General features: G+C 49.3%; 1 protein-coding gene across 8 annotated transcripts; it reads right to left on the minus strand.

Moving 5' to 3' along the window:
- Positions 1-2196: 2196 nt before the first annotated feature.
- On the minus strand, positions 2197-46766 carry BCL2L11 (BCL2 like 11). 8 transcript variants are annotated; one of them, XM_084900302.1, is made up of 5 exons: positions 44816-45120; positions 43877-44013; positions 43619-43708; positions 16998-17107; positions 2197-6329 (listed from the first exon to the last, which is right to left on the minus strand). In XM_084900302.1, exons 1-5 carry the CDS (start codon positions 45076-45078, stop codon positions 6231-6233), a joined length of 699 nt encoding a protein of 232 aa, XP_084756428.1. In that variant the 5' UTR covers positions 45079-45120; the 3' UTR covers positions 2197-6230. The 8 variants fall into 8 exon arrangements, with proteins under 8 accessions (XP_084756428.1, XP_084756432.1, XP_084756431.1 ...); XM_084900304.1 differs by lacking the exons at positions 2197-6329; positions 16998-17107 and adding exons at positions 35866-39463; positions 39825-39932 and having other exon boundaries at positions 44816-45126; XM_084900306.1 differs by lacking the exon at positions 44816-45120 and adding an exon at positions 46335-46766 and having other exon boundaries at positions 43619-44013.
- Between the last annotated feature and the right edge of the window lie 25323 nt (positions 46767-72089).

Below are 72089 nucleotides of genomic sequence, written 5' to 3' on the forward strand. Positions count from 1 at the left end.
GATAGAGCGTCGGCTTGGGGACTGAAGGGTCCCAGGTTCGATTCCGGTCAAAGGCATGTACCTTGGTTGTGGGCATATCCCCAGTAGGGGGTGTGCAAGAGGCAGCTGATCGATGACACTCTCTCATTGATGTTTCTAACTCTCTATCTCTCTCCCTTCCTCTCTGTACAAAATCAATAAAACATATTTTTAAAAAAACAAAACTGTATGGTTGTATGAATACGACATAAGAAAATATTTAAAACTTTGGCATAGGGAAGGCCTCTTAAATACAAAATATGGAAATCTAAGATTGACAAAACTGCCTTCTAAAATGTCGACAGCCACATTAAGTGCATGACAGCAGTTAGAAGACACGCAGCGAAATAAAACATGTTCACAAAGGCACGCATGAGACTCCACAGGGCACCCGTGTCCGTCATAGCCCCAAAATGGCACAAGCTCAGCGCTCAGCAGACGGTGCCCAGAGAATACTATTCAGCAATAAAAAGAAATTGCTGATCATTGTAATGTAGTTCTCAAAAACATGATGCTGAACAATAAACCAGACACAGACCACATACCACATACCACAAGACCCCATTCAAATGATCCATAGAAACAAATCTATGGCGGAAAAACATCAGAACAGAGGCCGCCTCTGGGGACGTGCAGGGTGAGCAGGAGGGAACTCTGGGAGTGCCCGGAATCAGGGTTGGGTGATAGCTGTACCCTCGGTGAAAAATGAGCAAGTGCACACACTTAAGGCTCTGATACTTTATTGTATGTAAATTTTATCTAAAAATAAAACAAAATAACGAAAAACGAATGAACTCTGAATTATATGTATTTAGAGGAAGGATGCCGATGACTACACTTTACTTTGAAATTCATCACAGAATAGGTGGATTGATAGCAGGTTGATATGTAGATGGGAGGGTGGGCAATGGTGCATGGTGTTAAAATTACTTCAACTTTTCTTTTTGGGGGTATTTTAAAAATATATATTTTATTGATTTTTTACAGAGAGGAAGGGAGAGGGATAGAGAGCTAGAAACATTGATGAGAAACATCGACCAGCTGCTTCCTGCACACCCCCACCAGGGATGTGCCCGCAAATAATGTACATGCCCTTGACCGGAATCGAACCTGGGACCCTTCACAAACTGTTTTTTGACCCTTCAAGTTTTCTGTGTCTGCAAATCTTCATAATGTTGGAGAAAAAAATGGAAGCAACTGACTGCAAGGGAAATATTTCCAACATGAGATTTTTACCCAGAATACATAAAGAGCTAAATCTCAATAGGAAAAATGAGGAACCCACTAGAAACTTCTGTTCGCTCATACACACACACACACACACACACACACACACACACACACACACGAAACTTCTGCGCGCCCACGCACGCGCGCGCACACACGCAGCCTGCAGAAAAAAGTCTGGAAAAATTCACTCTCCTGCCTTAGAGAGGAAGTAGGCTGGGAGCCAGAACAACTTGATTTGAAATAATAAATGTACATACACACACACACACACACACACACACACACACACACACAAATTACAAGGCCAGATTCGTGTATTGCTTAAAATAAAGCTCAGCCACAGTCTTTAACCTTTCCAGCACTTCCTTCAGAGTACAAGTGGCAAGTTATGCAATTATAGGACTTTGTAGTTTACATCCCCAAATCAGCCTTTCATTTCTGCACCCCCAAACTGGCTCACCCCCCCCAATGCCCCACACAGGCCAGACACTCAGTGGGCCCTCTATGGGCAGCACGGTCAGTTCACAAGGCCCTCTTTGGCAGTTCTCTGGGGCCTGGGCAGGTGCTGCAGACAAGCCCTTTCTCCCGGATTCCAGCTTTTGGGTTTTTCTTCCAGCTTTGAGCAGGGGTGAGATGACAGGGTCTCTGCCATCATCACTCACCAACATGGTTTGGAGCCAGCTCCCGATACCCCCTCTACCAGGTGCTGAGTCATATCTGAACACGTGAGTCAACACTGCATTGTCTCGCCAGCCACCTCAAACCTCTACAGTGGCTTGCTTTCAAATATAATACGCAGGATCGTCTCCAAGCGAGAACTCACAAAACCCACAGGCAGGTGATACACTCTGTGGCTGGCGAAGGGTGGGTGTGGGCGTGTACACGTTCACATACAATTCCAGCTGTCCCACCACCGTCTTGTGAAACGAATCAAAGCGTTTACTAAAAACCAGTTGAAAAGTTTTATTTATATAAAATTCAGTAAGAACATAAAAAGATTGAGTTTCTTAAAAAAAAAAAAATCTGCAACTATTTACAGCAGTATTGCACAATAAAGTGGCAATTACCCTGTCAAAATTCATCAGTGCAAACCAAAGTAAGCCAGGGAAATTGCAATACGAACGCTACATACGCTGGGTCCTAGGAACACATTAGTGATGAATCACCATCCACACAGATCAGTGCTCTTGTACAGGAGTACCTGATGAGTTCCGACAGTGACGAGTGGTCACGGACCTGGACATAGGACTCGGAGAGCTTCTCAAGTCTGGAACTGCCCACTACAAGTAGTCAAGTTACTTCGCTGGGAGCTTGAAGATGCTCTTGCACGTGGCAACGTTTGGAGTAGAAGCCACCCCAGCTGGTTTAGCCTCATGTGTGAACACATCGCCGCACACACGCACGTGCACAGTGAACACACGCAGGCACCAGGCTAAGTCAGCAGGGGTGACAGACCATCTACACCAAACCAGGAAGAAGCCTCTCTAAAGCTCCCACATCTTAACACCCATCCCAGGGGGCCTCCAACCTCTCCCGAAGCAGGACATCAACCTGAAGAAGCAGGCTGACCCAATGAGGGACCAAAGTTCGGGGCCAGGGGCCTGTACAATTAGCTCCCGAGGACAATTCGGGCCACACCTGGAAGGGTGGGGGTGGTGCAGCTCGCCAGTTGCCAACAGGGGGTGAGTGGCACGAGCAGGTCCTCCCGTCGCTCTGGAAGCAGGAACCCTCCCACCTGTCCCCTGCCCTCTGAATACTGAGCTGTCAGGTATAAATTTTAAATCCATCCCAACTACCTGATAACACTTTTTATTTTTATTTTTTCAAGACAAATCCTGGAGCTAATAGAATCTGCTTCCATGAGAAGCTAGCTGTTTTGGAACCAATAGAAAGTCACTGGGTGTTTCCCAGAGTTTTGAAGCCTGCCCGATTTATGGTCTCTCATTGGTGTCTAAACATGAGCTTTATCAAAGGACAGCCAAGACCAAGAATGTAAACCCATTGACCAGATATACTAGGAACCAAAGCTGCAGGCCACCCTAGGAAGACCATGTGTCTGGCAGTGAGCTGACCAGTCGCCACCTCAGAGTTAAAGAAAATAACAGGATGGGGGGAGGGGAGGCGTGTCAGAGGTCAACACTTTACAGAATTTAAGACATTAAATAAGCAGGAAATAAATATACATTATGTCTACAAGTTACAGCATTATGAACCAGTAGGACACATTACACAGAAAAAAGAATCTACAATATTTACAATCCTTAATTCTGGAAAAGTTTAGTAAAAAACAGTGATTTTTTTTTTCTTTTCTCATTTATGCTGTACAAAATTTTACAAGAAAGGTGAAGGAGACAATTGCACACAGACATCTGGCTCAGTTGGTAAGTAAAATAGGATCTAATCTAATAAATAGTCAAAATATGTACAATATTAAGAAGGGGAAACAGGAGACGGTTTAAGTACATTTTTTTGTTTTGTTTTTTAAATCAGAAGGAATTTTTACCTGGTTTCTCCACAACTAAAAACAAATTCTTCATAAACTCATTTCTAGGCTGGACGACGCGTAGAACTGGAAGAATCACCGTGGAGTTCCTGGGGGGAATTTATTGCATTTCTGTGATCATCACAGGACACTTTCTACAAATCTCGCATGAGAAGAGGTGGTCAAGGCACAAAACCCGCATCTCATAAATTTTCAGAATGGGAGCTAGTTATTTTTCTTCTACAAGATAATAAAATATAAAAGTAAAAGGCATACCGTCGTAGGTATGCTTTCTGCAGGAAGCATCTTGATACACAGACACGTACAGTACAGACACCCAGCCATCTCTCAGGTCCTGGGGCAACATCCTGTTCTTAATACTTCTACACGTCCCGAAACCACTGCCTCACGCGTGGCCACGGCAGCTGCCGGGCCAGAGGTAAAGGAGCGCGCCGCGGGCCCCTGGCCCAGGCTGCGTCCGCGCTCCCAGAAGCAGGTAAAGTGCTCCAGTCAGAGGGACTGGACATGAGTACGGAGATCCTGGGGGCGGATGGGCCCAGAACCAAATACGTCTTTGGTGTGTGTGTCCCGCAGGCCCACGGCCGCAATGTCACCTGCACCTCCGGCGGTGTGGCCTTTGTGCCCCAGCAAGGGGGTTCCAGACCTACCGAGAACACACGCTCAGTCTCAACAGTTTTAAAAATATTCAAGGCCCTAAGAAAGGATTTGGGGAAAAAGAAATTTTAAAAAAAGGAAGACATCTGAGATCAAATATTTCTACATAAAGAAAGCGTATATGCAAAATATATATACACGCACGTATATACATATATGTATACATATATATTTACACAAAACGATGAAGAGACATATGAATGAATGAGTTTCTCCTTGCAATTTAATTATGTGAAAATGCTGGTCCTTGATGGGCCAAAAGGAAATGCAATAGCTGTTGGCACTGCTGACTCATTTGAAAAATCATATATTTCTCTTAAAAAAACTATTTCATGATCTGAGGTTTGAAAAACTGTAGGAGTTGTGGGTTCACAGAATGATCTGCACCTTCCTTCCCTGCCCTCTAACTGGTCTCTCTCGGGTCTCCCCGCTGTTTAACGGCCTTTGAAATGACTGATCACCCGTGGGTGCCTCGCTGCAGTCCTCCCGGGTGGGGGTGGAGGGAGCAGGGCAGGCAGAGGAGGCCCGGTAAAGCCGCCGTCCAGGAGAAAAGAACAGTCAGACGGCTGTGGGAGGGACCGCTGCAGGCCTGTGCCTCGCGTTTTAATGGCGCTGCGCAGAGGGAAAGGAAGCCTGCATTTCAAAGTGGGTACAGAAGAGTGGGAACCAGTGGTGGGCATCCAAGGCCAGATCGGCTTGGAATTGGATGAAAAGCCAGGATGGCCAGGAAGCAGCCATCCAAAGCCCTGCCCACGGCCTGTGCCAATTCCCACGAGGACTCCAGCTTGGACTCCTGCGGCCCAATTCAGCCGCAGGTGGGCTTGCCAGCCAGCCAGGGCCTCATGCTGAGGGTGCCTCCTGTGCTGAGGGAAAACCTGCAACCGGAAAAGCCAACAGTGCCAGGGGCCCTGATACTGTGTCTGCTGCCACCACACTCCCTCTCCAGGACACCTGTACTTCCACGCCAGCCCACCAAACCACAGGGAAACCAGTACCACGCACTTCCCGGTTAGTAAGCTCCCCCAAGACTGGCTGAGCTGTGGACACAGGCAGATCCCAAGTCACATTCTGGCCCAGTTACACTTGATCGTCAAGATGCCCTGGACCAAATGTTTGCATCAGCACCCAGGACAGACAGAGGAGCATCGCAGGGGAAGACGAGCACACACAGAGAAGCCACAGATGCAATTACATTTAAGGAGGTAAGTCAAAATATTTACACAGTGGAAGTGGCATACCAATACAGGCTGACCAAAGGCCCTTTACCCCTTTGATCAGTTCCATTTCATAAGAACTTTTTGGTAATAACAATTAAAAGAAGGCGAGAGAGGCAACGGCAGGGAGGGAGGGGCCATATCATACACACCTCTCATGTTTAAAAGTCCTGTACAGTAGCCTGTAAAAATAAACCGAGGCAGCCTTAGAAATCAGCTGGCTCAGTTCCCACACGAGTTTCCATAATAGGTTCCTAAATTTTTAGTAAAAATTCATTTATGAAGTTGGTTAAAAATTCCCATTTCCTTTTTTAAAAAAACGTGTTCTTACACCATTCTTGCATAAAATCCTGCCCCAAAGAACCATGATCAGTTTTTAAAAAGAAAATACTCTCTCATTTACATTCATAACAAACTACACTAGAGCCTCTGCCACAGGGCGAGGAACCCATAAGGTCAAGTCCGCACGCAGCCCCAGGTGTCAGGCCACACCGGGCCCTCTGGGACCACCGCTGGCCGGGGAGCAATGGCGACAGGAGGCCGGACGCTGGGCTTGTCCGCTCGAACAAGTGAAATGTCTGCACACATCTTGGCTCCATGGGAACCCGTCGTCACTGCATCCTCCACACCAGACGGAGGATGTAACGCAGCAGTCGTAAGACCACCATGTAGGGGTGGCCTCCTGCTTCCTGGTAATCGTTCATGAAGTCCTGGAACAACAAGAGGAGAGCTGCTTACTTTCTCAGCCTCAGGGACCTGAACCAGCCCCGTCCCAGCAGCCCTCCCCCAGCCCGGAGGGAGGCCTCGCCACCCGCTGCGGGAGGCGCACCTCCACAAAGAGCAGGCACACCGAAGGGTCTTTCCCCCCAAAAAAAATAAAGCAACCAGAGGCTGTTTGGGAAAGCAGAGCAAATCCTGGCGCCTCGTGTTCCTGTCACGGGTGATGCCCTCGCTGGCCGCCGGGAGTGAGTACCGCCTGGTGCAGGAGCGCCCCTGCCCGGGCCCCTGGGGCTGGTGCCCGCCAAGAGGGACAGGCCCAGGGAGGGAAGAATGAGCCTGGCAGGTATGAAGTGGGCTACGGCCCACGTGTGTCTCAGACTCCCCAAAGGGTGACCTTCTGGGGGCTGTAAGGAGGGTCCAGTCTCAGACCCAGGCCATCCACACAGCAGCTGCCAGGCAGTCCCCTTCGCGACTGTTTCCACAGGCCCTGTGCACCGGGCCCGAGCAGGACGGCAATAAGGCAGACGAGGAAGCTAGCTGGCCCGCCGGCCGGCCGGCCCCGCAGACTCCCGAACCACAGTCCGATTTTATCTGTCACACCCCAGGTGGCTTTGTTTTGATTTAACTTTCAAAATCACTTGGCTTCTTCTGTGTGAGAAGCATTTGGGGGAGGTTTTAGTTCCGACTAATATTAGTAGGTTGAAAGAGGCTTATTCAAAATAAAACCACGGCTTACTAAAATGAAGAAAGGGTGTGCAGTGCCGGGCTCAGCAGGCACTTTGAGGGGAAATGTCATGGCAGCCAGGTGCCAATGTGGCCTCAGTGGGACAGAGAATGGGGTGAAAAATGACACCAACCAGGGGGCCGGTCACATGGGGACAGACTCAGCCAATGTCCTATTCCAGAGCCACAGTGTCCGAGGAGGAGGCTCCCCCAGCCCCCCCCCCCCCCCAACCGAGGGCAGCAGGGGACGTGGCAAAGGACAAGAGAGGAGGTCTGCCCGTGTCTGGAGCTCTGCTTTGATCTCAGATGGAAAGGACACGCAGGGGATCCAAAGATGTGCCGGGAGGGGTTGGTACGGGGATTTGTGGCTAAAGGAACACAGCGCCCGCCCCCCCCCCCTGCCCCGGCGCCCCACTGCTGTCAGATGAGAAGTTGCTGCAACATCTCAGTAAGGAGCTAGACCGCCTGCCCCCTCAGACAGCACGCGTGACAACACGGCCCACGCTTTTAAGCCAGCGGACAATTGCTTTTGGAAAATATTCAACAGAGGAAGCCATTACCACGGATTCCAAGGGCTGTGCCAGCCCAGAAAACCCCCGACAGCTGGCACAGCCACCGAAGCCGCTGCCGGCTCCGAGGGTCTAGCCCCACCTCAAGGCAGCCGGACGGAGGGGCATCCTGCTTCCGCAGGCTCGCTGCCTCCAACACCTGCCCCACAGAGCGAGCTCCCCGTGCTCTGGCCCGACGGCGCTCCCACAGGGCCGGAGGCACGAGCCACGCCGGGCGGACGTCCCGCCAGGGCCCGGCCATCAGCGCCACGCAGACCCCGCGCCCAGCCAGCACGAGCCCGCAGACTGCGGGCCTCCGGGGCGGGGCAGAAACACGTTTCCACTGTTTAAGCCCCGTGTGGTCCTTCGGCACGACAGCCTGAGCTGACTCCAGCAGCCTCTCGTTCCTGGTCCGTCACACTCTACGTGGAAATAGCACCTTTAGGCTCGAGTCAAGGAACGCGATTTTATTCTAAATCATAAAAATACTTCAGACACAAGTTGTGCATCACAGCTGCCTGTTGCTCGCACACGCTCACAGGCACCTGAGTGCAGGGCCATCCCCGCAGGGGAATTCATCCCCATGGTCTAGATCAGGAACTGTGTCGGAAGAAACGGACTTTAAGGCCAGCCCACGTGTCTGCAGGGACTCCTTCACCATCAGTTCTGTGTCCCGCTCCAGGAACCTATTCCTGACAGTCTGCCCTCCTCCCTGCAGGGTGTGGGCTCCCGCAGTCCAGGCCTGCCCAAGAGGCGGGGGGAGGCAGGGCCCTGGGCTCCAACTGGGCCGCCCATGCCTGCACTCACCGGGCCTGGTGGGCAGTCCCGTGGCACCGGCACCAAGTGCAGCATAGCCACTCCAGCCCGTCTGAGGGCCCCTGTGGCGCTGCCCTCCGCGAGGACGGCCGCTGCCCCACCTCTGGGACCAGGGACAGGTTCGCACCTCAAGGACAGAAAAACACCTAACATTCCAGAGAAATACAGGCCGGTTTCACCGCGGGCAGCAGAGCGGAGCCAAGACACGGAGGCTCCTTCCGTAAAAAAAAAAAAAAAAAAAAAAAAAGCAGTGGGAGCACCTACGGAGCTCACCCTGGTGAGGGACAGAGAGCCAAACAGCTGAACAGAACCCTACGACCAGGGCCACACAGGGAAACGTGAGGGCGGAGAAGGAAGGAGGGCCGGGCAGGAAGGCCCAGGGCCCACCCCACTCGGGTCCCGAGGGAGGACGGTGCTCAGGAAGGAAAGGAGGACACTCCAGAAGACCAGCCTGAGGAACGGCAGGAGGTCCAAGGGCCCTGCCCTGGGAAGGGCGCAAACAGTCCAGTCAAAATCGTGTTCTAGACAACGCATGAGCATCTGATTTCTCACAATAAACCACCATAGAAAACAATGTGAAGCTCCAGGTGTTCCCTCCAATGACAGTCCCTGAAAAATAAAACAGGAGGATGGAGGACTCATGGGCTCCCAGCCTCCCTGGGACAGTGACCCTGGAGACCCTGGCTCCCCTGGTCAGCAGGAGGGCAGGGTCTCTGGGGACCCCCGCAGGCGGGGAGCAGCCAGCAGGGAGGAAGATGCCGGCCCACGCGCAGGGCAGGAGCGGGGGTGCTGCACAGCCCGACGCCCCGGGTGCAGCAGCCTGGAGCACGGAGGATGACGACAGGGCACCGGCCACCCCCGAGGACCGCTTACAACTTCCAGCCTAAGTAACACGTCCCAGTTACGCTAGGGAATTTAATTACATCTTAATGCCGAAACCACCACGGCAAAACCGGCTCATCCCAAACCGGAGAAGCAGGTGGTGGGATCTGGTGAGGAGGCGCCCGGCAGGGCAGCCTTCCTCTCCTGCAGAGAGAGGAGCCAGCCCGGAGAAGCTGGAGGACACCCCAGGCCTCCAGCTCGGAGACAAGGAGGCTCATCCACTGCCACCACGGAACCAAACAAGGTGCCGCACGCCTGCCTCCGTCTTCACAACCCGAGCCAGTGTGGTGGGGAGACCAGCCACATGTGAGAACCAAGGACACAGCTGCACCAGAGCACACTGCAGGCTGCAGCCCACGGACCCATCACAACGGCAGGGCCAACGACCATGTGAGCACAGCACCCCACGCTCAGCATCACTCCCACCGCGTGAGCACCGCACACCACGCCCGGCATCACTCCAAACAATTTTTAACTCTCTCAACAGCTCCCTTCTTACAAGGTTTCAACACCGAATGCCCAAGATGTCCTGAACTTTGGGTCTACCTTTCAGTGGTGACATCACAGGAGCCCGGATTCTGGGCCGAGACCAAAAAGGACTCTGACAGAGAGGAAGCCCCGGGTTCAGGCAGGGGAGGATGCAGGGTCCCCAGGATGGCGTTGGCATTCCCAGGGTCTGGCCTGGTATCTTTGGGACGGAGCCGAGGGCCACTGTACCACAGGTGAGAAGGTGGGGTGGGGACAGAGAGTAGCCAGCGGTACCCAGGGAGGACCACCATCCCTCTGCCCATTCATAACCAATCCATCGAAACAGTCTTTTAAAGGCAGCGAAGGAGACAGGCTGCAGGACAAGGACCCCTGTCCACCGTGAGGCCAAGGACCAGTCACCCAGCATCTCAGCTTGGACTGTACGTGGCTCCGCCATCCACTGCTGCTCCCAGCTGGCGGGCCAATGCTGCTGCAAAGCAATCCCAAGACCAAGTTCACTTTCTACTCATACCCAGGCAGCATGGGCGTCCGCACAGCTGTGGGCAGAACACCAGGCCCCATGCCAGGTGCAGTCTCCTGCTGGGAGCCCCGAGGGAGCTTGCCCGGGCAACTCCCGACTCCCTCCCGAGGCTCCGGCTGACCTGCCTGGGCAGCGATGCGATGCCAAACGTCACACAAAACAGCATTTGCATGAAAGCCACGCTCCTACTTTTGATGCATTATTTCAAAGACTCTGCCGCAGTCAAGGCCTCTTGCAGGACCACAGATCACTCCTCCCGTTCACCTTAGTCCGGCCTGCCATGTCCTAAGGTTTTCCTCCAACGACACGCATGTCCACCTGCGGTACGAAGTCACCGACCCTGCCCCGGCCAGGCCGGCGGGAATGAAGTGCTCCCGTCACCTGTGAGGGTCACAGGAGGGAGCCAACCCGAGGGCAGCAGTGCTCCGAAAGCCCGGCCTCAGAAACTCGCCAATGAGCCGTGCCCACTAACCACGGCGTGCCTCAGCCGGAGGTCTACGAGGGCGACGGGGAGGCGGGGCGCCTGCAGGGGTCGAGGCTCGCCTCGGGGACATCTTCATTTCCTCCTCCGGAGACGCAAACCCCCGGGAGACGCTCTGAATCCCCCTCCGGCACCTGCACCTGCTCTGGTTACGTGCTCATGGCCACATCCCCCAAGGCAGCGAGGCAGCGTGCAGGGGCCCCACGTGGCAGACCGGGGAGCGGCGTGATGCGGCCGAGCCGGGTAGCACGCACCAGTGCTCCCCCTCATTTCACTGCGCTTGCCCAGACCGCACCACCGCAGGCCGCGGCACGTGTCTGACAGGCAGAGCTCACACCCCAGACAGGTGAACAGCTGCCAGCACGTCTCTGAACAACAGAGAGCCGAGAAACGTTTCCACTGTAGCTCAAAGAGGCAGAGGACAGAACGCTGGGACAGGGGCGACAGTGTTCCCCGGCTCCATTCCTAAATGCCCGGTTCAACCTTCACGGCCTGCCTAAGGGACCGCCCGGCAGGAGCCCCAGGGGGGGACTCGAGGCCCCCACACGCAGCCGTGAGCTGTGTTTTCTACGAGATCACACTTGATCCTCAGCCAAGTTGTGGAAAGTCTCACGCAAAACACGCAACCCACGGTCGCCAACCATGAGGTCGGAGAGGTTGGCGACCGCTACCCTAGGCCATCTGCAGGTCCCAGGGAAAGACAGAGCGGGAGCCGCAGGAGGGGCGGCTCTGCTGCCACAGGCTCGGCGTCCCCGTGGCGGGGTCTCGGTCTTCGCCCTCTGGTCACCGTTCTTGCGGTGTGGAAACGGCATGCGGCGGGGGTGCAAGGCTCTTAAAACCAAACACACAACTGCATCCACCTCCAAGGAAAACACCTGCTAAACCTGGAAACTCACCAACAGCAGATGCCAATGGATTTACCGGACGCATCACTGCTTTGGCTGTGAAAGCGGTCACTGTGAATCCATGTGAGCAAAGGTGAGACAATTCACCATCCCAGCAGCGAGTTTACCTTTTTCTCTTATTAAACTCGTTGGCCCACAGAATCTCGTAGGTTTCAGGAATGTTTTACTGTAAGATCTGTATGTTGTACTATGTGTTTAATATCTGACATGTGTATTTTTCATTATTCTCAACTCAGGCAGCAACGAAAAGCGGTTCATTTTATTAAACCCCAACATTCAATTAATGCAGGCCTCGGCAGAACGCCGCCTGAAGACACGCAGCCCCGGGTTACGCTCGGTGTGTGCTCACACGGAGCAAGCTCAGTGCAGACCTCCCCCTTGCACGTGATCTGTAAAGAGTATCTTTTATAAAAACAGCGTCTGAGCCCCTTTTCTCCCTGCTTTGGTTCACGTGCGCTTCCGTCTGCAGGTTGTCCCTTTGTTTCATGCCCGCACACGCCTGGGACACAGTAGGAAGTAGGCCTTGTGAACAAAAGACACACTGTTCCTTGTGACCAGACGATGGAAGGGTTTTCACCCACCTCCCAGCCCATCCAGAGCGTCTGCCACGGCTCTGTGTGCGGCTGTCCCCTGCAGTTCGCTGCCAGGACATCCCGTCACTGCTCATCGGCGGGGACCTGCGCACGGACCGGCTCAGGCTGCGCAGGCCCTGGCCCGGGGGGCCGGGGGCACGCTGCTTACAGGATGGGCCTAATTACCCCGAGCACGGGATTCCAGGTCTGAAGGGTGCGGCACACGCCCAGCAGCCTCCGACTGTAAGCCTGGCCCGTTCACACGGGTAAGCACACGCCCCCTGCACCCTCGGACGGCCATGCCCACACTGGCTGATGCCCCTCCAGCATCAGTAAGTGCGAGCATGGATCTGGATCGCCTCTTGATCCAGATCCAGGCTCACACTTAGGGAAGGCCGGGACCTGGATCACCTCCTGCGGCTTCTCAGGGTGAGGAAACTAGCAGAGGCTATTCAGGAACCAGGGGCACCAGTGCCACCCGTGAGGGAGTGGGAGTCGGGAACAGGCTGCTGAAGCACAGGCCACCACACTGACCCCTCACTCCCCGTCACAGAGCCCTCGCCTCTGAGAAGTCCTGTCCGGGGACGATGCCTGTCAGCCCCGTGCTCACCTGTCCCCCTGCAGAGTCCTGGAGCTCTGAGAGTCAGAGCTGTGCGGGTGAAGGTCATTTAGCCGCAAATCCATCCACAGTCCCACAACGCTTTGGTCATGGGCCTCCACCACCCGACACTTTATGTTCAATGACGTGGTGGAAAGACACCAGACGGCTGCCAGTGGCCCCACCTGCGGCAATCTGAACATCAAAATAGGTACTGAGTGTAACACATCCTAACCCCCTGAATTAAACAGGGAGCATGGCCTCGGCTGGGTAGCTCAGTTGTTAGAAAGTCATCCCGCTATGTCAAGGTTGTGGGTTCCATCCCAGGCCAGGGCACATGGAAGAATCAACCAATGAATGCATAAGCAAGTGGAAAAACTTACCGATGTTTCTCTCTCTCTCTCTCTCTCTTTTTTTTTTTTTAAAAATAAGTTTTTATTGTTCATATTATTACAAATGTTCCTTTCCCCCCCCCCCCACCATTGCTCTCCTCCACCAGGTTCCCACCCCACCCTCTGCCCTTTCCTCACTCCCCATTGTCCTCATCCATAGGTATACAGTTTATGTTCAGTCTCTTCCCACATCCCTCTCTCCCCTTTTCCCCAAGAATCGTCAGTTCACTCCCCTTCCATACCTCTGATTCTATTATATTCAACAGTTAAGATTGTTCATCAAATTTTTTTAATTTCCTTGGTTTTTAGATTCACTTGTTGATAGTTACGTATTTGTTGTTCATAATTTTTATCTTCTCTCTAATCAACAAAATTAAATGAAATAAATAAAAATACACTGGGGCCCATGAACTTGTGATGAATGAAGCGAACGCCCTGTGCACGCGTCCCTCCCATCACACACAGGAAAGTGCCGACCGCAGCTGAGCACTGAGGACACATGTCCCACGGCTGGGACAGTGGGCCACGTGTGGGTAAGGCCCACCGACTACACAACATTACTGCAGTGTTGTTAGCTTCTGATTTTGATGTCTACACTGAGGCTAAAGAAGAAAATCCTCTTAGTCTTAGGAAATACACACAGAAGTATTTGAGAGTAAAGGGACACCATGTCTGCAATGTATTCCTAAATACTTCAGAAAACAACATGTACACAGGTATCAGGAGAGAAGCGTTGGCGCAAGTGTGGGGAGGGTACCAGCGGAGAGCAGAGGCAGCAGACAGAAGAGGGCTCTTCGTACCATTCTAGCAACTTCTGTGTTAAGTCTGAAATGATTACAGAACAAGTCACAGAACCGGCCGGACGTGGCGTGGGGAAGCTGCTCTCAGGTGGGGAGGAGGGTGTCTGTGGCCCGGAGGTCATCTGGGGCACCACGCGGAGTCCCAGGGGAGGGAACCGCAGCGGACTCGCTCACCTGTGCCTCTCCCACTCCTGCTTCCAGGACGCAGCCCCCACAGCTCCGGGCCACACGCTGCCCCCTGCCCTGACGCGGCCCGAACACACGACAACTTCCTCTATCGCTCTCACTGGGAACACGGGAGAATCTCCCGTCAGGTTCGCACGCTCGTGGCAGTCAAAGACCAGCGCTGCAGAAAAGGCACTGAGGTGGTTTAAAGCAAACGCAGACGCCAAGTGTCTGAAACACTAACCTCGCCCCGAAGCAGCGCACCCTCGCCAAGGGCACAGGCTTCTGAGCGCAGCCAGCGTGAAGGTTCAAGGCATCACTTTCCCCAAAGGCCTCCCATTTCCCCCAAATGTCTGGCCCCGATATTGAAGGACAAACCATCAGGGTGTGCAGACAATGGGGTGTTTAACACCATCAAGGCAGCATCTGTGGCTCTGGAGTCACTGTGTCACCACCCTGAGTTGCAGAGTGGTGTTCGAAATGGCCACTTATAAAACCCGGAGGACACATTAGCCTCCTGTTTAGAAACATCAGGTTGTAACCTGCAGTCTGCATGTCCCTCCTCCTCCCCCCAGGATCCCAGCTGGCATATACAGCAACAGAATGCAATGAGATTTACACTTATCTCACCAACACACTGAGAGCAGATAGTTACATATCTGCAATAGTAGACACATCCATCTTGCACATTAAACTGAAATAACCGTGGGAGGACGGGGAGGATGGTGAGGAAGGACGGGAAAGACCGAAAGCAACGGACTTGGTAGATGCTGTCACTTCACCTTCAACCGAAAGAGGAGGTGATGAAAACGACCTAATGGCCGGGGTCTCATTTGCCGTGACTAGAACTGGTCACCCCTTGGACAGCCTGTGTGACAGGATGGCTGTGCTCCAACCCCACGTCATCCTTCGCCCTTGTCCCATCACTGACCACCTCAGGACGCCGAAAGGAGGCATCACCCACCCTGCCTGGGCAGGCTCGGGGAGAGCTTGGTGGACACCGGTGCTCCACGTAAGGTTAGAGAAACGTACAGAACAGCCTTCCACATCTGGCCCTGTGGCCGAGGGCTCTGGCACGGTCACCGGGAGGGACTGTGCTGATGTATCGGTGTCCAGAGCTGCTGCACACTGAAGGCACCAGGGCCCTCGGGCCTCATCTCTCAGACAGATCTGGTCCCAAAGGCACCTACCGCCCCATCTGGAGGCGGTGCAGGAGGCGGGCCGGCTGCTGGGGTTGGTTCACTGCCGGCCTCACCCACCCCGAGGGCCCCTGGCTCCCCAGTGACCTACCGGCTGGATTACGGGCACAATCCAGAACCAGGTTCCAGATCTAGCCAGCCCACCCTCTTGCAGGGACCCCCCACCTCGGCATGGGGACCAACATCCTGCATCCACTGGGCCCCCGCCCTGAGGAGTGCTGCCCGGCCACACGTTTCCCATTTAATGACAGAATCTCACCGTCACGCACTTCCCACCAATCCCCCTCACCACCCTCTCCCCAACAGGAAGGTCTGAAGGGGATCCAGTGTGAGCTTTCTGAAAGTCCCTGATCCCCTTATGGAGATCCTACACTGAATAAATGAAATCCCCCATGTAATGGGGAACTGTCTCCATGTGCTGGGAAAAGCTTCAAAGTACGTGTATGGGCAGGAGCACAGGAAGGATGGAGACCTGTAACAGGTAACATCTATTTGCTTAGCAACCGTAAAGCATTCAGCACAGGACGGAAACACGGCAGTGTCCTAAGCTCGTCCTTCCTCCAGAAGAAACGAGATTTAAAAATATCTTTACATGGAACCACAGTGTTCAGAAAGAAAAGTCAGAGGAAGTGACACAGTAGGAACGACATTAACCATCATTTCCTACGAAGTAAGATTTAGGTGTCTGCCTTTTAAATAACTCAACAGAAATTCCTTCTTCATACATGGTCGTTTGGAAAAAAATGTAAACCAGCCAGAATCCCATGAAATCACACACTGGCTAGCGAGCCCCTTACAGGACGTAGTGAAACATGCTCATAACGGCCCCCCTGAATCTGAGTTGCAGCTACACACTCTCAAGTCTTCATGGGGAAAAGGTACCGCCTACCAACGGTACCGCCTACCAATACGAGGCAAGCAGGAGAAATACACTGCGTCTGCCGAACAAGACATGGGGCTTAATTTAAAAAATCAACCGCACACTCCAAAATGTAAGTGGCAATCAACCTGGGGCGTAACATTTTTGCGCCAGAAGTGTAGTTTTTACAGGCCATTAATGAATGGCCTCCTAATTCTAATACTTTTCAATAAATGACACTCCAAGGACAGCCAATGGGACCAAAAGGACATCATCACAGGCTCCGACCCATGTCACCAGCAAACCCCAGGGCCTCATTTCCTTCGCGAGTGAGGGTGGCAAGTTAAATGTTTGACTTCGACCAAAACTGACTAAAGGGAGTGTAGACACACCGATATGGACTGAAACGATGGTAATGTTTATGTGGGACTATTTCAAAGCATATAAATAACCCCTTTTTAGCACGATGGTTTGAGGCTTGTGCTCACGAACCCCCGTGGCCACCTCGTACTGGGTTCGGCAGAGCCACCAGCACGTCAGTTCAGCCATAACACAAAGGAGCATGGGAAGGAGGAACGGCAGGCTACACACAGGCCGTGTCTATCACTTGTAGAACAAGCACGGGATGATTACCGGTCGCTTTATCGTATGTGGCCGGGAGGGAGCGTGGGAGAAGAGGGGTGAGTAAGGAATAAGAAACCCTCATTACCCTCCGTGGGTAGTAGGCGTTGAACTCGTCCCCGATCCGCCGCAGCTCCTGTGCGATCCACATCTCCGGTCGCATGTCTGCAGGGAGGGCCTGAGACTGCCGCATGGAGGCTGCACCAGAACAAGAACAAGAATTACATCGTTTCCGTGGTCAGGCAGACAGGTGTGCGGGCAGCATGCCCTTCGCACACGCGCATTCCTATTTCCGGAAGCTCCCTGACTTCCAGACTACAGTTAACAGACCAACATGGTCACCCACCACCTAGCTCTGCATAAGGAGTGAGGGATGTAGGATGATTGCCTTTCTCGAAGCTGGAGTTTCAGCGTTGCAAAATTCAAAAATTTCATATGCTTCCACTGCAAGAAGGCAAACACACACACACACACACACACACACACACACACACACACACAAATCACTGGACACACTTGAGGACATAGAAATTGAGGTGGTCAGTTCAACAACTACGTCGACCTTCATACCAGGTAAAACTCCTCGGGAACATTTCCAACATCACGGGAGGAAGAGATGAAGTGGCTGTTCTCCGAGGAGCACGAGTGCCACCTGAGGAAGGACACCGGGCGGCCGGCCTGCCACGTGCCTACGCAGGAGGGTGCGGCGCTGGGCTGACTCACCAGGGCCACCCCAGGGCCCAGTCAAAGGGCAACCGTGTGTTCTGCCTATTAACGCAGCCAATGGGTGCAGTTCTGCACCCCCATGTGGGGGCAGAAAAAGTCTTGGGTATAAAAGCAAAGGCATCTTTGATGAAGAAAAAGGCGGGAAGCTTTCATTCCATGGTCACCAAGGCCCACACCTGCTTGTTAATGGAGCCATTAAAGCCACGTGACGGCCAAAATGAAAGGGAGCCAAAAGGCAAGTCTCCAGCACATCCACCATGCGTGGGAAGATGCCTGCACACGCCCCCGGGAAAGGCCTGGCCCACACCCGGGAGCAGGGCGGACACAGGCACTGGGAGCCGCGAGCCTCATGGGCGGGAACGTATCACATGCAGCGTGTTATCTTCTCGTGGAGCCGCACTCGCAATTAAACGCGCACGTTCCATCTCAAACACCACAAAATGTTTAAAAACCATGGTGATCAGATCTCATGACAACATAAATATAGCTTCCTCTTGTATTTTTTGCAAAAAAAAAAAATTGTTTTGTATTTTGTATTTTACTTATTGTTATAAATAAAACTGACATTGTGTCATAGCTTCTGAAAAGTACTTAAAAGTACAAAAGGGTTTGGTTTCAATTCCCCATCAAAGGCACATACCTGAGTTTCAGGTTTGATCCCCAGCCAAGGTCAGGGCAGCACATGCAGGAGGCAACCAATCAATATGTCTCTCTCACATCTATGTTCTCTCTCTCTCCCCACCTCCCTCCCTTCCACTCCCTTTCTCTCAAATAATAAATGAATGAATGAATGGAAAAAATATCCTTGGGTGAGAATTAGCAAGCAAACAAAAAGTGAACTCTGGCTCAGAGGGTTGGAGTGCCATCCTGCACACCAAAAGTTTCGGGTTCTATTGTCAGTCAGGGCACAACTTAAGGCAACCAATTGATATTTCTCTCTTTCCCTCCTGCTTCCTCTCTCTCTCAAATCAATACAAAACAAAACAAGTTTTAACCAAGTCTTCTCCAAACTGTCGCCCATTCTAACTGTCCCCCAGCCCCACCCAAGTGAATCCCAGGGCGATCCTACAAACGCAGCACCCGAGAAGCGCAGGGCACCCTGGGTGGGTGGGACGTGTGGAGAGGGTGAACAAGCAGGCGCTCACACAGAACCTCTCCGGGCGATCTGCACCCTGAGTTAGGCCAGAGGGCAGCGGCTTTGAAGGCAGGCATGGCAGAAGATGCAGGAGTGAGGATGGATGGGGAACTTTCAGGGTAGGCTAGGCCTGTCCCCGAACACCCATCTAACCACATAAAAATCACTCTGGCTGAACCCTTGTCACGCAAACATTTCCATGGTTACTACTGTAAAAATCCATAAAACTTAAATTTTAAATGACTACACGGACTGGACACACAATTTTCGGGTAGAATGATGCCAAGCGGTGATGTAATAGTTGACTCACTTTTCCTGGGTTCAGTGCTCTTTAAGGATTGACCCCATTCCAGTACCAAACCAGGACTGTTCTTTTCACGCTATCAGCAATCAAGCATTCTTTCCTGACTTTCGAAACTTTTAGAAAGAGAAGCCACCCTTGAGGGAAGGAAGGCATCCTTTCTTGGAATGACTCCTTGTCCGCACCAGAGCCGGCAGAGTATGTCATGCGATCCTGCGATGGCCCTGCAGGAGATGCACCTGCGGGTGAGCGGGCCCGGCAGCCGGCCACCCCTGGGTCCCTTAGTGCCACATCACCCACCTCTCCTGGGCTCCAGAGCCCACTCACTGCTCACCACACACGGCTTTTTTTTTTTTTTTTTTTTTTTAAAAAAGTAACCTGCTTTCAACCCTAGAGTCAGAAATAAAGAAAATGCCAACCATCCACAGAAAATCTGTGAAATACAGGTTGTTTTTTACAAAGACAGTTGGATGGCAAAACTGCTGCGAGTTACCTGGTGCTAATTAACCAAGAGAGACGACTACCTTACCAGCCACTATGAATGCCCACGTGCGAGACCTCGTCCTAGCAGGTGTTCTGGGCACAGCAACCCCAGAGGCCGAGCCCTGCCCCACAAAGCTAACGTTCTTTGGATTAAATGCTAAATTTTAACTAAATGTTGTTTGCTTGATATAAAACAAAACCATTCCACCGGTTACTCTCCCTCAGCGGCAGCGGAAGCCTGCTGAAAGTGTGTGGTTTGAAAGGTTCTGTCTGGAGAACAAAGATGGCGGTGTAGGTAAATGCCAGTACTCGCCGCCTCCCACAACCACATCAAAATTACAACTAAAATACAGAACCATCATTCAGAACTGCCTGAAATCTGGCTGGAGTCCTACAACTAGAGAAGTAAATAAGAAAGCACATCGAGATTGACAGGAGGGGTGAAGGCACAGAGAATGGGCTGGTCCGACAACCACATGTGCTGTCTTTTTTAGGAGGGATATCTAGTCTGTGCTAGGGGCCCCAGCCCCACACCAGACCCCCCAGCCCAGGGTTCCAGAGCCAGGAAGAAAAGTCCCCGTAACTTCAGGCTGTAAAAAGCAGCAGGGATTGTGGCTGATGCACATAGAAGCTGCTGGAGACCAGGCAGTTCCTCTTAAAGGGCTGGCACACTGACGGACTCAGATTCGCTTCCTCTGAGCGCCAACGCTGGGGCAGCGGCTTGGGGAGGTCGGGGGGGGGGCCCAGGGACTAAGGGGAGGAAATGGATTGTCTGGCACCAGGCAAGAACTTGGGGGTGGCTTTCTCCCCGACAGGAGTGCTTGCAGGGGTCACTATTCCTGTATTGGGACCTCCCCCACCACAGAGCAGAATGATAGGCACCATATCTGAGTTTCCATCAGACTGGCTCACAGTTTGCTCTGCTCTGGTGATTCCCTGAGACCTTGCCCCATCCAACCTACAGCCCCACCCCAAGCTGTCTGTAGCAGCTTCCCCATAGGAATGGCCTGCCCTGGCTCAGGCTTCTGTCTGTCCTAACATCCCTGAAACAAACAGTAGCTGGATTCAGTGTGCCCCATACCTTTCAATAAGAGGCTCCAGGCCTGGCAATAGCAGCACTTTGAATTCAGCACTGCCTTGTTTTACAGCTTGGCCTCTCCTGGGCACTTCCAAGCCCAACACAAGTAGCAGCCCTCTACAGATCGTTCTGTAGCTCCTGAGAGGTAGCCCAGGCAGGGCACAGGCAGAGGCTGACTTCAGGGGGGACCACAGAGCCTGTGCACCCAGTGGACAGCTTCAGACTATGCCAGGTTACAACTCTACACATCCACAAAGGACACACTCAAGGGGCAGACTCAGTGAGCACCAAAGTCCCACGGAAGCAAATCTTCCTCCATTGGGGTTTCTCCTGCACAGCAGCTCTTCCACTGTAGTCACAGCTGGTCCTCACTGCCAATTGGCCTGGGGGTCAATTCCTCCCAGCGATGCTAATAGCAATCAAGGCTTAACTACAAGACTGTGCACGCAGCCTACACAAGGGTGTACCAACAGTGCCAGCTCAGGTGACTGTGGAGGCTGAGCCACTGGGCCCTACAGTGACATCTATTATACTACACAAGGCCACTCTACCAATTCCAGGAGACATTGCAGTTCTACCTAATACATAGAAATAAACACAGGGATGCAGCCAAAATGTGGAAACAAACATGTCACAAGTTCAAGAACAGAAATCTCCAAAGAACTAAATGAAATGGAAGTAAGCAAACTACTAGATACAATTCAAAACAATGGTTATAAGGATGCTCAAGGATCTTAATGAGAGCTTCAAGGGATTTAGTGAAGATTTCAAGGAAATTATTGAGAACATTAAAGACATGAAAAAGGACAGTCAGAAATTAAGCATACTTAATTTAAATAAAGGATAATTTATAAGTAATCAAGAGTAGAGGATGCCTAGAATCAAATCAGTTATTTGAAATATGAGGAAGCAAAAAACACCAAATCAGAAGAGCAAAACAAAAAAAGAATCCCAAAACCTGAAGACAGTGTAAGGAGCCTCTAGGACAACTTCAAGCCTACCAACATTTGCTTCATGAGAATGCCAGAAAAAGAGAGGGAGCAAGATAATGAAAACCTACCAAAAAAAAAAAAAAAAAAATGACAAAACTATCTCTACTTGGTGAAAGAAATAGACTTATAAATCCAGGAAGCACAAAGAGTTCCAAACAAGATGAACCCAAAGAAGTCCACATCAAGACACATCATAATTAAAATGCCAAGGGTTAAAGACAAAGAGAGAATCTTAAAAGCAGCACAAAAAAAGCAGTTAGCTACCACAAGGGAGCACCCATAGGACTGTCAGCTGATTTCTCAAAAGAAACTCTGCAGGCCAGAAGGGAGTGGCAAGAAATATTCAAAGTGCTGAATAGCAAGAACCTACAACCAAGATTACTCTACCCAGCAAAGCTATCATTTATAATAGAACTGAAGGTCAGACAGAGTTCACAAAGAAAAAGCTGAAGGAGTTCATCACCGCCAAACCAGTATTACATGCAATGTTGAAGGATATTCTTTAAGAAGAAAAAAGGTAAAAAAAAAATATGAACAGTAAAATGGCAATAAATATATATATATATATCAATAATTGAATCTAAAAATAAAAATAAACAAACAAGGAATCTAATGAGCAAAATAAACTAATGAATAAAAATAAAACCAGAGGCATGGAAACATGGAACCCACTAACGAAATCTCAGAGAGAAAAGGGAGGGGAGAGATTAACCAAAGAACACGTGCATATATGCATTATCTATGGACACAAAGGACAGGGTGGTGAAAGCCTGGGACGGGGGGTGGGGGGGAAGAAGGGGGGCAGAGGCACGCACATAGGAAAAGCTCTTTCCTTTCTTCCTTAAAAATTTTTTCTATGAGGTCACAGACTATGTTGTAGGCCCCAGGGACATATAAGTAAACAAAATAGATGAAAATTCCTACCCTCATGAAGCTTGCATTTAAATCGGAGAGATACAGACAATAAGCATAAATATGTAAATTACAGAACAGCTTTAAGGTGGCAAGTGCTATGTTTTGTTTTGTTTTGTTTTTTAAATATATTTTATTGATTTTTTACAGAGAGGAAGAGAGAGGGATAGAGAGTTAGAAACATCGATGAGAGAGAAACATCGACCAGCTGCCTCTTGCACACCCCCTACTGGGGATGTGCCCGCAACCAAGGTACATGCCCTTGACCGGAATTGAACCTGGGACCTTTCAGTCCGCAGACCCACACTCTACCACTGAGCCAAACAGGTTTCGGTGCAAGTGCTATGGTTTAATAGAACAGGGTTAAGGTAGAGCAGCAGTGCTGGAGGCTGAGGGTGAGCTGAATTGGCCTCTCCTACAGCGTGGCATTTGAGCCAATATTGAAAGGAAATAAAATTAAAAGATAAAAATGGTGAGACCAACATTAACTAGAATATATAAATTAAGAATAAATGCTTGATAATGAAGTGACTACTGAGAAGCTAAGTCCCTTTAGAGGAGAAGTTACTTGCAGCTCTTCCCTTCTTCCCTGGGAGGTGAGAGATGACAAAGCATCTATAACCCAATTGTCATCTCAACTGTTAAAGAATAAAGTTTCCATCCTTGTCTCAGTGGTGCTAGCAAAGTTGTGAAACTTCAGTCACTTCTGTTTGTGCATTAAGTGGTTTGGTCTCATGACCACTAACTGTGATCCACAAAGTGCCTATACATGAATCAAATGACACATGAAAATGGGAAATACCTTTCAAGAATATCTTGCCGCTGGCCAGATGGCTCGGTTGGCATGTCATGCCATACACCAAGAGGAAAAGATGGCGGGTTCGATTTCCAGTCAGGGCACATGCCTAGGTCTTGGGTTCAATCTCCAGTTGGGCAGCGTATGGGAGGCAACCGATTGATGTTTCTGTTTCTCTCTCTCAAAAGCAATTAGAAAAAACACATATTTTGGGGGAGGGGGAATAGTTTAGAGATACTTGTGTTTGATATAAAAATACAAAGCACTGCCAAAAAGTTTCTTAGACAAAGAACACATAAAATTGAGCAAGTTTCCGAATTCCTATACTGATAGTTACTTCAAACAATTATTGAATCTCTACCATGTGTAGATACCGTGTTAAGTATTTTATCTGAACCATTTCTTTTTATTTATTTACTCATTCAATTAATCACTTATTTGTGCCACAAATCTTCCTAGACTCTGGAGATACAGCAGGGAAGAAAGCAGACAAAATCCTTACCCTTATGGAAATGGATATATAATAGGTCAGGTGGCAATAGTGCTAGAAACATAAATTAAACCAGGCAAAAGGGGTGGGAGGCTGGGGGTGGGGAGCTCCTTTGAGTAGGGTACCAATTTAATTTAGGGTGATCAGAGGTCTCCCTAATAGGATGACGATTGGTTTGCTGGGCAAAACTGTATCTAGAAAGGAGATACAGCAGAAAGTAAGATCATGGTCAGTATTTTACTCTATTTAAGGTAAGTATTATTTTATAGGAAACTGAAGGCCTAAGGATATTATTTTTACTAGTATATGTATGTCCGTGTCTCATAATAAGGGGCAAATCCACAACAGGACTCCCCTCCTCCTCCCCCCGGTCTACTGACCTCAAAACACATGCCTTACTCCCCACTTCATTACATTTCCTCAAGAAGGTAAGCTTTTTCTTAACTTCATCTCTAGTTTAGTCTCACTGAGAACAACCCTAGTAAGTCAGCCTGTCAGCCCCAAAGTGGTGCTGGTCAAAACGAGAATTAAGTTTGCTTAATTCCGTCCCACTGTCAGGGAGCATGTGGTGAAGGGGTCAGGTGTGGTCTCCGGAAGGTGCAGCTGGAACTGGTGGGGTACAAGGACAGGGAATACTCAGGAACACACCGCTCCACCCTCAGTCCCTAATCCTCTCTGGATACTTAACCCAACTACCCCCATTCTAATACTATAGCCCACCTATCAAAACGAGAACCCACCTTCCCATCCCTACTCCACAGGAAAGACAAGTATCAGGCATAAATGTGCTTATTTTCCTATATGTAAGATGCCTACCAACTATAAATGTCAACACCTGATCAAAATGGGTCATTATTCGAAACAAAAGCTCTTTTTCCTACATAGGAAGGTCAATTTTAACTTCTGAGGCAATTTTACATGAACACAAAAACTCTTCAAAGGGGAAATTCTGATGGGGTGTATTTTTACCCATAGGAAACGTAGTTTTTTCATTCAAAAAAACATTTCACCCCATAAACATGGCACTAAAAAAAAAAAAAAAAAAAAAAAAAAGACAATGAAATATAAACTGCTTTAATGTAAACTGCTCAGGGCGGAAGGCCACACAAGGCCAGCAGCTCCCACCCTGCAGGCACCTGAGGCAGGACCACTTGGGAGGAGGTCGAGTTTTCTAACCAAAAGCCCCTGATCAGTCAATGCTACTGTGTCAGGCACAGGCGAATGTGTGATGTCAGTGCATTTTCATCAGAACTTTTAGAAATAATTTCTTGAAATCCAGCAACTACTGGATGATGTGACCATCATCAAATACCATGAAGCATAGAATTAATCCATTTTTCTATACTGAGGGGGCAAATGAAAAAAAAAAGGAAGGCATTTTTCAATGGCAAAGAACTTCAAGTCACTTAAAGGATGTGTGCTACTTAACGAACAGACTGTTCTGGCTCAGCTACAAAACCATTTTCCAACCCATACGGTAATTTCAAACCTTAAAAGCTCAGCCACCGAGAACATTAATATTGTGGTTAAGTGGCTGATAGTGAAATTAGGCTGGGGCTCTCAGGAAGGCTTTCTGTTGCACCGCCTGCCAGGGTGAGAAGTAAAAACCAGACCGTCGCCTCACAGCGAGCAGAACATCAGTCACCCAACCCCGTCACCCTCTGCTACCGAGGCAGGTGCTCAGAGGCAGAGGCAGCCTCTCTCCACACTCAGCTGTCCCCTTCCTCGGAGGGAGGGGTGCGGGGGGAAAGCCACCGAGAGGGGCATGGGGGGGGGGGGTGTCATGTCACACCTGCATTCCCACCACTGCAGTCTCGTCTGAGGGACAGGCTGGCAGAGCTCTCACTTCCGAGGGGGGCGGGCGCTTGAGTTCCCATCACGTCACTGCTGAGTACCAAGTGCGGAACCAGAAACTATATTAAGATTCACGGAAGCACTCACTTTACAGTCTTCAGTCACCTACACATGCCGGGCAGACGGAGATGCGGTTTCAAAGTAATCCGCATGGATGAGGCTGAGAACCAATTTTCATCTCAGACCTGAGAAAGGACGCCTGACCCGGAAGAGACAGGGACCGTACGGCTTTGAAGAAGTGGTTTCTGCTTTTAAGCACACGCCAGAGCACACGTGGGGAAACACGTGCACGTAGCAGTACATCGTGGGGCCGTCCACCTCGTATTCCCTGAGCAGAATCTGACTTCGCCAAAAGCCATAAACCAATGGGCCGTTTCCCCGTGGGCTCTCACCCCAGCACTGCACCGATTCCAGAAGAATCGCTCCGAAACGGTGAGTGGAAGCACTGCCTCTGCAGGTGGCCACGCTCCTGTGCAGAATAAAAACCCTGGGATGGATGTTTAGCCCCGAGGACCACACCTGAGCACCTGCAGAAACATCTACCAGCTCAGCTGCCCACAGCTTACACACGGCCAGCCGCATGGTCAGCAGTGCTGCCTGCCCCAGGGTTCTGGGGAGCCCCAGGGGAAGGAGGGACACTGCCAGCTGCAGGATCACCCCCAACTCTGCCGGATCTCAGACTTCAAGGAGCCAGAATCCAATTTTACACACACACACACACACACACACACACACACACACACATCATCCCTACCACTGGGTCTACTTCAGGCATCTTTTTTTTGATAAATATTATATCAATTCCACTGAGCCCCAGAATGAAAACAAAAGGGCTTGGAAATGAAATGATGTGACAGTACTTGGCATCAGTGCCACAAAGTTCCTAACCATGTTTCCCTGGTTTCCAGTCTCAAGCGTGGGCAGCGGTGTTAGAAACAGCTGCTAGGACGGAAACCACCACGAAGCTGCAAGTGGAAGCCAGGGTTTCTCTCCTTACCCTTGCGACAGGCATGGCCGCTGGTTTTATGTGGCTGAGTGAGAAAGTCCGACACTCTGCTCTGATCATTTGGACATTGCCAGTAAACCAAGGCTGCGAAGCCGGGAACCAGTGCCCGGTGTGTCTTTCCCCTTCCACCACGGGCTTCCTGAGTGATCTTAAGCTCTAAAGGCATTTTGGGCAACGTGTTTGGCCTTTCCACTCATTTACTACTTGTTTTTTCTAACCCTCACCAGAGGATGTTTCTGTTGATTTTCAGAGAGAGAGAAAAACATCCATCAGTTGCCTTCCATATGCACCCTGACCGGGGATCGAATCCGTAAGGGATGATGCTCCAACCAGCTGGGCCACCCTACCAGGCTCTGCTCCTTTACTCTTCAGCATCGGAGACCTAGTTCCCCGCTCCGCCTGCAGGATTCCCACACACTTCACATTTGCTGGAAGCCAGACACGCCAGGAGCAATCCTAGAACCTGAGGCTTCATGTCCAAAGCCAGCTGGCCGCCTCCTGGTCAGAGAGAAGCCCAGCTCTCACGCCAGGTGTAGGCCTATGCGGGAGCCTCTGCACCCGGATGCTTGGCAGCCCGGCCTGGACGCCCACTCTGCGTGGAGGGCACGTTTTCCTAAGGTCCCACAGTCCTCGCTGAAGGCATCGGGTGCTACAAAGCTATTCCTGCCGGGAACAAAAATGTTCCCTTCTCACCCCGACCTCCATCCGGACTCTGTTCCCTGGGGCTACAGAGTCTGTAACCCCTCAGTCCTTAACCCTGCTTTCTGATCAGCGAAGCTGCCCCTCCGTGCTCCTCCGTGTGCCTTTTACCAGGAGCCGTGGGAAGACCTCATCACCACCCTGGTCCCCCCAGCTGTTTCAGAAACCCGCCGTTCTGAGTGGTATTTCGGGGTCTGCCCTGGGTCCGGCGAGCCTGGACACAGGACACGACTCCTCCTTGCTTTCCCACCACCACCGACTCGGCCCCTCTGACAGGCCAGCTGCAACTCGGGGTCTGTAGTCTTAGATGCCTGTCAGAACCCTAAAGGGGACCCGGCTGTGCCATCTTATTTTGGAAAACAGATAAAATGAACCCCCACACTCAGTACTGTCAAGTAAAAGCCAACCCTGAGCTGTAAGACAGACAAAAATGCCCAACCCCTTGTCCGGACAGAACAGAAAATGCCCTCTATGGACAACTTATTTCACTACTTACTCCATCAACACTATAAAAACAAATATGTTTTAGAGAGCTTTTAAAAGTAAATATGCATCTCCATTCATTAATTTGCTGAGAAATAAAGTGCTCACAAACCTGAAGTTGCTAGCTTTTGGTAACGAGACGTTATTCCTGGCCCAAAATCATATCTTTGGGAGGAAATGTAAATTTAAACTACAAACATAGAAATTCCTGACTACAGAGCCAGAGTGGCTTCCTCTATGAACTTAGCACTGGCAGCAGGAAACAGGTGACAAAAACTCTTCTCCGTTCGCATTAAGGATCTTAAACGTTACTGCACTTCATTTCCACGCGGGCGAAGGCCCAGCCGTGGGACAGAAACAGAATCCTGAGAAGCTACATCTTACAGCTTTTAAATGAAGACTGCAGAAGCCTGCCAGGCTTGCGCAGGCAGGTAACATAGTAACGGTGACACACGGCGAGGCACACGGCGAGGCACGGGCCTGTCAGAGCGGACACAGAGCTAGTGACAACTCACCCGCGGGAGGAGGCCCAGGGAAATCTCCCCTCTTAAAACCAATTCATGAAAAGCCGACTGCATAAAGGAAAAACAAACTTCACACCTCCGCTCCAGACACTACTTTACATAATCTGCAAGGATGTAATTGTCATGTTTGAACGTTTAATGGTTTAAATATTTGTCCTCAGAGCATATGTCTGTCACAGTTGGGCTGGCTGACTCCTCCCTAGAAAACTGGCAAAACCTGTGCGTCCTGAAGGAGCACGTTTATGCGGAACGCGTGGAGGCCGCCTCTCAGAGACACAGGCGAGCACAAGCCCACAGCCCTTTGTAGAAACGGCCCCGAAAAGAAGGTCAAGCTCCGCGTCCGAGGGCGGGAAGCGGAAGGCTGCAGCCAGCAAAGCGGTGAGCGCTGCCCGGAGGCCTGCAGGCTTGGTCACAGAGGCATTGATTGCTCCGCCCACTGACCAGCCTGTCCTAACCAGTCAGGCCCCGGCTAACCTCTGCGCAAGGGCAATCCCCAGCGAGGCTCCCAGGCCCCGTCTGCAAACCAGAGGCCACGTCAGTGTTGTGCTGGGTGCCCCCCGCAGGAAAGGTGGGGCTAGGACCCAACAGCCCAGCAGGAGCCCGAGGTGTACAGGGGCCTCTCCAGGCGGCTGGCTTCTGGCTTCGAGGGTCTTCGCTCTGTTCAGGTCCACACACTCCTCCCCGTCCCCGAGCCCCTCCAGGGGGACAGGGCTGCTGGCCCCACTCACACTGGATGAAGTGGTCCATGAAGCCCACTGTGCGATGCAGACGGTGCAGGGCTGTTCTAATTCAGTGCAAGCCCCCAGCCCCTTCCAGTACCCACACCCGACCGACCCCCTCCGCTGCCCGCCCGCTCCTCTATCAGAGCAGGACTCTGGTCTCCAGCCGGGCGGAGGGCCCTGCACCCGGGGCTGTAACGGGTCACTGGAAGGACCAAGACTTGACCGGGTCGCCTGCTGGAACTTTCCACTGCCACAATCACACCGTGCCATCAGGAAAAGGGCCGAGGAGAAAACAGCTCGTGGACTGTGCGCCAGGCTTTCCGTACAGAGAACACACTTCTACGCTCCAGCTGAACACACGGTAAATCCCAGCGACCAGAAGGCAGCTCTGCATTAAATACTGCCCGAACGCTCATTAAACCTACACATCCCTTGGCTCCTGCTATACAATACGCCCTTCTCTGAGGATGGCCAGCTGTTTGACTAGCTCAGGTTTATCTTAAAACATTTTACCATAATGCATATCCTAACATACCGTATATCCAGAATTCATACTTAGTGTGAAGAGATTTCTCAAGGGACTGAAAAACAAACAAGAAACCTTTTGGGGTTTTTCTACAACACTCCCATTCAGGAGAGAAATAATTCAAAAAAAAAAAAAAATATTGAGGCTGTCGAGCTTGGCTGCACTAAACACCTCCACAGATGCACGTTCCTGGGAGAAAAATAGGTCCCACCCGCGTAAGCAAGCGTCTTCAAATATCTCAGGTTACTCATTAAATCTATAAATTGTTTTAGGAATTGGAATGGGAAGCATGCTCTGGTTTAGAAACGTGACATAGCTTTTGGGAGGGAGAAAGGTCCAGGGAACTCAGCTGACAAGGGGGTAGAAACTCTCTGTTTTTACACCCACACCCTCTCAGACTGAGATGGCTCTTCCCACTTTTTAGAATTTTCGCTTCCTGGGGGAGGGCAGCCAAGCCCGGGATGGAGCGTCCTGGACTGCGGAGAACGCCCGAGGCCGGGGGAAGCCCACTCCCACACAAACCAGATCCCCTTTTCCCACTCCTGCAATGACACACAGTCCCCACGCTCAGGTTGGCAGCTACAGCCCGGGCAAGGAGCTGGGTGTGCCCGCTGTGAGTGCAGAGGCGAGAGGGAGATGCGCTGGCCCTCACACCAGCCCCTGCTCAGGGCTGGCCTCCCACCACCGCCAAACCACGCACCTGGTCCCCGGCAGAGAACAGAGGAAACAGGGACCCTGGGCTTCCCACAGGACTCGGGGGACACCAACTCACTCTAAGCTAGGGGTGTCGAACTCAATCAGAGAAGGGGCCAAAATCTAAAATCCAGCCTAAATCGCGGGCCGAATGGTTTACTGAACAGTCATAAACTGACAATGTCATAAACTGACAGCGGAGTGCAGTGATGACAGCGCGGTGCGGGCCACATTGCAAGGCCTGGCGGGCTGGATTTGGCCCGCGGGCCTTGTGTTTGACACATGTGCTCTAAGCAAACACTTAAACCCCTTGGGACCTTTTCAACATTCGTCCAAATGGGGCTGAACGCGTCCAGGGAAGGGTCATCAGCACGGACAGCTGTCAGTCCGGCACCCCGCAGCCTGAGAGGAAAAGTAACGAAGGATTCCCGACGAACTCACTCAGAAGCAAAAACCACAATTTAAATGAATGGTGGCCAAGGCAGTGGAACTCTCAGGAAATGCCGCTTTAAATTCTTGATTGTATTCAAGCAAAGGATGTTTCTAACGTGAAATCGACAGGCAACAATCTGCCTCAGTGGTGAAGACAGCTCATCCTTTTGATTGCAGGAAGAAGCAGGTCAGCCTGTGTCTTGTCTCCGGACCGGCAAAGCGTGTGAGCGCTGCAGGGAGGCTTGAAGGCTTGGCCACAACCCCCTCCAAATACACACTTGAACTCCAGAGTCCAGTTTCTGCCCAGCCACGTGGGCGGCGTTCCACAGGGCCCCACGGGGTCCCAGGGCTCGCGTTTCCAGGTGCTGCTCCATGGCCCAAAATTTCCCAGGGAAGCAGGGTTCTGCTGCTCAGGGTGACATGTGATTCACTGGCAGGCTAGAGATCGCTGGGACCCCCTTCCACTCCCACCAAGCCCGTTTCTAGAAAACACTTCCTTCCTTCGTGCTTGTTTTGGGACATGGCGGTTAGAATTACGGTAGCCTTTCCAGACAAACTGCCTTCCCTGCGAGCTTCCTGTGCTCCTGGAACCACAGCGCCTTGCTGTGGGAGATAGAACATGTCATCACTGCCAAGGCACTGACCCGCCATGGGCGGGACCGGTCCCGAGGAGCAAGGAGAAAGGTGTGACCGAGGTCTCCCAGGTGCTTTCTTTCTATCCGTGTACATGAAAGCTCCCCGTGACCACAGAGGAAAACACTTCCATCCTCACTTGACAGAGGACACAGAAGCTCAGAGACTCGCAGGTCTGCCCCCGGGCTCGGCGGTCGGAGGGATGGCCAGGATCCCATCCAGACCTGCAGGGAAGGCAGCCGCGGCCCCGGGTGCAGAATCCACCTGGAACCCCATCTCCTGGAGGTGTTTCACAACTAAATACTCATGTTGCTCCGATAAAAAGCAGATCCCAAAGAGTAAATCAGGGGACTAATACCCGTCCACGGCAATTCTGGGGATGGCCCGAGAGCTGGACCTCACCTGGATGGAATCTTAGCCAGCATAAAGGCCCTGGCAGTTGATGAACCACACAAATAAGACAACGGTGCCACGCTGACACTGCTGGGCATGCCAAGAGTAAAGATTAATGGAGAGCAAAATTTAAAATATACATTTGCTATGTTTGTTCCAATACTAATGATGACGACTTTGCAAATACAAAAAGGCACACACAAAAAAAAATCTGTAAGTTGAATGCAAAAACATTCACTATCCACACTTTGATATCACTTCCTCCTAAGCTTTTTGTTATGCTTAAAAACTTTGAAACTGTGTCATGGACTAAAGGTCTGTGCCCCCTCCACCTCCGATGTTGAAATCTAAGCCCCAGGTGATTAGGTCATAAGGGTGCAGACCCCATCCTGGGATTAGGGCCAGATAAGAGGGTGAAGAACCGGTCTGCTTGCCGCATCCTGTGAGGACACAGGGAGAAGGTGGCTGCCACCAGAACCCAGCCACATGGGCACCCAATCTCCTACTGCCCGCTTCCAGTACCCTGAGATAAATGCTGTGTAAGCCCCACAGTGGTATTTCTGTTACAGCACAAAAGGACTAAGACCAAGGATATCAACAACAAATGTGTACGCTGCTCACTTAACATGATGCCAGGAGCATGTCCGCATGTCACTGTTCTCGTAAGCACCATTAACATGCACCACCAGCCGCCAGGAGAGGAGAGATTGAGGGATGTTCCCGGACCAGCAGGGCTGTCTGTCTGCAGTTGTCTGGCTGGTATAAGCGATGCTGTGATGAGCCCTTTGTGCAGTGTCGGAAAAGGAAAGTCAGGTGCACTGCAGAGTCTGCAAAGCAGGGCCTGAGAGCCAGTGGGTAGCAGGTTAGGGGCTGCTGGGTACCCACAGCCTGCACCCAGCACAGCACGGGACCAAGTCCCGGTCTTTAAGACAGAGGGAGGCTAGGTTTGTGTCAACAAGACATCTTAGGCCACCTGCCCCAGCCATGGAGCAAGCGAACGACAGAGGACAGTGACCAGAGGTGAAAGAGGCTGGAAATTCTGACACGTCATGACTATGTTAGAAACGGAGGCTGACTTAACAAAGAAGGAAAGGAGCCTGGTGTGGGGGGCAGGGAGGAGTGTGGTCCCGGGGAGTCCCCTCCCGGCACAGGCAGGGTGAGCAGACAACAGGCGTGAGGAGACTGACCGTGGCAAGAGCTCCACTTCAGTGGTTTGCAGGGCAGCCAGGAGCAGGCACCACCCTGGCAATCACCGTACACGCCTATCTTCAAACCTAACCCACCCCCCAACGTGTAACACACACCTCTGGATGAGTCATCTTTTTCCTGCCATACAGTCCAAGCATGGAGAGCCATGGGCTTACTGTTCTAAGAAGATGCCCCGTGGCACATGGCATCAGACTTGAGCTACCACGACATCTTGAGGACCTATGTTTGCAAGCAGCACAGTGCACAGCTCCTGGGCATAGCTCCAGGGCCACGTGTGGGGGTCACCACGACAGATACTGCAGTTATTATTGGCAAAGAGTGGCTGGGATTATGGCTATATCTCTTTCCAATGTTGAGTATCTAATTCTACAAAGTAAAAATAGGGTGAAAGCGGTGATTTCTAAAATTCTGAGAAGTACTTTGCAGCCAGAGTCCATCACTACTACCACTCGTTACAAGAGGACAGAGATTTCTAGTACCATTCAGGCGCCCAGGACCTCCCGTTAGTACTAAAAGCCGGGGTCAGAACACAACAAGCAAGCGAACACTGACAGGGACAGAGCACCGAGGCTGCCTGGGAACCCCGGGCTGAAGTCCTGCTTCATTGCCCCCCACACCCGGGCCCCGCCGAGGCCTCACCTGGGGCCCAACGGGCACCGAGAGACAAAGCCCCAGGAACAGCCTGTTCCTCCAGCCGAAGGACAGGCGGGGGAAGGGCCCGGCCACAGCTGCCTGATGCCAGCCCACACCGCACCTGTGGCTTCAGGATGCAGGGGCGGAGTTTTTTCAGTTGTGCCCGGCCCAGAGCAACGCTGGTGCAGATGCCACCACCACGGGGTGGGGTATCGGCAGGCTGGGCACCTTGCTGATTCCCCAGCCAGAGGGGCAGAAGCAGGAGAGGATTCCAGGCCCTGCCCCTGAAGCGCTGCTGATCTCCACCCTCTGCTCCCCGCCCCCACCACGGAAGCAGTGCCCCCTGGTTCCCCTTCCAGGGCGGCCTTAGTGGGGTGCAGGGGGGAGGGGGTCTGAGCCCCCACTCTCACCAGCAAAGATAATGGAGAGCTCCCACCCAGAGTGGGTGGTGGGAAGAGGGTGGTGGGAGGCGGGGCTGATTGGCATTCAGCTGCCCCCACCCTGGTGTAAACAGAAAGCAAAGGGGAGCTGAAATACAGAAACAAGGCAGCAAGCAGGTTCCCCGCTCCCCCTGTCCCATTTCCCCCCAGGAGGGGTTGGGGAGCTGAGTGTACACCCCAGTCAGACACACGAAGCAGTGCAAGGAAGGACCAGCAAGGCCGAGGAATCTGAACTTCCACCTTGCCTGGCAGAAGCAGGCCGAACATTTAAAATTGAAAAATACAATTTAAAAAACCTCACTGGACAGGCTCAATAACAGAGTAAATGTGACAAAGGACAGAACTCAGTGGACTTGAGAGAAAACTTACAAAATTTACTATCAGAACAAAGAGAAAACATAATGAAAAAACACTGTCTAGGGACCTGTCTGACTACAACCACCCCCCCCCCCCAAAAAAAAAGAGCGAGAAACTGAAATAGTGTTCAAAGACATAATAGCTAAAAACTTCCCAAAACTTGGCACAAAACATAAAACTACAGATTCAAGAAGCTGAGTGAACCCCCAAAAAGGATAACCCAAAAGATATCAAGGGTGAGACATTGTAATTAAATTTTTGGAAACTAAAAGACAAAGGAAAAAATCTTGAAAGCAGCTAGATAGACATGACACATTCCTTATAGGACAACAATTCACAGGAGGGAAGATTTCTCATGGGACACCATGAAGGCCAGAGAAAGTGACATGTTTCTTAAGCACTGAAAAACAACAAAAAACTGTCAATGGCAAATTCTATGTCCAGTGAAAATGTCCTCTAAAACAGAAGGGAAATGAAGATGTTCTCAGATGAAGAATTCAGAGGGTTTTGCCAGTAGGCCTATCGCTAAAGTATGACCAAAGGGCCCTAAATGGGTTGCCCTGAGTAAAGGGTTGCAGGTTCAATTCCAGTCAAGGGCACGTATGAACCTTGGTTGTGGGTTCAATCCCTGGTCCCCATTTGGGCATGTGCGGAAAGCAACTAGTCAATGTGTCTCTGTCTCTCCACCTCCCTTCCACTCTCTAAAAGTCAGTGGAAAAATATTCTCGGGTGAGGTTGTAAAAAAAAAAAAAAAGGGAAAGAAAGAAAAAGAAAATTAGCAAGGAAGTCCTTTAAACAGAAATGGTAACAGGCTTAGAACTCCCGGGGGGGGGGGGGGGGGGGGTTTGGAATAGGGAAAAATGGCAATAATAACAACAAACTAGTCTACTTCTTGTGAGCTTCCTAAATCAGCTAAGACAACTGTATCTGAAAAGTGGGCAGGTGAGGGGGCCTAGAGGAAAGTAAGGTGTCTACACTGCAGCTGAAGTTAAAAAAAAATGTTGATATACCATGGACACCAGTGGATTAAAGTAAGTTACATTTGCATATTGTATTATCTAGAAAAACCACTAAAAAACTACAGAGCCATATATTAAAAACACTATAAATAAATCAAGATGAAGTCTTAAAAATGGTCAGACCCACAGTAAAGTTTAGAAAGAGACAGAGAAATACAGAAACAAAAGAAACACAAAGATAACACAATGGCAGAGTTAAGCCCTAACGTATCAACAATTACCTTAAATGAAAATGGTCCAAATACAGTATTTAAAAAGACAAAATTGGCAGAGTAAAACAAAGTTATGTAAAAATATGCTGCATACCAAAAACTTACTTCAAATACAACATATGTAGGTTGCAAGTGAAAAGATAGAAAAAGCTACACCATGTAAACATTAACACAATAACTTTTTTTTTGTGCTTTTTTTTTTACAAAAAGCAGGAGTGAATATATCAACATCAGTGAAGCAGCCTTTTACAGCAATGATAAAAGGATCAATTAAACAGGAAGACAGGACGATTCTCAGCACCAGTGTCTACACACACGAGGCAAAATCTGATGGACTGTAAAGGAAAAACGAATCCACCCTTACAACTGGTGATTTCAACACTGCACTCTCAACATTGACAGAACTACTAGGCAGAACATCAGCCAGAAAGAAAAGGGCTGGAGGCAGAGGAAGAGTGAAAACTGGTGGGGGGAAAATATCAATAACTTAAAACAACTTCTAATGAAAGTGAAAGAAAGTGTCAAAGCAGGACTCCATCTGAGCACCAAAGATAACCAAGACTACAGAAGAAATACACAACTTCAGCGCCTAGACAACAAAGGCGGAAATTGTTACAGATTTTACTCACCTGTGTCAGTCATCAATTTAAATAGAAAGTGCAGCCAAGGAATCATGAAAAGGCCGAGACCAGAAGGGCAGCGATGGGAGAATTAAGAAAGATCTTCAAGGGCACAGAGGTGGCATTCGAGTCCAGGCTAAGACCACCCACACCCTCGTATTCCCAATCACTATGTACAAATGCAAAAGCTGGACAGGGAGAAGGATGACAGAAAACAAATGATTCACTTGAAACAGTTGTGAGGACTGATTGCTTTACCAATACCCCAGGCCAAACAAGTGGGTCCTGGAGCAAATTAAGCCTAAAACATCACTGGAGGCAAGTATGACAAAACTGAGCTGTCCGACCTCAGGCACATCAGGAGGAGGGCTCTTTGGAAAAGACAATAATGCTGGGAAAACAGAAGGCAGCAGCAGAAGGGGAAGGCCAACTGTGAGAAGGGCAGACTCCATAATAGAAGCCACAGGCGTGAGTCTACAGCTGCTGGGCGGGGCGGCTGGGACCGGGACACTGAGCACACCACTCATTCATGGGGTCACCAGGAGTCGGAGACAACTCAACTGTAGTCACACACACACACACACACCTGTCACACACACAATGTATGAAAAGAATTACCTCAACCAAGTAGAGTTTGTCCCAGGTATGCTTAGCGCTGAGAAGCAATCAATGTAATAATGCACCTGATCAAAGACTCACATTAACTCGTATGACCCGATCAACTCATAAACATTTTACAAGATCTAGCACCCCCTCCATCCATGAAAAAAACTCATGGATGTAATCAAGAAATAAAGAGAAACTCCATCTTTTTAAAAACCATCTACAAGATACCTATAGTTAACCGGAGTACTTGGTGGTTAAAGACTAAAAGTTTTCCTTCTGTGACTGAGAAAAAGGCCAGGATGTCTGCTCTCACCACTCTTACTCAACACAGCACTAGTTCCGGCAGTGCAAATGGGCAAGAAAAATAAAATGCACGCAGGTCAGAAAGGAAGAAATAAAATTGTCTTTATTTGCAGGTTACTGACTGTCAAGATAGAGGAGGCTCAAGAAATTTACAAAAAACCTTTAGAATTAGTGAGTTCAGCAAGGCTGCAGGACACAAGATCAGGACACAAGAATGAATTACATTCCTATCTGCTAAAAGTGAACATGTGGAAACAAAAATTACAAATACAATGCCACTAGTGATTGCTCCAAAGTAAATGAAATCTAACAAAACATGTATAAGGTTTGCATGCTGAAAATTACAAAACCCAACGACCTAAATACTTAAAGAAACCTGTCTGTGTGTGGATTGGAAGATGTAACATACTGGAGATGGACATTTGCCCCTAAACTGATCTGTAGTTTTAACACAATTTCTATCAAAAGCCCAGCAGTGTTTTAAAGGCACAAATAAGCTTATTCAAAAATTTACGCGAGCAGGCATAGGACATGGGCTAACCGACTTTGGAACACACGGAACAAAATGTGAGGAGTCACTCTGCTATCACGGGCTAGCATCTAACCACAGCAATAATGGCGGTGTAGTGTTGGGCAGGAGACCACAGACAGAATCCTGAAACAGACCCACACAATCGTGCCCCCTGATTTCTGACGAAGGTACAAAGGCAGTCAAATGGACAGTGGATAACCTTTTCAGGAGACGGTGCTGGGAAGAATTAACGCGGATCTAAACCTCACACCTTACACACAAATTAATTCCATGTGAATCACAGATCTAAACGTATTAGGCAAAACTGTAAAACCTTTAGAAAAAAGGGACGAGGAGAAAATCTCTGGGACTTGGGGCTTGATGAAGATGGCACCCCGGAAACACAACCCGTAAAAAGAAAAAACCAGTGAACTGGACTGCATCGCAATGAAAACCCTTAGCTCGTTCTCGATGAAGAGGATGAGAGACAAGCTCCAGGTCTTGGACAGACCCAGTGCACCCACACGGGAGAATACTCCGCAATGAACACCCAACCGCCACTGGCACCCAGATCGAGAGGGATCATAGGAATGTCGCCAAGTAAAAACAGCCAATCCCAAAAGCTCACGCAGAGTGTGCTGCTATTTCTACAGCACACGTGATATGGCAAGTGTAGACAAGTAAAACCGATCAGTGTCTGTCAGCGGTCAGGGGCCTGGAGGGAGGAGGCGGTGGCTATAAGAGCACAAGAGCAGGCTTGGGGTGGAGCTAGTCAGTTGTGGTGGTGGTGCTGGTGGTGACACAGACCCATGCGCGTGACAAATCACAACTGCTGACACATGGAACTGGTGAAATCGGAACAAGGTGGCCGAATTCTACCAAAGCCATTTACAGGCTGTGGACACAGACCCATGCAAGGCATCGTCACGCCGGGAAATGGGGTAAACGTTACACAGGCAGCCGAAACCCGTTTGGCTGAGTGGATAGAGCGTCAGCCTGCGGACTGAAAGGTCCCAGGTTCGATTCCGGTCAAGGGCACATCCCTGGTAAGAGGTGTGCAGGAGGCAGCTGATTGATGTCTCTCTCTCATTGATGTTTCTAACTCTCTATCCTTCCCCCTTCCTCTCTGTAAAATATATATATATTTTTTTAAAAAGTTACACAGGCGCTCTCTGCATTCTACTTTACAATTACATGTGAATCTATAATAGTCTCAAAATAAAGGGAGTTTTTAAAAAAAGAGATAAACTGTCTAGACAGACAGTTATCAATCACTAAGTTTTATTTGGAATTAGTAAAAAAAAAAAAAAAAAAAAAACCAACCCTTTTTCCTTTTGTTACTTCCTATCCCCTTTGGGACCTACCAAGGGTCTCCACGAGTGGAGGCAGCTCTGAGCCTTCACAAAGCAGCCTGCCCCAGGCTCCAGGGTGGCCCTAAGGGGCCCGAGGAACCAAACCACCCCACCGACTGCCTTCTCAAAGCCTGCATGACCGTGAGTGTAGAGAGGAAAAATGAAAAGCGTACTCATAGGCTTATGAATATTTAAGATGTTTATAAAACGAGGTTAATTACTTTCACTCTCCTAAGTCAACAAAAGCAACCAGAGGAGGAGGTTTCACGGAAATGATGTGATGTGAGTGGGAAGAATCAGGTCCGGCTGCTAAGCGCCACCGCAGAGGCCGGCTCCTCCGTCTGCAGGGCCCGCCCATCCAGCCAGCACATAAGGCTAGCCACGGTCACACTGGACATTCTGCTAGTAGCCATGCTTAAAAAAGTAAAAAAGAAACACGTAAGATTAATATCAAAAATACATTTTATTTAATGGCCAACAAACACACACATGAAAAGATACTCAACATCACTAATTATTACGGGAACACAAACCAAAGCCATCATGAGATACCACCTCACATCCATTGGGATGGCTACTGTCAAAACATGTAGAATAACCCACGTTGGTGAGGATGTGGAGCAGCTGGAACCCCGTGCACTGCTGGTGGGAGTGTAAAATGGTGCAGCCACACTCCTCATAAAACTAAAACCAGAACCACCCTATGATCCAGCAATCCCACTGGGAACATGCCCGAGAGAAGTGAGAGCAGGATCCTGAAGAGGCATTTGCACACCTTTGCTCTTAATGGCATTATTCATGATCGTCAAGAGAGGGAAGCAACCCAAGTGTCCAGCGACGGGTGGATGGCTAAAGGAAATGTGGTCTCCACATCCCATCCAGCCTGAGAAAAGAAGGAAATTCTGACCCAGGGCATTTTGCCGAGTAAAATAAACCAGTTACAAAAGGACAGATTCTGCAGGATCCCGTTTAATAGAGGAACCGAGAACAAAGTCAGACACCGATAAAATGCAGGCTGCCAGGAACCCAGGGGAGTGGGAAGTGGGGTGTTACTGTTTAGCGGGCACCATTTCAGTTTACAAGATGAGTAAGTTTTGGGAGTTGGTTGTACAACCTTTGAGGATTTACTTTTAACACTACTAAACTGGACACTTAGAAAAGGTTACGATGATAAGTTTTATGAGTCTTTTTACCCCAATGGCATTTTTATAAAACATTTTACCCATTGTATTCAAAATATCTATACATACAATTAGTATGAAAATGCCTGGGCTATTTCGCCCTCTTGCTCTTGGATAAGTCTGAAACTCCCATGTGACCTGAACTGACTAGTCCTGCCTGAAGGTTCAATGCCCACCTGGTCCCCCTGCGAACCTGAGCTGAGTGAGGCTTTACCTGTCACCGCTCCCTGTCACCTGCTGGCTACATCCATGTAAACTACATGAATCTGAGGCCTTCTCCTCGGACAGGTTACTTGTCCAAGCAGCTCTTTGGAAAAGCTACAGGCAAACCCTGAAGGCCTCGGAACATCTCCTGAGCATCCCTCTGCCAGGCCCTCAGGATTCGCACAACATCGTGCCTCCTCCCCTCAGAGCTCACACACTGAGAGGGGAGCGAGCAGGACCCTGAGGACACAGGGCACACGGCTCCCACGTGCCGGGAGGAGTATCAATGTTGTCATTTACCAAAGTGACACGTGGGAGTTCGTCACTAGCTTTCGCCCTTATCCTCACCTTTCTCAGCTCGTACTTTCAACAGTACCGACTGCACCTTCAAAGCGTGACTCTGCGCGCCATCCCGTGCACGGTTTGTATGAAGCACATCTGGTGGAAGTGTGCGCAACAGGAAGGGCACTCAGCCACCAGCAGCCGTCAGCGACTCTGATTAAAATCATCCTTCTTCCCTGAGAGAGCATCTGGCACTCCATCCTCCCGGGGTGACAGGAGACTAAAACTTGGGCACGTGAACAGTGATCTCTCACAGATATTCTCTGAACACAGCATCAGAAAACGGCTCGGAGACGTGGAGGAAAACGTGAAGGTGTATCTAGCTGCTGTGCGTCCCCCTCAGAGGGCATTTTCTCAGCAGAACAAGTTGCAGGAACAACACTAATATACGCTGCTCTCCACCCCAAGTCTCTGAACAAAAACCGTCTATGGACATGGGTGCCGCTGGGTAAGGAGAAATCCCCCTCCCCCTCCTCCAATAGCCTCACGTTTGTGCCCACTGGAGAAAACAACCACAAAGACTTCTTTGTGGAAAACGTATTTTGCAATACATTATCAAAAGCTTCACTGACGATCTTAATGGATGTGGCTGAGTAAGGAATAGTGAATAGAGCCCAAAAGAAAAGAACCAAGTCTACCAACTCAGCAAATTTCAGAGGCCTTCAGGAACCGAACTACTTCACCAATATCCAGGAAAATGTTCTGCATCACAAGATGGCAAATGTGATTCCATGGAATGGACTCCCATCTAACTGTCCTCTTCTCCCACCAGTCTCCAGGATGCTCTCCCCAGCTCAACCCCTGCTCAACTCATCTCCCAAAAACTAATCCTGAAAACTTATCTTGGTGCATTAACCTCAAACAAACTCTATAATTTATCACTTAATCCTATGCATTCTGTTACCACACCAACCTACTGAAGTGTAGTTACTATGAAATTACCCCTCAGGACCCATCACTGCACTCCCAGGCATAACCACAACTTTGCTTAGTAACTGAGATTGTGATCTCTGAGGCCCTCCATCTGTCACCTCAAGTAACGGTGCATATACCTTATAATTAGCTTGCTAAAGAACATGTCACCAAAAAAGCAATCATGCCACCCTTACATTCAAAATACACTAAGTGGCCCGTACCTGGTTGACAAGAAGAAACCATTCCTGTGCATTAAGCCGTGAGCACCTGCAGAGACTGGTTTGGTCTGCAGTGAAACACTGTAACAGCTTGTGAAGGCTCCTTAAACCCATAGGCTATTAAACACACACACACACACACACACACACACACACCATTGAGCCCTGTTAATTCACTTAGTGAGCAAGAAAGCTGTGGGTTTGTGTACTCAGGATTATTTTCATGGGCAGAAAACCATTTGCAAGCACCAAGAACTTCCAAGGTTGGAAGGGGTTTAGGAGCTGTACCAGTACCAACGGCAGTAACAAAAGGAATAGCAGTCATAAAATTTCTGGCTCCTTTGCCGGAGGAGGGTCCTAATAAAGTACAGTGGTCGCTTGGGACCCTGGGGGATTGGTCCCAGGACTCCCGTGGATACCAAAACCCATGGGTGCTCCAGTATTTGCATGCAGGCGACAGCAAGGTGTGCCTGCTCATCACACGCACATGGATTCCGAGCAACATTCGGCACACACAGCAAATTTGAGTTTTGCTTTTTGGGACCTGCTAAGTTTTTCTCCTGACTAGACCCCCCAAATATTTTCCATCTACAGTTGGTAACCATGAAACCGGTGAATACAGAGGGCAGACTCTATCACTCAAGATTTAGCACGAGACATGCAAGCAAATGTAGCTGCTGGCGTTTTTGTCATTTGTGCCTACCACGTCCCCGGTGTGCATATCCTCTGACAGACAAGTGACCAACCCTAAGGTCTTTCTCTCTCTGTGACATGGGGACAGACCAGCACAGTTCTCACCTCACTGAAGGTTATAGAGACTAAGACCTATGGAATTTGCAAATCAAGATTTGTCATTGGCTTCCAGCAGTTAAGGATCTCCTCTGGTGACTTTGTGTCCCTTATGTTTTCATAGAATCAATATTCAATTTTTTAGTCGATAATGCTGCCACCTTGGTCGTATATGGTCAAAGCAGGAAGGACTAATCTGGAGCAGAGGTAAAGGAGTACCAGCTGAACCCTGATGAAGAAACCAACCTTTCCCATCCGTGGGGGACAGCGATTCGAACCCACACACTCATCACCCCTTTGCTGCCTGTACTCAAAGCCACAGGCCAAGGGTGGAGGGTCTAACCAAGCCTCACTGCTGTACTGCCGGGTGTTTCTGAGCCTTGATTGCCCTCCTCATTCAGACCCTAAAACTGCCTTTTATCCCTGAAATAAAAACCATAATCGAATCTCATTAGGACCATGTTAAAACTCTCTGAGCCAACAAAATAAGCCCAAAGAAGAATCTGAACAGAAAACTCCGTGTTCATGGTTCTGTGCTGGCACCGTTAGTTTGCTTCACCTCTTCACACTCTGGTTATGTTAAGCTCCCTGCTGTAACTGCCTTGAGTCCTTTCCAAGTGGAATGTCATTAGTAAGTAATTAGTGAAAAGAACTTGCCATGTCACACAGTGACAGCAGCAAAGGACTCCAGCTTTGCTGCCCAAGAAGCTGACATGTGGACCTCAATTTATTGCTGCCACAAAACTTGGTGGTATTTTTTTTTTAATGTTGGTTTGATGTCTTGACACCTCCTCCATTCCTATCTAAATGTGGACTAAATCGGTGAAAGAATCCTAAAATGAGCTGTAAGTGCCACACGCTACAGCCTCTCAGTAGATAGTCAGCCACAAGTCCACTGCCCCTTCCCCAGAACTGCTTACCCATTGCATTGAGATAATGGTTGAAGGCCTGGCAAGGAGGACTCGGGGTTTGTGTTGATTTGTCACAACTCATGGGTGCTGGGCTCCTGTCTGTGTCAAAAGAGAAATACCCACTGGAGGATCGAGACAGCAGGGAGGATCTTCTCACAAAGATGAAAAGCGGGGATCTGGTAGCAAAAGGCCCAGGGCTGGCCGGTGGGGCCAGCGGGCCCTGAGGGCTGCCGTGCGGGCAGCGGTCCCCTTCGCCTTCAGGATTACCTTGTGGCTCTATCTGTACAGAGCTGGGCGCCCCAGGCCTGAGCTGAGGAGGCCTCTCCGAGGGCTGTAATTGTCCACCTTCTCTGTCACACTCAGAACTTACATCAGAAGGTTGCTTTGCCATTTGGTCTTTTTTTCTGCAAGTAAAATAAAAACTAAGATTACCTTAAGCAACATAATCACAAGGAATAACTGAATTAGCTAATGTTCATGTACTCATTAGAAATTAACAAATACTTCAACAGTAAGTGCATTTCTCTGACCACCTTCCAGATAAGAATAAAAACATAGTAAAGTAACAAAGGCATTACTATTTGTATTGGGGGCACTGAACTTCCTGCCACCAAACAAAACACAGTGACAACATCGATGACTGGCTGGTGCTGGAACACATATTCAAGTTTTGGGGGAGGCAGCGGGTAAGAAGCCTATTCACAGGGCTCTGCTCAGAGCCCACCGGACTAAGCCAGAACCTCCCGGGGATTCTGATTCCTTGGTTCCCAGGACTAGACCCTGCGCTTGGGGCACAGGAGTGCGCGCAGAGGCAGCAACTGCAGCCGGCTGGCCGCGCTCCCTGCTCCGGCCCCATTGTTCTGCCGAAAGTGCTGAGGGCAGCAAGTCTGGGAGCTTTGGCAAGGGCCGTCCGTCGTAGTAAGTGCGTCACAATAGAGTTTGTAACTCTGAGCCGCTCGGCCCGCGCCGCTCCCGCCTGTCCCTCCGAGGTCTTCCCCGCGGGGGCAGCGCCACGCACCCGCCCGGCAAAACTTCCCGCAAGTCCACCGGCACTGTTAGGTGAGCACTTCCAAATAGGGGGTCCCCGAAGCTGGCCCCGGGAGCCCCGACAAGTTAGCAGGAACCCCGCACGCTAGGCGACCCGGGGCGCACGGTCCCTTCACCCTTAGATCCTCCCTCTCCCCACGAGTTTAAGCTGAAACTCACGTCCGACCCTTCCCCGCCGAGTGTCGTGTCCGGGCCCGGGCCCCGCGGCGTCGTGCCCGCACCCTTCGCCGACCCGGAGCCCCCAGACCGTCCCCGCGAAGGCGGCGCGCCACACAAAGCCAGGGGCCCGCGCTCAGAGGCCGCGGGGCGGCGCAGAGCCCGCAGCTGGCCGCGCGCCCACCGCCGCGCACCGCCGGGCCGCCCAGGGCTCCCCGCGCCGCGCCTCCGTCCCGCACCGCCCCGGCCGCCGCCGCCGGGAACATCCTCCCCTCGGCCGCTCCTCCCCTCGCGCTCTGCGCCCGCCGTCGCCGGCTCCGCCGCCTCCCCGCGCCGCTGGCGCCGGTGCCCGCGCCCCCGATTGGCCCGCGCGCGCACGCTCCGGGCCCCAGCCAATCGCCGGCCCCGGTAGGGGCGGCGCCTACCGGCGAGGCCGCCAGAGGCCGAGCGATTGTTGACAAATTCGCCTCCGCGCGCCGCGCGGGCCGCGGCGGGGACGACGGCTCCCAGGATCCCGCGCCCCGGCGGACCGGCTGCCCGGCCTGCCCCTCTGCCCGTCCCAACGCCGCGCGCGCCTCAGCGGCTCCCGCCGTCCGGAGGAGCCGGCCACTCGGAGACAAAGCCGGAGCCGCGGGGCAGTCCTCCGACTCCGGTCCTCGCCGCTGGCCGCCGCCTCCCCCCACCCCCGCGCAGGTCCGCCCCCTCCCCCGCCGCCGCAGCACTCATCCTTTCCAACTTCCTCCCTCTTCCTCCCGAGTGCCGTGGTCAAGCACCAAGTCCTAGCGGCCAGCCCGAGGGCAGGGCACCTCTAGCAGCACCGCGAGGAGTCGGGCTGCGCTTGGGCACGCCCGGGTCAGTCGGTAAGACTGCCCGATCGGCCCCCACGGACGGAGCAGGTTTGCTGCCCGCGGTTGTCCAACGTGTGGCCCCCGGTGGTGGAGGGAGCTTGGCAGGTCTGCAGAGCGATCGCAGACGAAGCAGGGACCCGAACGCGTCCGAGAGCGTGGACGCAGCGGCTGCCCCGACCCCTCGGCCTGATGTGCACAAGAAAAGCCGAATCCCGTCAGTTAGTCCCCAGCACAGTTCTGCAAATCCCCGGCATCGGGCGCGCACCAAAGACCGGCTCTTGCCGCTCGGCGGCCCGAGAGACTTCCCGGCCGGAGCGCTCAGCTCGTCCGGCGCAGCAGCCGCGGTTCCCGGGCGGCGCGGGGAGCGCGCGCTGCTTCTCCAGCGGCCCAGGACGCCGCACCCCCCCCCCCGCCCCCCGCGCGCCGCATCGCGGTCCGGTCCATAGTTCCACTAAGCGCTAGCAGGCTCCCGCAGGACGACATCTCTCCAAAGCAGACCTGCCTGGGAAGACGACCCGACCCTCTCTGACCGCCGCTTCCCGCCAGGCTACAGGCGGGACTGGTAGTACGTCTCTGCCACACGTGCGCGGGAAGCGGGCGGGAGGTGGAACGGGTGGCTCCGGCGCCCGTCATCCATGCGTCCCGCCCCCGCCCAGGGATCCCAAGGTATTTACCTTGCGTTTCTCAGTCCGAGAGTCAGAGTCAGACATTGGGGGGGCGCGGGCCAGGGGAAGGCGCCGAGGTGGTGGCGGCGGGGACGGGGTGAACCGAACAGCCCCAGGCAATGCTGGCCTCAGTGGGCAGGCGCGCCAGACGTGTGAGAGGACTCGGCGGCGGCGGTAGTAGCGACGCGGCTCGGAGCGATCGGAGGAGCTCAGGACCTGTTGGAGGCGCGGAGCGAAGTGAAACCTGCGCGCTGGTGCAGCCCAGCTCCCCGCTCGCGGCCTTGCACCCGCACCCAATCACTGCGGGCCCCGCCCCCGCCAGCCCGCCCCGCCCCGCCCTCCAGTCCCGCCCCTTTGGGCGCTACCGGCCCGCCCCTCGGCGCTGCGTGCCCTGGGGGCGCTAGCCCAGCAGGTGAAGGCGGGGCTGCCTGCCGGTTCCCAATGCGCGCCGCCCGCCGAACACCAGCCCCGAGTGTTTGCCAAGTGACTCAGGCTGCGGGCTGCCGAGAGTGCACCCTCCCCCCACCCCAAGTGCATCTTCGACACTCTCTCTCTCTCTCTCTCTCTCTCTCTCTCTCTCTCTCTCTCTCTCTCTCTCTCTCTCTCTCTCCCCCCCCTCCACCCCCTCCTCCGGTGCCAGGGAACAGAGGGGGCGCTCCTGGCACCGTGAGGCCGCTCGCTGCCGCCCGCGGAGTCTCTGGAGGCGGCCCAGAGCTCTGGACTCGCGGCTGGAGTTTCTCTTAGCCGCTCTGGGGCGGGCGCGAGGACGGGTTGGACCCTAGAACGCGCGGGGTCACGGTGGACAGGGGCGCCTCTACGCAATCCCCACTCCCAGAGTTGGATCCTCGGGCGGGACCCGATATTCAGGCCGCTCATCTTCCTCTGGGGCGCCCTGCTCATGCCACCTGCTGGGCTGCCCAGCCTTTCTCCCGCGCCAGACCTCCGCTAAGCGGTGGGGCCATTGGTGGGCAGAAACCAGGACAGAGCGCCCAGCGATCCCCAAAGCCTCTCTCTGCGGCGCGGTTGCGAGACGGGAAGCGAGCCTGTACCGAGCAGGTAAAATAAGGAAATGAAAAAGTAACAACAAAAAAAAATACTTTTATAAAAAAAAAGAGGGAGGGAGGGAGGGAGGGAGGGAGGGAGGGAGAGAGAGAGAGAGAGAAAGAGAGAGAGAGAGAGAGGAGAGAGAGAGAAGGACCAAGAAGATACGGCCTCCAGGTGAGAGAGAGGGTGGTGCCTCCGCCCAGTGGGGATCCTCAAAGATTCTTGGGTTCAGGGAGCTGCCCCATCGGCTTGCTGAGACCGGTCGGTGTAGGCGGCCGCGGGGTTCCAACCTGCATGGGGAGCGCAGTACCTGCAGCCCCTCTGCCCGTGCGCCTTATCCCCTTACTTCTTGGAATCCGAGATCCCAGCCCTCTCCTTCCCGCGCGCCTCCCGTGTTTCTTGGGGTCCGCACCCCCATCTGTCCTCCCAGAGCACGTCCTGCGCGCCCCTCCCTGAGCTCCCCAGGCTTGGAGACTCGCGGTTTGGTGTAAGGTCGGTCCAGAGAAGAAAAAGCTCTCGCCGTGGGGGAGCCCAGGCTAGGCGGATTAAAGAAATACCATTTAGGGGCCGCTGTAACCGGCACCCGCTGATGGTAAAGGGAAGGTCCTCGGTATTGTCCCGCTCTCTGGCCACTTGGGTCAGTTTTTGTTTGCGAGCAGAAACAGAAGGGCACCCTGACAGCACAGCCCCAGATCAAAGTCCCAGTGCCAACTCCAGTGAGTCCCGGGGGAGTGAGTGCCAGAGGATGCAGGGGAGTGGGGTGGCTTTTCTGTACACGGGAGGACAGGCGTGGACGTGGCCAGGTGGAGGCAGAGGCCGGCGGTCTCTCCTGACCGCGATTTGGAGTTCAGGACTGTCGGCGGCAGCCGCGGGCGAGCTTTGCGCGTAACCGCTTGGTGAGGCCCCGGGAACTATTCATAGAACCCACTCCGCCCGCCAGGAACTCCACCGCTCCCCGCTCCCAGGTGCTCCGGGCCCGGACAAGGCAGGGGCCAGGGGAAAAAAGAAAGAAACACACACACACACACACACACACACACGCAGAGGGTGTCGCCTGCTCCCGCGCAGCTCCACCGCCTCCTCGCTACCCGCTCTAGCAGCCCGATGAACACTTAAAAAAACAAAAGCGTGGAGGAAGGCAACCTATTAGGTGCTTTTATCTGACACACAACCTGGAGGTCGGCCAGAAGGCGGCTGTTTAGTTCACCCAGACTGTGCTGGGGAGTTTGGGCGAGGGCCCCACGCCCGTGGCCGGGAGCCCTTCCCGTCCAACCCCTAGCACCCACAGGTCCCTCTGAGACCGGCCAGGGCAGGGGCGGCGGGAGAAGGGTGCTCGCTCCGCACGGATGGCGCCTTGCGGACGCGGACGGAGCGGAGCGGGAGGACGGGGAATGACTGGAACAGAAAGGGCCGCGGGGACCTGAGACCCGGGAAATGCGTGGCCCTCGCCAGGGTGGTCTCTCCAAATCCCGAAACCTTCCTGTGGTGCATTGCCCGCTCGACCGCCCACCCTTCGCAAAACGCAAGATAGCCTTCGCGTCGCTTCATTTCTTTATTTAACGTGGTATCTGCACTTCTAGAGGACAGAGTACAGTTGCCCTTGATGAGAACGTTATCCGCGCGCTGTCCTGCGGCCGGTGCCGCGGGCCAAGGAGGACCGCTGAGCTGGTGCTCGGAGCCCCCAGCGCAGGCTCGGTCCAGCAGCACATTTCCTCGCAGAGCCGGGAGGCTCTGACTCACTGGAGCCTCTGAGCTGAACTTCTGCCCGCGGGTATTTGGTGTCTGTGCTTTGATTTTTTCCCCCCACTCAGCACCACAGTTTTTCAAAATCACTGGGAATCTTAGGCACCGCTGCCAGCGGGAGACCAAGGCTTGCACCGGCTGCGGGGGTCCAGCTGAAGCTTGAGAGGTGGCATGGGTGGTCGGGAAAGGGGGTACTGCGTGCACTCCCTTCCAGACAGCCCGGTGAGTCTCGCCAGCCTTGCTCCGTGGCCGGCCTCCAGCGTCAGAGAAGCAATGTGGGTGGCTAATGCAAGCGAACCACCATCCTGCCCCTACATCCGCTACAGCCTGACTCCGGGCTGGGGCCGCCTAGAGTGCGCCCTTTCCTGGGCCTGGGGCCACTGCAGTGCGGGGTAGAATGGCCCGCGGGTGGGCGATGCCAGCCATCTGTGTGTGCAGATAGGTGTGTGGAATGTTAAAGGCAGAGACCACCCTCAGGGCATCATCCTTCGCAGAGTCACACAAGTCCAGCAACTGCAAAACAGGACACAAAGGATCAGGTCAGATGCTGGCTCACTCACAGTGGCTGGACGCCCACCCCCAGCAACCGTACCCCCAGCAGCCGGATTTCCTGGGACCAGGAGGGTGAATACCTTCGATTTTGAATAATCCTCGCAAGGCTTTTTCATTTTAGAAATTCTTAACACGGTGACACCTAGTCTGGCAGAAGCCCACTTATTCCTTAAAAGGGTGGGGTGGACTTCAAATCAGCTGGGAGCTCCAGACCAGCGACAGGATTTATTTCCCCCTCCTCTGCCCACTGCTGCAGCCCTCCTCCTCCTCCTCCTCCTCCTCCTCCTCCTCCTCCTCCTCCTCCTCCTCCTCCTCCTCCGGTCCCCTCCATAGTGCCTGGAGTGCCACCCTCTGGCGCTCACAGGCAAGTGAACTGGTAGAACTTAAGAGTCATTGAACTTCAGAGACCAGCTGGGCTCTCCCCAGCAGCGCTTCCTGCCTCCACCTCCCATGTCTCCCCACACCCCCACCCCCACCCCACCCCTAGGGTGACAGCAGGCCACAGCTCCTAAAATGCCAAGCAGTGGTTAACTTTTTTTTTTTTGGGGGGGGGGGAAGAGGGTGACGGCATTGGCAATTGTGTGTCTTCCACATGGCTGCTGCTGGAATCCACCACCTGCAGTTAGCACCAAGGACCCCCCCCCCCCCAGACCTCCCCACCTTCCCGTGTCTTCTACAACCACTGATAAGACATCCCAGCAGGAGGGGGGAGGTGCAGTCCAGTGATTCTGGAGACGCTGCAGTGGGTGTATTTTATTTCCTCTCTAGGGTTCAGACGCCAGGGCATTTTTATCACCTCCCCCGTACCCCCACCGAAGCTACCAGAATTAACAGATTGCTTTTCTAACAGTAAACAAGGGCTTCCCTTTCCATTAACCAGCTACACACTGTTCTGTTTTTCACTGTTGTCAGTCAGCTGTCAATTTCTTTCACCAAATTACAGTTCACCCCAGGTTTTCAGGGTTTACTTTGATGGTTTTAAACACATCGCTTAACCAGCCACACCTTTGCCCTCCTGGGAGTGGACATTCCTGGAGCTACACTGAAGCTGTTGGGGGGACCACAGCTCCTTGGCAGCAGTCCAAAAGGCAATTCCACGTGTTCGGAGAAGGGGAGTGGGCCGTCCAAAACTGGGGTGAGGGTGGCATGGGGGAAGAGCATGAATTTTCAGAATCCAACCATACAATACCTCTCCCTTTCAAATGTGCTCTATGACATCAGTAATTTCTAATGAAAACCTTCATTCTTTATGCACTGTGGTTAAGCACCATCAAATCAGTACTGAAAAGACTTTGATCATATTTGCAAGATGCACCGTGATGAACTTTCGCTGACCAAGATTTCAAAGTTTGTAATTAATACTCTTGACAAATCCCTGACTAATCTGTCAACTCTCAAAGTCTCTAACCACAAAGTTCAAAACCGTGAGATGGGTAGTCCCTATACCTTCTACATATTGTGACACCAGCATTCAAGACCATTTTTCCTTTGCGTTTGCATTAGGAAACCCGACCAATTTTTTTTTTTTTTCATGTAGTTAACAATGGGAAAAATTCAAATATTTGAATGAATGTTGTGTGAAAGAGTATGAGTTTGGTCTGTCTTGGTGCCAAATACACAATAAGGGTCCAGAAGTAGAAATTATAGGAGGCAGATTTTTATTCAATATTTTTATAACTTTAAAAATAATACAATAGACTGCATTTAAGAAGAAGGAATTGATAGTTGGTGTAGAAGAGGGTTCACCCACTCGCGCTGGTCCAGAGAGTAACCCCTCCAGTGACACCGAAGAGGAAGCCGTGTGCTGGCGGAGACCGGAGTTGACAGCTAAGACTCTTTAGGGTCCAGATGGGAGGGTCAGGCATCGTTCCTGTTACAATGTGTTTCTCCCACCTCTGCCTGTGAGGAGGAGGAGGAGGCGGATGCTCATCCTTTCACTTACAGAGCACGCACTGGGGTCCTCGCCTGCATTAGGGACCATGCGGGGCACTGGAGGCTTCTGGTGCTCCCTGTGGGACTTTTAACAAATATGATCTTAATAAAAAATAAACTTAGGTAATGTAGCATGGATTATTACACAGTTACAGTATATATTATTACCAGGGAGCCCATTAGGACTAACCAAAGTACCATGAAAGTTTAGTTTTCTTACCAAACGTACACTTCCATGTAAGTAGAAAAATGGTGCATGTTGTATGCCCCTCACCCCATCCTGCCAGTATGTGGCCCAGTTATGCTGGGCAAAGCACCCCAAGCCTACCATCTGTACAAAGAAAATGATGGTGAATAGCTTTTGAAAAAGCATCCAATGAAGAGATGCCTTTTCAAAGTAAAAGAACATGAACACGTTGTAAGTTTATGCAGACTGTTTTTAACAGGACAGACCCAAAGCGGAGGCGGTAGGGCTCTAAAAACAATAAGAACCTGAGGGCCACTGGAACTTCCCAGTGAGTGGAATTCGAGAATGTTTACTTTGCAGACAGCGGAACACTCGGCCCACAAGGGCAGTCTGTGGGCATGTGCGTGTGTGGAGTTCGGGAGGAGATTTGGAACATCATGTTGGCTTCCCACCCACACCGAGTTGCAGGAGGTTATTTCTTTTCCTTCTCCTTTTGGCTCTCCCTGCACTTCCCTTGTTCTGGTTGGGAGAGTAGGATGGTCCCCGATGGGCAAAGACTGAGCTTTGCAGCCTCCTAAGCAAGCCCTATTTTCCCAGGGTGCTTAGGGTGCGAGGTGGCCAGTGCACTTGCAGCAACACCCAGCTATTCTTAAGACTGTGAGTACAGAGTGTTCCTTCCTCTTTCCATGTCCCCCACCTCTGCTCATGCAAAGTCCCTTACCCCAACTTGAAATGTCCCTCAACCACCCCTTTCTTGCCAGGCACTGAGATCCAGTCTCTCGATCCCTTGCACCAGTTGTCCGTGACTTGCCTTGGCCAATGCAGAGGAAGTGACGTGGTGTGAGTTCCCGTGGTTGGGCCTTCAGCAGCCTTGCAACGGCCACCTTGCTCTCCTAAAACCCTGAGCCCACTGGCTGGCCGGAGCCCTGTCAGCCTGAGGGAAGATGAAAGGCCATGTGGAGGAGGACCGAGAGGCCTTGCCAGCCGCCAGGCCTGCTGCCAGGATGTGCGGGAAGTCATCATTTTGGACCCCCTAGTTCTGTGGAACTAACATGACCGCAGCCATAGTGTTAACTGCAGAACCTGGTCCTGCCCTGTTTCTAACAAGACTTGGAATCAAAGTTTCAGTCTTCAGTATACCACTCACAAGCAACACTTGTGAACACCCCTCACAGGTAACACTACCTCTTGAACCCCCTACCCTGAGTCCTGAACAGGAATGACATCTGAGCCTTGCCTCCTTTCTCAACTCCCAAATAAAGCTCTTTTTTTTTTTTTTCTCTCTCCAAAGCTGGTGTTACGCTTGCATGTGCATTGGTAACAACAGAGTGATCTGACCTAAGAATAGAATCGCCTAGTTGCCTATCCATGGAACTGCAAAAAATGAACAACTGTCACTTTATGCCACTGAGCTTTAGAGTGCATCTATACAGCAATCAGTCACTGAATCCGATACCTTCCTTAAAATTCAAACTGGCACTCAGCGGACAAATTGGCTCAGTAGGGCCATCGTCAGCTGCACTTCTGCCACTTTATTATGTGAGGACAATTGTGTAATGCACAGCTAGCCGTTGATAGTGGAGTGTAGCTGATTGACAGGCTTGATTGTGGAGAAGCATTTCTGTCCTAAGGGGAGTAGTTTATAAAGCCAATGAGTGTCTGGGTGGTGGATGCCTGAAAGAGAATTTCAGTAGTGGACTGGAAGACCCCCTGCAGGCCACCCCTCACCCCACTTCCATAGTCCCCAGGCCTTGCCTTATAACCATCTCTGAGAGGCTTTAACCTCCAACAAAAGCACTGAGTAAAAACAAAATGTCAAGGATGGGAAAGAAGGCAGAAGATGTTTACCACCAGGGATTAAGTCTTATAAACCCTTGGGTCCTCCTGCACAATCAGTGGAGAGAAACGGATGGGCCTGCTCAGGCCCAACCAGAGTCAGCTGGTGTGATGGAGAGGACTGACCTTGTGTCACTGGAGCTGCAGCAGTTCCCTACTCCCAGAAATTTCTTAAGCAAGGGTGGCCAAAAGGGGTTCATCTGTAGAATGTGGGTAAGAAGTCTGGCCTCAGAGATGGATGGGAGGGTGGAATGAAGTAATTATGTGAAGGCCACTCTGTCAGCTGCTAGAGCAGTGATTCCCAAAGTGGTCTATATCGACCCCCAGGGGTCTATGACAACCTGAAAGGGGTCTACGTCAGCAAAAAAAAAATTTGGGGGTCCATGAAATGAAAATGGGGGTCCACGATAGTGGATCTCAACATACACTGATAGTACCTATTTACTTACATCATATTATCTTATAATATAAAAACATATAAATTATTTATAAAAGTACCTATGAAGTAAAAAATTTATTATATATGTTTATAAAATTGTGTAAGTTGTAGGATAAAAACCTGCACATAATGATATACCAGTATCATCTTGTTACAAGCATACACGCAGTAAACATTCTTGCCAATTTTTGTCTCAAAGCTTCGCGAACTTGCACCGACTTGTTCAATTCGTCACTCTATAAATATGAATGTGAGAAAAATACGTTCATTCGTTTCCTGAATCTTGAATAGGAAAGTGCTGAGAAAATATTTAAAAAAATATAAACTGGTAGTTTATCATACAAATTATAGTGAATCAGTGTTATTTTGTTTGAGAATGCCGGAGAAAAGTAGGTACATTATTTTTTATTAAATTTTAACACTAAACTTCACTACAGTTAGAAATTTACAAAAAAATCAATATCAGGTAAGTAGGAGGTCTACGCAAAACCGAAAAACATGGCAAGGGGTCTACGGCACAAACAAGTTTGGGAACCTCTGTGCTAGAGGAAGCAAAACAAAGGGTTGTCAACTCATGTACCCTAAAAGACCATCATCAAGGCTTTGAGGTTTCCAAGAAACTCATAAGCAGTAAGTTCTGATGTGATTCTGTCCATTAACACAGAAACTTGGGGGCTGAGGTGACAGGATGTGGAATCCAGCTCATACATGGATGTGAGGCGTCCCAAGTCTATCCAGTTGGATATGCTCTGGTTCAAAGGTACTCCTGATTTAAACAGCTTTGAAGGCACATCAACACACATTCCCTTGTCAACTGAGTTGGAGGACTCCACTTGTGATGTGGTGGCTATGACAAGCTGGGAATAAGTACAGTATTTCTCATTTGATGATCTGACCCCTTTTATGTGTCTGAAACAAACATAATGATTGTGTGCGGATGACCACCTTCTCCAGGTGGTGGTTGAAAGTATTAAAGAAAAGGACTACCAGCCTACGTCCCACAGCTTAACATATGTCAAAGAGAAAGGTTGATTTGTTGTGTGTCTGTATTGTCCATGGAAAAGGTACCCCTGGTTTCTCTGCTCTGTTTTTATACCAGAATCCGGTGTGAGACTCCTCTCCACACTCCTCCGTAGCTGCTTATTCAGATATTCGCCGAGCTCTTCAGAATCTTGCCTCACCAGATTGCCTCCCTCCAGTCTTGTTTTGATCTGCTCATTCTTCCCTCAAGCCCAGAATCTCTTCCATTTGCTTCTCGAGTTAAAACAAAATCATTGACTTGTACTTGGTCCTTCCATAGCGCTTGATTGAGTCCATCACTGGTTCCTCATCCACCACTCGCAAGCAAGCTGCACTTTCCCCTTGGGCCAAGGACATGCATCTTGCCATCAGGTGACACTCTTCGTACCTCACTGAATCGCCACACTTGCCAATCTTTCTCACCTGACTCACCCTAACTGAATCAGGTCCTTTCAGGCTTTCGGTGTCTGGTTAGATTTACTGCCTTCCTAAAGCCATCCTCAAATAGTCAGTGTTCCCTAGAGAATATGGACAGGCCATGAACTTTGCTGAGCCCACTTCTTCTGTAAAAAGGAGGTATTACCTCTCTCATAGGATTTTGTAAGAATTAGGTTAAATAATAAATATGTAATAACATTTGTTATATAATTATAATAATAAAGCATTTAGCACTACTGACCTTGTCCCAGAGGAGACACTAGGTAGACATTAATTCCATTTGCTTTCCTATCACCTTTATTTTTCCTGAACTCCTAGTTCTTACTTATATATCTGTTTTATATCAAAGTATATTTATGTATATTTGAAGATTTCCATTTGGCTCTTTTATAATTTCAATGTCTTTGCTGAGACTTTCTATTTTTGTTGCAAGTGTGCTCACATTTGCTCACTGAAGCGTTTCTATGGTGGCTGTCTTAAAGTCACTCACTGACTCTCACATTGCTGTCATACCTTCCTCGTTCTTGGAGTGTGGACCTCTTGTCCACCTCTCAGGCTTCTGCCCTGTCCTCCAAGGGACAGCAACGGCAGAGTGGCTGCCCTGTACCTGAGGCCCCTGGGCTCTGGCTGCCTGGAGGACACAGCCATCACCTTCACCCATGGTCCCAGGATGGCCTCCCATATCTACGCTGTCCTCGGGGAAGGACCACCTGCTGGGCCCACGGTACAATGTTGGTTTTAAAGAGTGAGATTTATCTTTCAGGAGGTCAGGACTGGTTAAAATAAAAGAATAATCTGTGCTTACATTTAAAAAAATATAATAATAAATCATACACACACACACACACACACACACACACACACACACGCACACATTGGGTCGGCAACTAAGTAATTGCGGATTTTTTAAAGAAAATTTTTTCATGGAACTAAATAACTTTATTCTGTAATGTATTGCCCATTTTGATCAATGACCTTTTGCCATCTTTCAGGCAGCATCATAATCCCATGTTCAAAAAACTTCTGGTTTTTATTAGCAAAAAACTGAATCAGGTACGATTTGACATCATCATCATCATTGAAATTTTTACCATTCAAGGACTTTTGTAAAGATCAAAACAAAAAGTAATCAGATGGTGCAAGGTCAGGACTATATGGTGGATGTGGCAAAACATCCCAACCAAGCTCCATTAATTTTTGCCGAGTGACCAAAGATGTGTGTGGCCTTGCATTGTCATGATGGAATACAACACCTTTTCGATTTGTCAATTCGGGCCGCTTTTCTTCAACTGCATTGTTTAATTTCGTTAGTTGTTCAATGTAGACATCAGAATTGATCGTTCGGTTGGGTGGTAAGAGTTCAAAGTAGACAATTCCTTTGTAATCCCACCAAACTGATAACAAAACCTTCTTTTGATGAATATCAGCTTTTGATGTTGTTTGAGTTGGTTCACCTGGCCTGCTCCACGATCTTTTCCGCTTGATATTGTTGTAAACAACCCATTTTTCATCGCCAGTTATCAGTCGTTTTAAAAATGGATCATTTTCATTACGTTTCTTTAGCAAATCGCAGCTGCTAATGCGTTGCGTTAACTGTGATTCTTTCAGTTCGTGAGGAACCCATGCATCGAGTTTTTGAACATAGACAAGTTGTTTTAAGTGATTTTCAATGCATGTATGTGATACATGAAGCTTCTCTGCAATCTCACGTGTTGTACTGTGATAGTCCAAATTGATTATTGCTTTGATTAGGGCGTCATCAACTTCAACTGGACGACCAGAACGTTTTTCATCTTTGAGTGAAAAATCACCAGAACGAAATTTGGCAAACCAATTTTGACACTGCCGTTCTTTTAAGGCTTCGTCACCATAAACAGCACATAACTTTTTATGAGCTTGCGATGCGTTTTTCCCTTTGCGGAAATAAAAAAGCAAAATATGACGAAAATGTTCCTTTTGATTTTCCATTTTTCAACGAACGCCAAACGAAAACTACAAAACAGATCAAAAAACCTTTTTTACTGATTAACAGCTGAATAGCCAACTATCAAATAACAAAATGTGTTTTACATTTGTACTACGTCTGCAAACCTAAAAATTCAACTGAAGCCATATGTGTGAAACCCGCAATTACTTAGTTGCCGACCCAACACATATATATATTATTTATTTCAGAAAGGAAGGGAGAGAGAGAAACATCAATTATGACACACACTGGGGATCAAACCCACAACCTGAGCATGTGCCTTGACCTGGAATGGAATCATGACCTCCTCGTTCATAGGTTGATGCTCAACCACTGAGCCACATCAGCGGGGCTATTCTTATATTTCTTACATGCCTCCTACCACATAGGTGCTCTCAGATCCAGTACCTCTAATAGTAGAGCTAAAATAACAGATTAGCGCACAATGTGGGAGATGAAAGGGGGGAAAGTTTATAATGGAAGCTGCCCCCAGGTGCCTGGGAAACCAGGGAAGAGGGGTTTGCAGAGAATTCTCCCACCAAAGCTCACAGGGCAGCCGGGGTGTGGACCAGGAACACTGGCTATTTTCGGATGGCATTGGGAAGGCAGTAAATCTGACCAGACACCGAAAGCTTGGAAGCGACCCTGGGATTACGGCCAGGACTTCCCGGCCCGTTTCCATGCGTGTGAACTGACAGAATTGGTGTGTCTTAAAAGTGCTTAGCGAGTGTGCCCTGCTTGGTACCAGTTAACACAGCTGGTTTGTCACGGAAATAGAAGCTTTACCAAACCAAACCACAAATAGACATTCCATGCAATCTCCATTACGCCTAATGTTCAGAATGAGTTTCTGCAGCCAACCTTGATTTTCTAAGGGATGTACTTTTCTTCCCATTCTTTTCCAAATGACTTGATTTTGGATTAATAAGATATTGAAGAGAAACTTTAAAAGAAGGGGGACCTTAATACAGCCAACGAATCATTTTTAGTCTAAAAGATTGTGATGGGGGAATAGGATGAAAACAACTGGTGAAATGAGGTATCATGCTCCTTGTGGGTCATGTGTGACCATCACTGCTGCTATAGCATGTAACAGACCTGCCAGGTGCCTCTGGCCGCCTCTGCCTGCCTTATTAACCCCCCCCCCCACCACCACCACCACCATGTTCCTCCATGCTCGTGCTGTCCAGCCCTAGACCCCTGTGAACATTTCATAGATTGGGCCCCAGCCTGGGCCAAGGATCTGTCTCTCCCACAGAGTGTGTCTGCGCTCCAGGTGGCTGGGTGTGGAAAGGCAACCAGGTACAGAGGCACCACTGGGCAGCCTGGACTGGCCATCCTGCACCTCCAGCGTCTTGATCACAGTGTCAGGCAGTCACACAGCCCTTTGCAGATGTCACCCAGGCTTCCTGTGCTCTGCTCCCTGCTGCCTGGCACTGCAATTCGCTCACTGCACACCTACTGTGTGCCAAGTGACAGAGGAGGTCTTCATGTTTACTGCCTCACACAGCTCTGTCAGGTTCACCTCATTTTACAGATGAACCAAAGCTGAAATAATTTAGGACTTTGCTCCAAGTTACATACCTCATAACTAGACCAACTGGGGCTTTAATCCAGAGCTTCCTGCTCCCACAGCCCAGCCGACCTACCATGCTTCCACCTACCCTGCCTCCACCTTCCCTGCCTCCACCTTCCCCTTCATGCCTCACTCACAGTTTCCATCCCTGGAGGGTATGGGGTGGCGCTTGCCTCTGCCACTGGAGCAAACCAGGACCCTGGTGCTCTCCCTACGTCACAGTGGATGTCCTTGTGCGCCTGCTGTGGAGAACATGGGTCTGCCCAGCACACATTCTCCCAAGGGACCAGGGCAGATTGGGGCCAGGGAGACTGATAGGATGTCACCCTTGGAGGAAGGTGCTAAGGACACTGGCTCCAGAGCCAGCTGCCAGGATGCGGAAAAGCCAGCCTGGTGGTCTGGATGCTCCTCCTGAGAAGGCCAAGGCTTTACCTCTCCAGAAACTACCTCTGCGAGGGCCGATCAGCCTGGAGGGTGCTCCAGAGATAGCAGACTCTCCCGGGGAGGGAAGGCACTGGCCCTGCAGAGCCCCCTCAGGAGGGAGGTGAACGCTCCTGCATGGTCTGCTCCTCCAGACTACACCCAAGTCACCAAACAATGTCCATCCCTTCCAAAGAGCAGCATGCTGACTGTCAGACTGTGACCAAGGACAACCACCATGATCAAGCAGTGACCTTCAGCTGCTACCACTCTGAAGCCTGAACTTCCAAACTCACCAAGCGCACGGGGGCTGCCTTGTCTTCTCTCCATCACACCCATTGCTCTCCAGACGAACTGACCACACACACTCTGTCTCAGGGGTAGTGGTAGGCCTGTCACAGATAGTTTGCCACCTGAGCACAAATGCCTGGCTAGTGGTCGACATTAAGATCACACTGGAAACACTCATATGAGGTTCAGTCATGCTGTGTGCTGTCAGTTTCCTCTCTCCTTTACCCATCACCACTGGAGAGGGAGCTATGCTACTGGTTTTACTGACACTGGCCAGCTCCTCAAGGCAGGGCCAGGCTGTAGCCTGATGGTCCCAAGAACACATCCATTCTGATGACTCCTACAGCCAGGTTTCATCAGCATGCAATGAAATCCATGGTTCTGTTAACCAAGACTTCAGTTTAATTTGTTCTCTTAATTGATCTATCAGTTGATAGAAATATTTATTATAATCCGAAATGTTAGAATGAAGACATTTTCTTCTTTAATAAAACAACAACAAAACCACTGTAATGGTCTGGCTGGAGTGGCTCAGTGTTTGAGCATCAACCTATGAACCAGGAGGTCACAGTTTGATTCCTGGTCAGGGTACATGCCCAGATTGTGGGCTTGATTACCTGTAGGGGGTGTGCAGGAGGCCGTCGATCAATGGTTCTATCTCTCCCTCTCCTTTCCTCTCTCTAAAATCAATAAAAACACATGTTTTTGAAAACACCTTTATGCAGCCCAACTAGAGAGTTTATTTGAAGAGAAACAAATTTACCTTCAAAAAGTTCTTTCTGGCCAGTTTGGTTCAGTGATTAGAGTATCAGCCTGTGGACTGAAGGGTTCTGGGTTCAATCCCTGGTCAAGGTTATGTACCTCAGTTGCAATTTCCAGCCCCAGTAGGGGTGCCTGGAGGAGGCAACCAATCGCTCTCTCTCTCTCTCTCTCTCTCTCTCAAATCTCCCAACCCCTTCCATCTCTTCCACTTTCTGTAGAAATCTCTGTCTCAAATCTCCCAACCCCTTCCATCTCTTCCACTTTCTGTAGAAATCAATGGAGAAAACATCCTTGTTTGAGGATTAAAAAAAAAAAAAAAAAGTTTTTCCCATTGTAGTGGTTTTCAAAGAAAAGGAACACAATTCTGTCATCTGCTAAGTATTACTAAAAACGCCCACTTTAGTAAAGGAGTGGGACCCTGACCCCTGCTGATGTGACTTCTAAGACATGAAACCTTCCTTCTCTCTAAAATGTATTTCTAAATATTACTGTGTGCTCTTTGGTTAGTAATGAAAATAATTTCTTTACAAGTCTGGCATTTTCCATTACAAAGTATACTTAATCGCCAATCACCTAAGACAAGAATGCTGACACAGGCATCCTCGCTAACCACTTAATAAGAACTTCTGACATTTATTCAAACTGCTACTGATTCATAAGAGGAAAAGCTTAAAAAGAAGACGAGAGCACATAGCCTTCCCTTTAGAATACAGGAAACCATACAAAGGTATTGGCAATGGAATTAAAGTAACCACAAGGCCGCCCTTGGTAGCTTTTCTACAGACAAAGACATTTACGTGAAACGAGAAAGAATATGAAATTAGGTGCTTGTAACAAGCACCATTAGCTTCACACCCTTTCATATAAAAGAACACGGTATTTTCATCAACCCATACTTCGGCCTGGTCAGTAAAGACTCAAAGAAATGGGAACATACCCAAGAAGGGGTAATTTTTAGTCAAAAAAAAAATTTTTTTCAAGAAGCAAAAGCTCTAGAAACAGCCAGAACTAAATACACAATAGAAGTACAACATTGGTATGGAGAAATTCTATGCCAGTGGGTCCTGGAACTTTTAATTTCCAAAGCAGTTTGGGAGAGTTTCTACTTCTAGTTAGGACGTAGAAAGATTCAGGAGAACTTTGCTCCCATGGTGACAACCAGAAGTTGGACCCAAAGCGAAGTCAAAGATTTCTGAGGCTCTAGTCCAACATCCTCCCAGCCCCAGTGCTGAGAGGAGCCCTGGCCGGTGAAGCTCAGTTGATTGTGTGTCGTCCCAGCACCTATGGGTTGCCGGTTCGATTCCCGGTTAGGGCACATGCCCGACTTATGGGCTTAATCCCCCGTGGGGGTTGTACAGGAGGAGCTGATCAATGTTTGATCTCACATCGATGTTTCTCTCTCTCCCTCTCCTTTCCTCTCTCTCTCTAAAAATCAATAAAAGAAAAAAAGAAAAGTGCTGAGGACCAAAAATGCAGAATGGGAGTAGAAGTGCGACCAGGCTAACTCCATGAACTCAATCTAATCAAAGCAGCCCCTGCTGACCTTGACTTGAGGGGGAATCTTAACACTCAGCCCCTCCCTTTAACCCCAAGACAAAAGAGAGGGGAATAAAGAAAAGAAAAGAAAAAAAGAGAAGAAAAATGTTAATCACAATGTCTTGAGTACTATAACAGTTACATGATATCACCTCAAATCTAGAGAAAGCACAATATCCTGGGATATTCCATGATATAAATGTAACTTCTAAAAAGGACCATAAGAAAAGTTCTGGAAATAAAAAATGAAATATTTGAGATAAAATTCACTGGTGGATTTAACAGCAGATAGAACATTGTAGAACAAAGATCACTAAGCTGGAAAACAGGTCAATAGAGATTATTCTAAGTGGAGGAGAGAAAAAAAAATAGGAAGAGAGCATCAGGCTCAGCAACCTCCTGTGCATGCAGTTGGAATTCCAGAAGTCAGAGAAGGAAAAATAAAATTCTAGGAGATGTAATGGTTAAAATGCTTTTGATAAAAATGATCCTCCACATATTCAAAGAAATTGAATTGGTGAGCTGGACGTCATCAAAATTCAGAACTTTTTGCTCTGTAAAAAGACCATGTTAAGAAGATTAAAAGACAAACTACAGCCTGGGGGGAAATGTTTGCAAGCTATGTATCTGCCACAGGACTAGTATCTTGAATATATGCAGAACTCTAAAAATTCAATGATTAAAAAAATCCCACACAATCCAATTAGAACATGGACAAAAATATGTGAGCAGACATTTTACCAAAGAGAAGATACAGATGATATATAAACACATAGAAAATAGTGTTCAACTTCATTGGCCATTGGGGAAAGATAAATTAAAACCACAATGAAATATGACTGCATACCAGTCAGAATGGCTAAAACAGAAAAACAGTGACTCCACCAAATGCTGGTGAGGATGTGAAGATCACTCTGCAGGGCTGGTAGAGTGAAAACTCGGAAAAATAGTTTGCCATTTTTTTTTTAAAGATCAACATGTACCACCCTAAACCATTTACTGAGCATTTACTCCAGAGAAATTAAAACCTGTCTTCATACCAATTAAAACCCATCTTCATAACCAGCTTTATTCCTAATAATAAGGAACTGGAAGAAAACCAGATGTCTCTCAATGAGTGAGTGGTTATACAGACTGTGGTACGTATATGCCATGGAATACTACTCAGCATGGAAAAAGAAACAGACCATTCACACCTGCAGGATCTTGGGTAAATCTCCAGAAAATGATGCTGAGTAGAAAATGGCAATCCTTAAAGGATGCATGTTATGCAAGCCCCTTTATACAACATTCTTGAATGACAGCATCATCGAAACGGAGAAAGATACGTGCCTGCTGAGGGGTAAGTGGGAAAGGGGGAGGGAAAGAGTGTGGCTGTACAAGAACCCCACAAGGAGCCCATGGTGACGCCGCAGCTGTGTCTACACTGCATTTCTGCGCCATCCTGGATGTGGCAGGGCCAACAGCTCTACAGACGCTACCACTGGGGGACTTGGAATCTCAGGATTGCTGCCTTCAAGCACAGGAATCTGCACTTCTCTCCAAAGGAGAAGGGTGACTTAGCACCAGAAAAAAGATCAGCAACTACAAACACATTTTGTCTTATACAAAATGTTTATTTCTAGCTAGAATATTAATTTCTACTTAAATGGGTGGAGTAGGGATTATTTCTGTTTCAAGTTCAGTAATTCACTTAAATTGTACTATTGAATCATGATAAAACCCACCTTGTCTTTAACGGTGACTGGGGTCAGCCCTGTCCACTTGGGTCCAGGGGGATTCCATCACCTGCCATGTTTTTGTGTGACACGGCTCCTCTTAGGAACAAATCCCACCAGTGGGCAGTCTCACTGTGCACCCTGGAGGACTCCGGGGGACAATGGGGCCTCAGACACAGCAGCTGCCCTCGGAGCTCAGAGGCTGAGGCTCAGGAAAGCGGGGGCCCTCCCCTGGGGTGGTTTCGCTGGACTGAAGGAAGCAGTGACCCGGGGCACTCCCCAGCCTCACAAAGCTGCACTGTGCGGCTGGCCTGGGGGTCAGCCAGGTGGCTGCCACTCGGAAACCAGCACCGCAGGGGCGCTGACCTCGGGGTCTCTTCTACTGGCCAAACTGAAGAAACCAAGTTGCACTTGTGTTTCCTTAACCTCGCTGGAATGGCCTGCAATTTTGGGTTCAACAGTGTATTTTGTGCAGCTGAGAACAGGCGTGGGCCGGGAAGAAGGAGAGGGGAAGGGAGACTGAGCCCCTTTCCGAAGGGCAGCGATCTGTCTGTTCTGATCCTACCCCGTCTCTCTTGGAGCATCTCCAGCTCAGGGGAGGGACTAGACATGCGTATTCTCCTTAGTCCTGCTGTCTCCTGGCAGCGAATCAGGGGTCCTAGAGAACGGAAAGTACCCCAGTCCGGGAGGGGTTTCAATAGATTTAAAAATGTGTCTCAGTTGTATTCCCTGTGTGGCCACTCCTCTGTGATGTCATTTCAGTAAAACTCGTGGCCTCCTGACCAAGGGCCACAAGAGGAGATGTCCGTCCCCACCCTGATGCCATGGCGCCTGTGCTTACACTCACACCAGCTTCTCCCTCTCAGCCTGGAGCACACAGCCAAGCACACAACCTCCCCACTTGCTTGTAGCCAAGTCAGAGGAGCCTACAGTGGGAGTTCGAGATCTTTCTCCAGTTCCTTACGGAGAAAAGCAAGAGCCTGTGGGTAGTCGATGAGGGGAAGGGACTGAGAACCCTGACCTCCCCTTCCCAGCACTTCCCAGGGAGTATTTTCAACATCCTGTGCCTTTGGTCCCAGCACCTGGCCTTCTGTGAGGCTGCCTCACTCCAGGTGGCTTGAGAAAAGGGGAATAGAAGGTTGGGAAATCTGAGTCCATTAAAAAGAAACTTAGTTCAAAATAGTGAGTGTAGTCCATCTTCTAAATTTGAGGCAGCCATGTGGCGTCCTGGCTTTGGGGTCTGTGTGCTCTTACTCCAAGCCACGTTTCCTAAGGGTTTGAGTAAGGAAACGCAAACCACTGTGCCAGTGGCTGTGTCTGCTCAGAACTACCGGCGTGGCATGGATGCCCCCCTCAAAGATGCCACCATGTGACACTGAAAGCAAGCCTTCGTAGTGGTTTTAGATTTGAGCAGATTCAGTCCAAAAGCCATGGTCACTTGCCATCAACAGGCTACTGAGGCTTCCTGGGTGCAGCCGTGTCCCTGAGTAGCTCCCTCTCAGGAAGGAGAGAAAAGGTTCCTTTCCGTGAGGCCGATCAGGTGATGAGTGGTGGGTCTGCTCCCTGGCCTCTTACCAGCAAGTGTGCAAACAGGCCTTGGGAACCTGGGCATCACATGAACGTGGACACAGTTTTAGAGGCATATGGGGGTCGGGGGCTACCCAGGGGCTGAGGCATGGGTGACCTGCCGCTGCAACACAAACAGCACTCAGGAAAAATCAGCAGGTCAGAGCATAGGACATCCAGGCAACATTTGGGCGAAGGAGTAAAGGTATGATCAAACGTCCCAGGGATGTCAGGATTGCTGGGACATGAGCTGTGTTTGTCTTCTGCCTTCCTGAACGAGTGTTTGGTTTTTGATGCCGTTACTCCTACAGGCAATCCCGCCTGCCCTGTGGGGAGGTGGAGCAGAGGTTCCGCTGCTGGGCTCTGCAGCCTCCCCCACCTCCCCACCTCCCTCGGGGTCCTACAGAGACAGTCTCATCACGTGGCTCCATTATTTGGGTTCTGGGCAGGAAGTAGGACCTGATTCAACATTTTGCTAAGTATTATTTTCACCACACTGAATAGGGTCTTTTTTGATCTGCAACCCACAGCTGGGCTGTGGTTCTCTGAACACACAGACTGAACACAGACGGAAAAGCATCGTTCTGTGGACGTCTTAGTGTGAGCTGGCCACACGTCCACGTGCCTTTGTTTCTTCTCCCTGCTCCGGGCGAGCTGGGCGCTGACGGAGCTAGCTAGCTGTGCCCAGGTGTTCCGGGAGCCAACACTCCAGTGAGAAAAATGGGGCTACTCCATCCAAAGCTTCAGTTTACTTTAAGGGCTGGGATAAGGTACAGGAGAGAACTCAAGGCCAAATGTCCACTTGCTTTAAAACACGCCATTTTAAGAGGCTGTACAAAATCAATAAAATATATTAAAAATAAAAAAAAGAGGCTGAACTTTTGGTTCAGTTTCCTTTCTTCCTTTTAAAGCAAAATGTAAATGGCTTTTAGTGGCAGAGACACAATTATTGACTGTTAGGTTCCTTTGAAAGGCGTTGCACCCAACTATGTGCTTTTTGTTATTGTTTTGTTTTTGTCTTGAGCACTTTCTTACTTCCTCGCTTTAGAATGGTAGTCACCAACTGGTGATCCAAGGACCACTGGTGGTCTGTGAGGTCCAAAAGGTTGGCGACCACTGCTCTAGAAGATGTTCCAGGCTCATCTTGAGACCCACTTTACACCAAATTCATTGTCCCAGCCCTAGAATCAGCCATTTCTCCAAGGACCCTTGTACATTTTGCCAAAAAATGGCATGAGAAACCAATAACTGAGCACTGGGTGTACTTGTTGTTACTGGGTAATGTAGATTTTTATCCAAATAAAATAAGTGAATAAAATTCTTTACATGAGAGAAATATGGGCTTTTACTAATTGTGTTGCTCTGGGCACATTACTTTATCCCACTGGGTCTTAAGTTTCCTCATCCATATGCAAGGATGATGAAAATCTCTCAAAGTGCTGTTGCGGGATCAGGGGGACAACATTGATGGAACTTTCTGTTTCTGATACTAAAGGGCTATATTAAAAAAAAAGGTCTTCAAAACTACATCAAAAGTTATAGGAAAATGGAAATCAAAACAAACAAGTAAGAAAATTGCATTTGCCCTAAAGGCATTTACCATTTTCAGTAAATCTGAATTTTCACTTTGACATCGTGGTTGAGGTGAGGCAGGGAGTGAAGATAGTCAAAATCATGGCCAGCACCAGGCAAAAAAATTAATAGACAGTAAGTTAAATGTCAAAGAACTACAATGATGGGGGAGGGTAAAGAAATTAGTGCCATTATTTGAACACTCTGAGTCAGTCTTCCAGGAAACTTCAAGCCTTGAATTTGGTTTAAGGTGGCTCTCAAACCAAGATTTTTAAATAATCCTTACCAAAGGATGTTTTTTTTCATTGATTTTTGGAGAGAATGGAAGAGAGAGGGAAAGACAGAGAGAAAAATTGATATGAGAAAACATGTCAATTGGTTACCTCCTGTATGAGCCCTGCCAGGGTTGGGGCTGGGGAGGAGCCTGCAACTGAAGTACATGCCCTTGACTGGAATCAAACCCAGGGCCCTTCGGCCCACAGGCTAACCCTCTATTCACTGAGCCACACCAGCTAGGGCAAATGAAGAGTCTTTTCAGATGCTTTATTAGGGAAAGAAGAAAGTACCTTCACTTGGGCCTTCATATAAATCTTACAAATCATTTTTCAATAATAGTGACTAGCACACATTAAAAGATAATTAGACACCCAGCAGAAGCAACAGACAAATATAGACCCATAAAGACTTGAACTATTGGAATTATTAGCTACAAACTATAAAACAACTGTGCTTCGATGCATCTAATGAATAAAAAAAGTAAGATGCAAATTGACCATACTTTTGTGATGACCACCAGAGAATCAAGAGTGAGTATACAAATCAACCAAACAAAGATGGTGGGTTAATTTGCATATGCAAGCTCCAAGTGGCCACTCCAGGCCTCTGGGCAGTGTGGGAAAGCAGAAAGGCAGCTCCAGTGGAGCGAAGGCAGTGCTGGCAGCCAGGGTAAGGCAGGCCCATTCTTGCAGGAATCTTGGTGCATTGGGCCTCTGGTAAAGAAATAAAAGACAAAACTGACTATATCTTTGGGGAATAGGAAACTAAATAATGATGTGGATGACAAAGAAAAATTTTTAAATCCTAATAACTGGGATTAAAAATTTATGGGGCAAGTTAACTGGTACATTAGATGGGCTCAAAGAAAGGATCAGTAAATTGAAGCATTATCATGTGAAAGCACCCAGATCAGTTTTAGTAATACTAATCATCCCAGTCCCTTTCGCTTCTTCACATGCACACTTCTATTTAGCACTTCCAATGGACTGAGGGTCCTAGACATTTAGTGAAGAGAAGCTGCTAGCGATATTTCTGAAACCTGAGACTCCTGCAAAGAATTGTGGTAAAGTGAGAAAGAAGCATTTGTGCCAGCTCCACTATCCTCTCCCTTGGGAATTGTAAGAAGCCTGGAGAAGGGCAGTGCTGGCTGGCAGCTCAGAGGTCTGCAGAAGGCAGCCTTGAGATGTTCCATAGACCCAAGCAACCCAGATCTCACCCCACTGATACAGCTTGTTCCCAAGTGGTCGGCTGCTCCTTGCTAACCCCCCAGGCTACTATGAGGACCTGGTAAGTGAAAAGTGTGGAAAGCAGGTTGCACTTCAAGAATACAAAAGCATTTCAATGGCTTATGTGAAAGTTGTTATTTTTTAAATTAATTTTTATTGTTGAAAGTATTACAGATGCTCCCTTTCCCCCTCCATTGACCCCTTCTAGCCCAAACCCATTCACTACCTCAACCCTTCTCCACACTATTGTCTGTGTCCATGGGTTATTATGCATATATGCATGTAAATTCTTTGGTTAATCTTTAACTGTTTGAGAGCCATCAGTCTGTTCCATGTTTCTGTGTCTCTGGATCTGTTTTATTTATTGTATTAGTTTATTTTGTTCATTAGATCCCACATATGTGATACCTATCTTTCTCTGACTGGCTTATTTCGTGTAATATAATACTCTCCAGGTCCTTCCATGCTATCTCAAAGGGCAAGAGATATTTCTTCTTTACTGCTGCATAGTATTCCATGCTATAAATGTACCACAGATTCTTTATCCACTCATCTACTGATGGGCACTTGGGCTGTTTCCAGATCTTAATTATTGTAAATTGCACTGCTATGAACATAGAAGTGCATATATTCTTCTGATTGGTGTTTTGGGTTTCTTAGGATATATTTTTAGAAATGGGGCAAATGGAAGTTCCATATTTAATGTTTTGAGGGAACTCTATACTGTTCTCCACAGTGGCTGCACCAGTCTATATTCCCACCAGCAGTGCATGAGAGTTCCCTTTTCTCCACATCCTCGCCAGCACTTGTTGTTTGTTGATTAGTTGATGGTAGCCATTCTGACAGGTGTGAGGTGATATTCCACTGTTGTTTTAATTTGCACCTCTCTGATAATTAGTGGCTTTGAGGATTTTTTCTTATGTCTCTTGGCCGTCTGTATATCCACTTTGGAGATGTGTCTATTTAGGTCCTTTGTCCATTTTATAAATTGGATTTGTTGCCTTCCTTTTGTTAAGTTGTATGAGTTCTTTATACATTTTTTATATTAATCCCTTATCAAATGTATCCTTGGCAAATATATTCTCCCATAGAGTGGGCTCCCTTTTCATTTTGTTGATGATTTCTTTTACTGTGCAGAAGCTTTTTATTTTGATATAGTCCCATTTATTATCTCCATAGTTTCCTTTGCTCTAGGAGACATATATTGCTATAAGAGCTGTGTGATATTTTGCTGCCTATGATTTCTTCTAGGATTTTTATGGTTTACAACTTATATTTAAGTCTTATCAATTTTTAATTTATTCTTGTGTATGGTGTAAGTTGATGGTATAGTTTCTTTTGTGTGTGTGTGTGTGTGTGTGTGTGTTTACATCTATCTGTCCAATTTTCTCAACACTATTTATTGAAGAGACTGTCTTTATTCCATTGCACACTCTTGCCTCTTTTGTCAAATATTAATTGGGCATAATGGCTTGAGTCACTTTCTGGGGTCTCTGTTCTGTTTCATTGATCTATATGCCTGTTCTTATGCCAGCACCAGGTTGTTTTGGTTACAGTGGCTTTGTAATATAGCTTGAGATCTGTTATTGTGATCCCTCCAACTTTATTCTTTCTCAAGATTGCTGCTATTCTGGGCCTTTTTTGATTCCATATACAGTTTTGGAGTATTTGTTCAAGATCTGTGAAATATGCTATTGGTATTTTAGTGGGATTGTGTTGAATCTATAGATTGCTTTGGGTAGTATGGACATTTAAATAATATTAATTCTACCAATTATGAACACAGTATATTCTTCCACTTGCTTATATCTTCTTCTATCTCTTTTTTCAATGTCCTGTAGGTTTCTGAATATAGTCTTTTACCTCCTCAGTTAAGTTTATTCCTAAGTATCTTAATTTTTTTGTTGCAATGGTAAATGGGATTTTTTTTAGTTCCTCTTTCTGAGAATTCATTATTATTATTTTTAAAAATATAACCTTATTGATTTCAGAGAGGAAGAGAGAGATAGAAACATCAATTATGAGAGAGAATCATTGCTCGGCTGCTTCTTGCACACCCCACACTGGGGGAATCAAGCCTGCAATCCTGGCATGTGCCCTGACTGGGAATTGAACCATGACCTCCTGATTCATAGGTTGATGCTCTACCACTGAGCCATGTACCCAATATTGGAGCATCTAAATATATAAATAAACTCCTGGAGGACTTTAAGGGAGATGTTGACAGCAATACAGTCATAGTAGGGGAATTAACACACCACTGATTTCACTGGATAGATCTTCCAGACAAGAAATCAACAAGAAAACAATGACTCTAAATGACACACTAGCTGAAACCAGTTTGGCTCAGTAGATAGAGCATCGGTCTGTGGACTGAAAGGTCCCAGGTTTGATTCTTGTCAAGGGCATGTACATTGGTTGTGGGCACATCCCCGGTAGGGGGTGTGCAGGAGGTAGCTGGTCGATGTTTCTCTCTCATCAGTGTTTCTAGCTCTCTATCTCTCTCCCTTCCTCTCTGTGAAAAATCAATAAAATATATTTAAAAAAATAAAAATAAATGACACACTAAATCAGATAGATTTAATAGACATTTACAAAATATTTCACTCCAAAGCTGCAGAATATACATTCTTCTCAAGTGCACATGGATCATTCTCAAAGATAGACTACATATTAGGCCACAAAACAAATCTCTACAAGTTCAAGAAAATTGAAATCATATCAAGCAAGTATCTTCTCAGGTCACAATGGCATGAAGTTAGAAATCATCTATAACAAAAACACTAAAAAACATTCAAACACATAGAGGCTAAATAGCATATTATTAAACAATGAATGGGTTACCAGTAAGGTCAAGAAAGAAATAAAAAACTTCCAAACAAAATGAACACACAACAGCCCAAAATCTACAGGACACAGTGAGAGCAATCTTGAGAGAGAAATTCATAGCACTACAGGCCTACCTCAATAAATAAATAAATAAATAAATAAATAAATAAATAAATAAAAATTATATTTTTTTATTTTCTAACCTACAATTTAAAAAATTAGAAAGAGGATAAGAGTCGAAACTGGTTTGGCTCAGTGGTAGAGCGTCGGTCTGCGGACTGAAAGGTCCCAGGTTCGATTCCGGTCAAGGGCATGTATATTGGTTGCGGGCACATCCCCAGTGGGGGGTGTGCAGGAGGCAGCTGGTCGATGTTTCTCTCTCATCGATGTTTCTAGCTCTTTATCTCTCTCCCTTCTTCTCTGTAAAAAATCAATAGAACATATTAAAAAAAAAAAAAAGAAAGAAAGAGGACAAGAAGAAAAAACCCAGAGTAAGTAGAAGAAAGGAAATAATAAAGATCAGAACAGAAATACATGACACAGAGACAAAAACAAAACAATACAAAAGATCAATGAAACCCAGAGCTGGTTCTTTGAAAAGATAAACAAGATTGATGAACTGTTAGACAATCTCATCAAGAAACAATGAGAGAGGACCAAAATAAATAAAATCAGAGACTAAGAGGTAAAGTACCCACTGACACCATAGAAATACTAAGCATTGTAAGAAAATACTATGAACTACTATATGCCAACAAGCTGGACCATGTGGATGAAATGGACAAATTACTAGAAAAGTACAATCTTCCAAAACATAACCAGGAAGAATTAGAAA

The sequence above is a fragment of the Pipistrellus hanaki genome, assembly GCF_964339955.1.
Source record: "Pipistrellus hanaki genome assembly, chromosome: 12".
Taxonomy (NCBI): domain Eukaryota; kingdom Metazoa; phylum Chordata; class Mammalia; order Chiroptera; family Vespertilionidae; genus Pipistrellus; species Pipistrellus hanaki.

Coding starts and splice junctions, on each gene's coding strand:
- BCL2L11 (XM_084900300.1), bottom strand. CDS start 45,078: ATGTTCCCGGCGGCGGCGGCCGGGGCGGTGCGGGACGGAGGCGCGGCG. Junction 17,108..43,618: donor CCATTATCTCAATGCAATGG/GTAAGCAGTTCT, acceptor GTTCTGGTGCAG/CCTCCATGCGGCAGTCTCAG. Junction 6,330..16,997: donor ACGCCTACTACCCACGGAGG/GTAATGAGGGTT, acceptor TTGTTGTTCCAG/GACTTCATGAACGATTACCA.